Below are 72,089 nucleotides of genomic sequence, written 5' to 3' on the forward strand. Positions count from 1 at the left end.
TTTTATCTTGCTTAATTTTTGTCAGGAGTATGTACTGCCTTACAGTGTTAGTGTCTGATACCACAGTTGTTGCTTGCATCTTGTCGGTGATCTCACATTTGCTTTATGGTCTAGTGGGGACGTAATACCATACTGTCTCAACAAAGCTATGTATTACTACCATAATATTTCACTAGCACTGTACTACCATGGGGCCAGGAGATGCTGAGACCACGGCTGTAGCAATAAATTGTGTCATTTAAAGAAATACAAGCAACTGAGGCAGACTTGGTTCATCAGGTTCATCATCTGACTCTACTGAACTTGAGGAGATGACACAGGAGCTAAAGCACTTCAGTTGTTTCCTGACTGAAATCACGCAAGACTTTTTCTTTCATTTTTATTACATAATTTGTCAAATAATGTAAATTGTTCTTGACAGACTAGTGTTCTATAAACTTTGTGGTTGTTAAAGATCATTTTTAAAATACAATATAATTTTATTTTGTATAAAATATATTTGTATAAAAAGATATAATTATAAAGCATATAATTGTCTGTTTAGTGTGTTGTTTATTGTTGATTGTCATGCTGTACGAAACCCAATTACCATCAACACATTACTGTGGCAATAATGTTGTATCTTTTATATCTGTCCCACTGTGGTATAAACTGAACAGAGTTCTCGGCTTTTCATCCACTGGTATTATAGTCAGTCCTTGAATCGAAACTAAACGATACACCAATCAGCCATAACAATAAAACCACCTGGCTAATATTGTGTAGGTCCCCCTGTGCCCCCAAAACAGTTCTGACCCGTAGAGGCATGGACTCCACAAGACCTCTGAAGGTGTGCTGTGGTATCTGGAACCAATATTTTAGCAGGTCCTGTAAGTCCTGTAAGTTGTGAGGTGGGGCCTCCATGAATCGGACTTGTTTGTCCAGCACATCACATAGATGCTCGATCGGATCGAGATCTGGGGAATTTGGAGGCCAAGTTAACACCTCAAACCATCCCTGAACAATTTTTGCAGTGTGTCAGGGTGCATTATCCTGCTGAAAGAAGCTACTGCCATTAGGGAATGCTGTTACCATGAAGAGGGTGTACTTGGTCTGCAACAATGTTTAGGTAGGTGGTTCATGTCAAAGTAACATCCACATGAATGCCTGAATCCGCCGGCTTACCTTCTTCCCATAGTTCATCCTGGTGCCATCTCTTCCCCAGGTAAGCGACACACATGCACCTGGCCATCCACATGATGTAACAGAAAACGTGATTCATTGGACCAGGCCACATTCTTCCACTGCTCCATGGTCCAGTTCTGATGCTCACATGCCCATTGTAGGTGCTTTCAGTGTGTTCTGACACGTTTCACTTATAACCAGCATGAACTTTATCAGCAATTTGTGCTACAGTAGCTCTTCTGTGGAATCGGACCAGAAGGGCTAACTTTCATTCCCCTCGCGCATCAGTGAACCTTGGCGCCTATGACCCTGTCATCGGTTCACCGCTTATCCCTCTTTGGACCACTTTAAGTAATTATAACAAGCACATATGGGTGTGATATTCATGTGTATATTCAGTGTTCATTACATATATATCAATGTATAGGGTCAAATAACTCGCTTGATATAAAACGTTTGAAATTCAGAACTGGCCAACACCTTTTGTTATCAACTATCATGACTTCTCTCGTAGTGATGTGTTGGCTCTTTCAGGTGAACTTTGAGAATGCTGTAGATGTAGGCAATGCCTTTACTTATTTATTAATTTATCATCAGTTCTCACTTAATAGGAAACCTCTTTTCAACATCTGGACCGTTTGTCTGCGTGAATGGTAAGGTATATGTTTGACCCCCTGGAGCTGTGTGCATGAGCCCAGTGTATTATAGGAGGCAATCTGTCTTCAGTGTAAATGGAAATAAATCTTTTTAATGAAGCACAGCCACAGCAGGACACTTCAGGGATGCACATTGCTAATATGCATTTGTTGTGCCTGAGCTGATTTAAGCAAATCATTATTATATTTAAAAATATCTTATTAAATGCGATACAAAGTAATGTTATTCTGTTAGAGAGAATTCACTTCTGTTAGTAGGATTTCACCTGATCCACACTGTTGTGCGGTGTTTAGCCAGACTTGTCATTTGTAAAATATTATGAATGCTCCAGTGACAAATTAAAGGTGATCTGGTGACTGTGAAGGCCATTGCATATGACTTACACCATTTTAATACTCATCAAATCATTCAGTGAGCCCTCTCTGGAAGACACTAGTCCGATCAGGATAGAAGTGGTCTAAACCATGCCAGGAAAATGCCACCATGGTATAACACAGACATCACTTTAATTTGTCACGCATCTATATTTTATGCAAGCCCTCTGCATCATCTTGGAGCATACCCCAACTTCAAGACACTCCAAAGCTGCATGTAAACACTGTGAAAAAGCATTATTCATTTAAAAGAAATCACTTTGTAGCCTACAGTCATGGGAAAAAGAAAGTACACCCTCCTTCACATCTACATTTTTATACTTCCTGCTTGTCGTCCAAACAAATAACAGATTTTAATATGTCGTCATTTTTTCCCAAAAAAAAGAAAAAAAAAAGTAAACCACCACTCAGAGACCAGGTGGGAAAGAATAAGTACACCCTATAATTCAGTAAATGGTAGAACTACCATCCATCCATCCATCCATCCATCTTCTATACCGCTTATCCTTTTCAGGGTCACGGGGAACCTGGAGCCTATCCCAGGGAGCATCGGGCACAGGGCGGGGTACACCCTGGACATGGTGCCAATCCATCGAAGGGCACAATCAGCCTACCATGCATGTCTTTGGACTGGGGGAGGACACCGGAGAACACGGAGGAAACCCCCACAGCACGGGACGAACACGCAAACTCCGCATACACAGGGGCACGGTGGGAGAACTACCTTTAGCAGCAATAATTTTAAGGAATCATTTTATGTAGCAGCCTCTCACATCATTTTGGTCCACTCTTCTTTACAACACTGCTTCAGAAATGAAGTATGAGGGCATTTGTTTATACACAGCTCTTTGAAGATCCAACCACAGCATCTCAATGGGGTTCACATCTGGAATTTGACTTGGCCATTCCAACACCTTGTTTTTTTTAAATTTATTATTTAGCTAATCAGATGTTGATTTGCAGGTGTGCTTGGTATCATTGTCCTGTTGCATGACCAAATTTCAGCCCAGCTTAAGCTGCTGGAGAGATGGCCTTAAATTTTTCTCCAGGATATTCAGGTATAAAGTGGAGTTCATATTTGTCTCAATGACTGCAAGTTACCCCAGGTCCCGTGGCTGCAAAACAAACCCAACTCATCATCCCTCCACCACCATGCTTCACAGTTGATATGAGGTGTTTGGGGTGATGCACTGTTTTGGTGTTTGCCAAACATGACACTATGCTTGATGAGCAAACTTCTGCACCTTGGTCTCATCAGTCCAAATGATATTGTTCTTTTGTGGTTTGTTCAGATGCAATTTTACAAACCTAAGTCATGCTGCCATCATGCCGCCCTTAGTCACAATGTGAAGGCTGAGGTTCCCTTTTTCACAGATGTTTAATGTACTCATAGACATAGTTACCCCAACACCGTAGAACTGAACAAGAAGGACTAATATAAAACAAACATTAATCACACATTCAGTTACAAAGAAAACGCATATGACTTTAAACTTAAATAAACAGAAAATAAATCTACATACCACATTTTGCCTGCTTGTGAGCTGAGAGAGGGGTTTGTATCTTGAAGTTTCTTAATCGGATGGCTTTTAAGGTGCTTTCCATACAGAAAGGAACCTTAAATTTTGCGATGATAACATCATTCCATCTCTTCATGCAGATGATAAAATAAGAAGTGATATGTACCAAATGCATGATGGGAATAAAATAAAATATAACCAAAAAAAAACTCTTAGAAGGAATAAATCTTGCTCATCTAAATGACAGTTGAGTGTAGAAATCACAATAAGCATTATGAAATAGTCAATATTTAAAAATAAACTAATTAGACTAATCAAATTTACTGAAATAAACAAACATTTAAGTACACAAGCACCATCTAGTGGAAATAAACATTAGACACAGAAGGCTTTGTGACTACAAATATTCTTTTTGGAGAGAAGGGCCTTTTTCCCAGCCTAGTTGTCCGATTGTGTGGTCATGAACATAAACATTCAATGTACTTACAGAGGCCTGTAGGTCACATGATGCAGCTCTTGGGTTTTCTTTATATTTCTGAGCATTAAATTGTCTGTCCTTGGACTGAATTTGCAGTGTCACCCACTACTGAAAGACTGGCCACGGTCTTGAAGACTGTTTATTTGTAAACAACCCTTCTTACTGTAGAATGGTGAATTTCAAATTGTTTGGACATGGCGCTATAACCCTTCCAAGACTGATGAGCAACAACAATTGCTTCTCAGAGGTTATGACTGATGTCCTTTCTTTTTGGCATGATGTAGACACACACCTGAGTGCTCCAAAACACCAAACTGCCAAAATTTCTGCTTTATTAGAATAGACAAACTTCTTGATGATTGACTAATCTTGTGCCTGTCATTAGTAACACCTAGCGGCTAACTACTCTCTTAATGATTGTGGAAGTAGGAAGGGTGTAATTTCCCCCCCTGGCTGGTTTCTGAATGTTGATTCTGAATCTATTGTGTTTTTTTTTTTTTTTGGTCACCTGAGGATATTTGTTTGTTTATAGTTGTTTGTAATGACCACACAATTGTTATTTATGCCCTGATAAATAAAAACAGATTTGAAGGAGATGTACAGTATGTATGATAGTTGAGTTGAAGGTGATGTAATATTACTTGAGTAATATTAAAATTAAATCCACATTCTATACTGTACTCTTCTTAACTACAATTCCAAGAAAAAAAAAAACTTTTTACCTTTTCTCCTTAAACATTTATTTAGAATACCTTCAATGTACTCATTAGAAATAATAAAGGTCTCTTCTTTACTCATCCAGCCAAGGACTTTGAATTGGTCCAGGTTAGCATCCAACAAAGTTCATCAATGTTTATAAAAAAAAAACAAAAAAAAAAAACCTATCAGGAATCTTGCCACACAATGTTGTTAGCTCTATAGCTATTCTGAACGTAGATAAGCCACCAGACTGCAGTGAACTTAAAGATAAGTTTAAGAATAAGTGTAAGTTTAAGTTTAAGATAAGAACCCCTGGCCCTACTTCAACAAAATGAGTCAATTTGCTGTAGTACACAAAGACTCATATTAAATGAGGGGTTTTATATTGCCTCCCTAGAAGGCATGAACTCATTTGAAAAACTCCCTAACTTGCTAATGTTTTCTTCACTATCACCAGAGTAGATTAGCATCAGTTCTAGTCAGTAATTCAGATTCTAGCGAATGGTAATTATTGCAAACTTACAGGCAAAATGATGTAGTACAAAAATTACAAAAACAATCTTTTAACAGTCTTAGATATGTAATAAAAGTTACCTTTTACACACAAGCATGACATTACCTTTATTACATCAGGTAAAAATATTAAACATTTCAATACATGAGTATATTTAAATGTAGCAAATTCTTTACTTGTTCCTTCAGGTTTATTGATGGTGGAGTGTCAGGCTGCTTTATGTCCCAGAACATCCTCATACCCGTGTTCCTTCTGGCACTTTCTATTAGTTATGCTGTCATAGCTAGTCTTGCTGGAGTTCCTGCTGGTATTGTGCACACAATGTACATGTTAAACCATTACAGGACAACAGCATACCTCTGCCTAAATACTTGTTATTTTCCCCTCCCCTCTGTCTCGCTCAAGCTACGTTACACCTGAGATACCAGTGATCCTGACTGCTTCAGCCCATCCAGATCCATCCTGATGGATCCACTTCTGCTTGGAGCCTTGCTCACCTGAAGATCACTCGCTGCTGAAGATGGCCCCACATGAATAGCCTACAGATCACCATGGGTTTACTGTAGATGGTACAACATAGGAACCCTAAAGATGGCTGTGCATTTTTTCACTCAAGTCTCCATCAGTGAACAGATGACAACGTCAGTTTGATTCAAGAAACTTAAAGTGAAAACTCTAGTGACACTCATTACTCAAGTTCCTTTTAGCACACTTGACTTTGTTTGACTTTACAGTATACAGATATAGAAATAGAATGATTTATAATCCTCTCCAAGTTCCTTCCTTTTGTTGCTGCAGGGAGTTCTTACTTGCCACAGTCGCCTCTGGCTTGCTCATTAATACATTTAAATAAAAATGAATTGAATTTACTTTCACTTGAGTACATTTGTTGGCTGGATACTTCCACTTTTAATCGAGTAAGATTTTGGCACATTAGTGCATACTTTCACTTGGGTATGATTTTTCAGTACTTTGTCTACCCCTGCCAAAATGTTAGAGGTATGGAATGTGTATTGTGTCATTTGTAATTTAATGGAATTATTTGAAATAAACCTTATCCTACACTTGAAATGACAAGAAGAATGATATCTTACACGTTAAATCATAAGAAAAGCTGTGACTGCCGACTCCAATTCTCACCTTAAACGTAACCACCCATAATACCAGGAGTTGATTTATGAGTTGATTTATGAGTTAATTTAAGAATTCCTGAAGCTTTGCGATTATGAAATCACATTGCAACTCTCCTGATAGGACAACTGCATTTTGAAGTTAATTAAACAATGTACGATAGCTACTAGAGGTCGACTGATTGATCGGATTTTCCGATTAATCTGCAACACTTGGTGGAACTATCGGTTTACTGGCAAAAATCCACATCCACGAGAGCAAAATAATTTCGTAGCTGATCAACTAAACAGAGGTCACACAAAATCTCTTAGAGCATCTCTCACTCTTATGCTGCTCTTCCCAGCACCTAGCCATCCACTGGCACTCTTAAAATGCTGGACTGTGTCCAAAGCTCTGCATGCATATTCTAGCATCCTCGGCTGTTGTAAAAGCACCGATTCAGCACAGCTGGGGGGCTTCCAACAAGCTCAATATTAATCAGGATCTTTGGCAAGATGAATATAGAACCACAATTGCACTATTCATGAGATTTGCATGTGCTGAGCTGAATGAAGATAGCACAAACGGTTAAGTATAGTCTGAGGTCAGGTTGAACACACAAGCCAATCTTTTGATTGTAACAAGTAACAATGTCTTGATTATATAGGCAAATTCATCCATTTTTTAAAAAAATCTTTATTAGATAGTATTTAAAATAAATTCAAATATATAATTATTAAGTATATTTCTAGATATTTTTTCTCAGTTTAATCTTTAAATGGTCTTATTCTATTAGCAGATAATTTTTGTTTATTTCCAGAAAGAATCAAACAAAAAATCTGCCAATAAAATGAATTGTTTTTAAGCTTGAAATGAGTAAATAGGTCTAGAAATAGTCTTATATTTATGTAATAATGTAATTATGAGAAAGATTAGATAACATTTCCTTTAATTACAAGCCCTTCACTTGCTAGGACATTTTGTACACTGCCATGTGACTTAAGCTGCTTAAACATGAAACACAAAATTGCAATTTGCAAGTATTTTTAGTTATTCCCGAAAATGCAACTGGTAATATTACAAACAGCAAAGGAATGAAATGTATCCTACAATTAATTATAGCATAAATATTCTATATACACTATATGGCCAAACGTATGCAGACACATGACCATTACAACCAAATGTGCTTGTGTTGAACATTCCATTCCAAATCCATGGGCATTAATATTGAGCTGGTCCTCCCTTCGCTGATATAATAAGCTCCACTCTTCTAGGGAGGCTTTTCACTAGTATTTGGAGCATGGCTGTGGGGATTTGGGTTCATTCAGCTACAAGAGCATTAGTGAGGTTGAGGTCAGGTACTGATGTTGGGTGAGGAGGCTCCAGTTCCAGTTCATCCCAAAGGTGTTCAGTGGGGTTGAGGTCAGGACTCTGTGCAGGACACTTGAGTTCTTCCAAACTTAACACACCATGTCTTCATGGAGGAACAGGTTTAGGGCCTCTTAATTCCAGTGAAGGGAAATTGAAATGCTACAGCATACTAAGACATTCTATACAATTGTGTGCTTCCAACTTGACAAAAGTTTGGGGAAGACCATATATGGGTTTGATGGTCAGGTGTCCACATACCTTTGGGCCATATAGTGTAGTATAGTAAAGATATAGTTAAGGCCTTGAGAGTAAAGTCTGCTGCAAGTGTGATTGTGTGTGCAGAGATTGGCAGTTTGCCCCAAAGTACACAGGAGCAAGTGGGCGAGTCAAATCCCTGCTGCTATGCTCTTTGCCCTGTATAAACACTGCACTATAGTCCCATCTGAAAGTATTGGAAATGAAAGCTGAAATTCTGTGTGTATGGGTATATCTACAATGATGTATCCCTTCACCCTCATATAAGCTGCCAAGAAATTTCAAAATAGGTCAAATCTTGACTGCGTAATCAGCAGCTTCAACAGCTTTTGGGGGGGGGGAGGCAGGATAGTCTCATATCTCTCTGAAAGAACATTTGGGAATGTGGAAATACTCAGACCTGGATCTGCAAGCTGTGAACAAACACAGAACCTTACTCCCCTCCTGAGAAAAGAATCATATTCAATACAGTTTTATTTAAAATTATTCTACATTTTTCCAAACCAAGCTTTTATAACTTTTTTTGGTTAGTGAACTTAATACATTTTAGATATAAAACTATCATTCACCAATCATGATTGTTATTTGTTTATGAAGCTATATGAAATAAAGCATCACTGTTTCTCCATTTCCACTTATAAATTAAATCCCTTCCCAATCAAGCCTTAAAAAGAGCCTCAGTTCAATTGCCTATCACAAATAGGCTTAATTAACTCTGATTAAACAGGAAAATAATAAATTAATCATTTCAGTCTACAGTGCTACAGTGAATGCTTTGTCAAGAGGACACATAAGCAATAAACTTACAAGAAAAACGCACAAAGACAAATGCATTTTCAGACCAGCTCATCACCTGACACAACCCTCCAACATGTCATGCAAAACAAAAAATATATAAATATGATCTAAAAATTAGAAAGTTTTAAATTTCATAATTACAAGTTCTCTATCAGCCTGCTGTTTTCCTTTCGTATTTCAAGCAACATTTCAGCTGCAAAGTTCAACTCCATATGGTGGAAAAAGAAATCAATTGCCTCGCAAATACATTATGTTCGCATATGTTCTTGGACGTTTTGAATGACCACAGAAACATACAGCCTACTTTGTGTAGCGCTGGTTAATATTACGACAAATACACAATAACAACCAAATATATGCCTATTGTTTCCTTTTTCTTTTTTTTAAAATGAAAAATATACCTTAGTTTAGCATGGAATCTAAGCTGACATATTATGCTGCCAAACAATGGGACATTTATGGATGAAGACGTGCACGCACAGGTACAGCAGGTACAATTGCATTAACACTGGGCTGCTAAGGAGTCTTTCAGATTTGCTGAAGTAGGATTTGTATGGTGAGGGGGTTCATTCCTATTTTATCTCTTCTAGTAGAGGGAAGCACTATGGAGCAGACACATACACTGACCCACTTATACACCGAAAACACAGCCTCGCACATTCACAGCCAACCTCTGGGAAGGAGGGAAGGAATGAGAGAAATATTTATCAAGAAAGATTTTTTTTTTACTTCTAAATACCGAATTAACCTGCTATATACTACATGGTGTTTCCATGAGATTCAGATTACCTCTAGTTTTCTATGCAAATCAGCAAAGCAGTGGTACTTTAATGAAATAGACCACTTGTATCTATAATAGTCTCCTTCTTTTCTCTCAATCTCTTGCTGCACTCCTGACATAGTTAATGGACTGCATGCATTTCCCTCCTCATGGTGAATTACTGAATCCCCAGGGAACCATTGCTCTGAAGAGTCTAGAAGATCCTTCTTTTAACCACTCAATAAGGATTAAACCTCACTATATCATTTGGACTCACACTCGTTTGCTCCTGTACAGACACGCATATACACACACAGTACAAAGAGCTGAAAATTAGTTAAATACAATGAAAATTGTTCAAACTTTCTCCTTGCATTCTTACACAGTTCATGTTATAGCAGGGACAGATTTTCATTTGTGTATAGCACTGCTGCCCCCTATAGGAAGAGAGCACTGCACCTCAACATCCTATAGCTCCTAACTTTCAGGCAACATCCTAGTATGTTTTTATTGCCAGCTTACCAAAACTTCCAGTTGAGAGTAGAATCAAATATGGAACAGCCATTTACTTTCAGGTCAGACATTCAATCCCATGCATTCAATCCTATGTCTTTAAGCCTCCAACCAGTACTACCTTTACCAAGCATCTGATTAATCGCCATCAGAAAAAAGTTTAATGTAACTTAACCACATGCTTCATAAGGAGAAGTTAACAGCCAACAAATACCTTTCCAAGCACTGTTCAAGATTAATCCTTGGAGTTAGTGCAATTTAGTGATGTAATAAAACGCTTTTTAAACTATTTTTATGTCCAAACCTCAAACCTACTTTACTTACTCAAGTTCCATACTATCCAATCCAAATCTGCTGGCTAAAGATATAGTGGCCTTGGAACTCGAGACTCAATCATGGCAACTATTCTGTAAAAATGATGAATGTTAACAACAGGCTCTTTTTTAATTTATGGTGTCTTGCGCTGCAATAGTGACTGGCCAATCAGAAAACGAGAGTGTTTCCAGTACTACTAGCAGATTCTTTGCATTTATATTTACACAATGTAAATTTATAAGGAGATCTTTTATCTACTGATGTCATGACCACAATACTTTAATGTGCTGTTCATCTGTAGCAAAACAACCCTTATTTAGTCATAAATGTGTGTCACCCTGGAAATCATTCTCAGTTGCCAAGGAGATGGTGGCAGGACTACAGAGTCCTCTGCAGCTCAAAAGAGCCTGGGTTGTTGCTCTGGTAACATGGTTGTTGTAAATTATTATTATTATTATTATTTTGTTCTAGTATGGTGGTCCAGGTCAGTTTATGCTGGTGTCCAGAGAAAGGTCTTCCTAAGAGGTGATGATTTCTTTCCCTAGGTGATGCCATCCCTTCTGTTGTTCCAAAGGAGGGAGGTACTCTGAAGTGGAGGATATGCGAAATATATCGCTTAGATAGGTGATAACATTTCCGACTGCTTCAAAATGACGTGCAGATGTAATAAACATGTTTTGTATATATAATTTAAATTATATAAATAATTTATGTACATACAGTGCCCTCCACTAATATTTGCACCCTTGGTAAATATGAGCAAAGACGGCTGTAAAAAATTTTCTTTATTGTTTAAACTTTTGATCTTTGGTTTAAAAAAATTCACAAAAATGTGCAGCTGTGGCTCAGGTTGTCCACTAATCGTAGGGTTGGCGGTTCGATTCCCGGCCCACCTGACTACACATGCGGAAGTGTCCTTGGGCAAGACACTGAACCCCAAGTTGCTCCCGATGGCAAGTTAGCGCCTTACATGGCAACTCTGCTACCACTGGTGTGTGAGTGTGTGTGTGAATGGGTGAATGAGACACAGTGTAAAGCACTTTTGGAACCACTAAGGTTAAAAATCACTATATAAGTGCAGACCAGACCAAAAATACTCCGTGACTTTGACTTTGTTTCATTTACTACTGTTTATGGTATTTATTTATTTATTTATTTAATGTAGAAACATTTAATTTCATTATTTTGAATACGTATTTTTGTGATTTTTTTTAAACAAAATATCAAAAGGCTAAACAATAAAGACAATTTTTCCCAGCCTTCTTTGCTCATATTTACCAAGGGTGCCAATATTAGTGCAGGGCACTGTATAAGGGTGAAAATAAACAATGTGATTTCAGTCTAAGAGAACATGCATGTGTGCGTGCATGTGTCATACCATTGCAATTCTTGTTGTCTTTGTCGGACGCCTCCTCTTCCACCTTGGCCATTTTAAAGAGGTTCAGAAAACTTAAAAAATGTCTAAAAAGTGTACAGAAACCGTGTAATAATGAAAACTAAATGCAAGACTTACCTCTTTCCTCCAGCTGAGCTCATAGAAAATCCTCTCAAAGCACTCATGCATGTAGTTAAACTAAGGGCAAAGAAACACAATCATTAGTTGCCTATAAATGACTTTTTTAAATGTTCTTTAAAATTTTAGTCAGTCATTATTTGTCATATTGATTTGATTAATTTATTTAATTAGGTAAATAATTGCATTTCCATTGAATTTGTGCACATTTATCCACCTGATTCAGAAAAAATAAAACGTGTTCAAACATTAACATTTATCTGAACATTTATTTATCACTAAAATACTGCTGCAAACAGTAACATACAGTTTATCTTGTTTTTTAAAAAAAAGGGTTTTAATGTCAACTGAACATTCATCCAAAGCATCCTTTCAAGATAATAAATGCAAAATATGTAAAAGTGTTTATTTAAATTTGTCTGTACTGCCAAAGTATTGTTATCTACAAAGTAAACATCCACCAATTGTTGACTCTGGGGCGTATATATTTCATGCGGAAATTTGAGTTCTGTCAATTAAATGCTCTCTTTTGTTTTGTGCCCCCACCTTCCAATTAAAAAGAGTTTGGTGTGTTCATGTGGCATGCTGTGTTGTTTGGACCAGGGAAAGCAAGTTTACAGAACCCGCTACAACAAAATGTTAAAAATTTTGGAAAGGGGTGTATTCATTTTCTATCCACTGTATGCAACAATTGGGCTTAATGCACTACTGTTATGTTAACAACCACATGTTAAAACACACAGCTCACCGAATATAAAGTATTTAAGTCTCTTACAAATTGAAGCCATTGATCCGGTGTGTGTGTGTGCGCGCGTGCGTGTGTGCATGCATTTGAGAGACACTCACATAAGGAGTGAAGATTTTGACCCAGCGAGGCTTTTTCTCCCCTCGTACATATTCAAAGCAGAAAGCCATTCCCTCCTCGTCCGTGTCCCACCTCTGCATCTCAGACCATTCGAAAGCTATAACCTGGTTCTGGGAATTTAATAAATAATTTTTAAAAAATACACCACTACACACACACACACACACACACACACACACACACACACACACACACAAACCTTAACAACAACATGTAAAGCTATGAATATAGTTGTGGGAGAGTAATCCGTATTCACGCACCTCTATCGTTCCATCTTCAGTGCAAGCGTGAAGTTTGAAGTGGTGAATGCTGACAGCAGCAATCACATGACCTCTCCTCCGTGAATCACACGAGCAATGGGGGAACGCAACTTCATTATAGCCCTCACATGTGCGTAGCAAATTCAGATACTAAGCAAGATAGAAATAGAAGAATAGCATTTTTAACACTATTATTTATTTATTTATTTATTTTAAATATCATTACTGTACAAACACTTTACTCTATAGCTATAGGCTGCGTAAATATAACGTTGCTGAATATTTGCTGCATACTGTAAATTCTAAGAGATCTAGAAAGTTGAAGTATGTGAGTTAAATGGATCTCTATGGAGTCAACAAGTGAATAATTCCAACAAATTTAAGCAGATAAAATAAAAAAAATTAAATGAAGGCAGATAGAAGGAAAGGTATCTTTACACATTTCATGTTTAGCACCAGATCAAAGTTAGAATTGTTGAATATACACTCTTAGGTATAGTTGATGATAGTCTAATAATGATAGAGATATTTTCTTAAGAAAGTGAGGAGAATCTGCCAGCAGAGGTGAATGAGGAATCGTGTTACCGTGGCCATCTTTCTCTGCTCGGCTAGCTTCTGAAGCTGATAGGACTTATCCTCTGCTTTGATGAATCCCTTCTTCACATCATCCTGAGCCTGAGAGGATGAGAAGTGAATGGAAAAACAGAAGAATAATATCCCCTTATTAATGTAATATTAAAAGACGCAGCCATATGAGTGAACCTGAATTGCTAGAGACAGAGAATAATGCCTAATTATGAACACTGATCTGGTTTCAGTTAATGTTACTGATTTCCAGTCATCTTTGTTTATGTGAATTTTAAATCGGTGCATAATAAAAAGGAAATTAGATCTCATAGAGCTACTAGATGTAGGACTCTGATTAAAAAAAAAAAATAAAAATAAAAAAAGCCATTCTGAGCCACTCACAGATGAGCATTTTGTAACATGGGTTGTGCTATGTCAGTCTTCATCATGTATTACACATTTAATGAGAATTCAGGGCTGAAACCCAAACTGCATCTGATCATTCACAGCTTTGACTGGGAGTGTTAGGATTCCTAAATAGAAATGACTCCATTAGCAACTCAGGATGTAATTATCCGATTCCGTTATTGTCATCTCCGCAGATGAGAATAAAAACTTTACTGTGCACATAAATGTGACTGATACAGTTAGCGAAGACTAAGAAAAGGAGCAAACTCCCTCTCCTTTAAAAACAGTATTCTTTAAAAAGAGATTAGTAAGTAATACGAAAGTAATAAGTAAGTAGGTAGTACGTCATAAGTCGTAAGTAGTTAGTAAGTAATACGGAAGTAATAAGTAAATAATTAGTAAGTAGTTAATAAGTAATACGAAAGTAGTAAGTAATTAGTAAGTAGTAAGTAAGTCATATGTAGTTAGTAAGCCGTAAGTAGTTAGTAAGTAGTAAGTAAGTAATATGAAAGTAATAAGTAATAAGTAATTAGTAAGTATTAAGCAATTAGTTACTTTATTATTTTGTAATAAACTAACAATAGTTTATTAGCTCATTAACATCACTCATTTTGTGCCTTATCATAATTCCACATAATTTTTCAAATCATCAGCCTGCTACATGCTACAGGCTTGCGGAGTGAGTTTATAGGCTCCATACAAGATGTGTGTTTCTCAGGCCGATGATAGTTAGCCAAATAACAAGCTCTTATTGTACAGAAGAGGGTTGCTTTGCACTAAATGTGCAGCTCACTGCTTGTACAAGCTAATCGTTTGAGCTTATCGAATTCTCCATTTCACTCTAACAGATGTTACAAAGCTAGGTGGCAAACTTTAGCTAGCTAACTAGCTAAAAGAGAGTGGTGGCTAAAAATTCACAGTCCCGGTCACTTGACTTCTCCAGGCTCTAACGTCAGCCAGCTAGTTTGCTACCATCAGCTTGGTGTTAAGCTGTTAGAAATTGAAGTGAGTGTTTCTGCCTGTACATTTTTTGGGTTTGGTGATGTATGAGTTATTTGAGCTGGAGTTTAACGTGCATTCAAAAACTTGCACCAATTCGTAATTTTAAAATATCATGCGCACCATAGCTATACATGGTAATGTCAAAGCACTGCATAGTGCTCTGCCACTGTGGGCCACCAGAACAGCTTCAGTGTGTCTTGGCATAGATTCTATAAGTCTCTGGAACTGTACTTGAGAGACGATCATCATTCTTCCAAAAGATATTCCCTCTCTTGAAGGTTTGATTATGGTGATTGAAAGCACTAATACTGCACTGAGATCTGGTGATTGCAAGTGCCATAGCATATGATTTACATAATATTCATACTCATTAAACTGTTCAGTGATCCCTTGTGCCCTGTGGATGGGCATTGTCATCCTGGAAGAAATCATGTGCATCAGGATAGAAATGTTTCATCATGGATGAAGGTGGTAAATCAGAATAACATGGTATTGGTTTGCGATGACACTTCCCAAACCATGCAGCAAAATGCCACCTATAGCAAAACAGAGCCACTGCTGTTTCCTCTAATTTGTCACCCATTTCCATGTTTTCCAGCTTTTTCACCATAGGTCATAATACTACATTAATTCCTTAGTATGACAACATATAGATTTAGAAGCAGTCTATCAGGTGGTGGGAAGCTGGGCTTCCAGGGTGTGTTCAAAACACAGCAGTGAGTTGTGACCATAGATATTGGTGGAGCAGGATGACATGCTATTTGCTACTCATTAACCAGATTTCTAGCCCAACTACTGTACATCTCAACATGCACACTGATATCATAAAAAATTGGGCAGTGGAAAAGCAAGACATTTTCTCAGCCTTTCTCTAAGTGAGAAATACTTGTTTGGATGGACATTATCGACTCCATAATCCCCCTTTCCTTTTCCCGACCTGTGCACTATATCTTGCAATACACTTACTCTGCTTCTTTTGAAAAACTTTATTAGATTTAATTCAGATTATTTGCTATTAAACAAGATTTTGGCAGCAGTGAAGCAATTTAAACTAGCCCAATCTGGCAACCTTGTAATTAACTGTCTGTACGCTGTTCCTCCTCTTTAACCTGAACTTAAGTGGGGCAGTGTGCAGGCTGCTCTGTGACTGTGCATCATCTAGAAAGGGGAGCAAATCAACAGAAAATCTGCTTTTATCTGTAAAATATCAATATTAAAAAAAATCATTGGAGATAATTAGTATTTAAATGGTGTTTAAAATGTATGGAGTTGGGAATCAGATCTTTATGTAGATTAACATTTGTACCATATGAATGGTATGGATCTGCTCCATCTTCCCACTTGGATGGGCAGACACTGCAAAGCACCTACACAATTGTGAATCACTCCAGATTCATACAGACCCCTCCAAAAGTATTAGTACAGCAAGACCAATTCTTTTGCTTCTGCTATACACTGAAGACATTCGGGTTTGCGATCATCAGACCTTAACTTAAGGTCTAGATTAGATTTCAGAGCTATTAATTGTTTAAACAATCAATCTAACAGGGCAGAACTGGGCAACAAGAAACACCTGTCAGTCACATGTTCCAATAGTTTTGATCACTTGAAAAATTGGTGGGTTCAAATAGTGCCATGTTCCAAGTTGTTTAACACATCTAGATGTAAATATTGACCTCAATCCTAAATGTCTTCAGCATACAGCGAAAACAACAGACTTGGCCTTGCCATTCAAATTTATTTATTTGCATTTACGACATCCGGAATTTTGATGTAAGCATGAGTATTATTAGAAGTAGCATATTAGGCACATTCTAAAATGAGAGGAGTAGAAACTAACCTGGTGGAAGCAGTAATGCAGAGCTAGAGGATTTTCCTGGAGAAGCTCTTGCTCCTCTATGCTGAAGAGCCACTTGCGTAGGGCCAGACAGGTTCCTGGCACTGCCGACGTGTAGTTCTGCACATAGAGCTTGTGGGGGAACTCATTAGAGGCCAATTTACGAACTGAAAAACAACCAAACAGAGAGATAAGAGGATCTCACCAATGTAAATAATCTGGAATTAAACCTTAAACTGGGGGGGGGGGGGGGCTGAAACCAAGTACTGAAACCAAGTAATTGAAACGGAATTGCATTAACATTGTGTTTTGTGTCACTGTAACAGTTCAAGGTAAATTACTGCCCACTGACTTTAAGAAATATATATATATATATATATATATATATATATATATATATATATATATATATATATATATATATATATATATACACACATATATACATATATTAGATTAGACCTACATTTGACGTTCAGTGCAATTTTAGGCATGTGCATAAACACAAACATTAATTTTGCCACTGTACTCCACCACAATGGATTTGAAATGATGCAATCAAGATTATAATATTATATAAACACACACACACACACACACACACACACACACACACACACACACACACACACACACACACATACACATACACTACTTGTTACTTGTTAACTGCATGTTCAGGGACAAAAAGATGCACTTTGAGTCTGTGAAAATGGAGGGTTCCTGAAAAAAATGGCTGTAATTCCTAAACGGTTAATGCAATACTTTTGTCAAACTTATTAAATTAAAGTTGAAAGGCTACAATTCAATCACATCTTGATTGCTTCATTTCAAATCGATTGTGGTGGTGTACAGTGGCAAAATTAATGTTTGTGTTCATGCACATGCCTAAAGGTGCACTGATTGTCATTGTGGGTCTAATCTGGAATGTTCCGTTTTGTTGTCCTCTGAGCAGATTCAGGATACTGAAAATCAGGCAGCACAATCTAATAGTAAGGTGGTTCTTAGCAATTGCTACTGGGGTAAAAATGTGTTGAAATTTCTGTGAGCCTTCTGTTTGAAAAAAACAAACAAACAAAACAAAAACAATGAAAGATTCTCACCAAAGGTATGGTTTATCACTTCAAAAAGGGCAAAGTAACTGGCCATGATGCTGTCCATGCCAACCTTCATCACTAGGGCCTGAAAGACAAAAGAAATAATGAGTATTTAAAGGCATCATTCACCATGTGTCAGAGAGAGACAGGTAATCTGATGTTTTCAAAGAAAACATCGACCAGAGTTAAGCCTCTTTACTCTGGTTTGAATCCCAGCTATGTGAGGACCTGTTCTGTGAACCAGAGAAAAGTCTAGCCTGCAGCAATCTGGGAGAATGTTGGAAAGTAAAAGGACAGTGCTAAAAATAAGACTGAACACTCTAGGTATAAAAGTATTTATTTAAATGAGCTGATTTTTGACATAATTGTAACTGACTGTTCGCAGGAGAGCCAAGTTACCTGGTAGACTTGGTCAGTGGTGCTGTTTTTACGCACTCGAACTGAAATGGTGGTCTTATCTGGCAGTGCAATTCGCAACTCCACATCGGTCACACCATTATAGTTCTGAAACACACATACACACCCTGGGGTTTCAGTAAATAACCACATGAAAAGAATCCACAATGTCAACACATTCACACACTTGCACACTCACCTCATCTGACTCGGAGAGGAACTCTTGCATAATGTCACTTTCTCCAATGACCCTCACTGAACACACTAGGAACAGAAATCAGTGTGCAGATGCAAAAGTCAGAGATCAAATGTCACACACCAACATTAGCTTTATCGCAAACCTCATTCACATAAAAAAAAAAAGCAAACGTTGTCTCTATAAATTTCACCCTTCAGTCTGTCTCTCACCTTTTTCCAAGTATTCCTCCAGGCCTCTCCTACGGGCATCCAACTGTTGGTCAGAGAGAGAGAAAGGCCATTTCCCTGGAAGTTTGGGAAATGTGTAGGAGGCAAACTCTCTCTTCAGGTTTTGGTGCAGAATGGAAAATTCCCGGTAGCGCTTTGAGCATAACTGTCTGCCAGATATATAGATATTATATACCTGAGAGCGAGAGAGAGAGAGAGAGAGAGAGAGAGAGATAGGTTTTTGGCCACATAGGTCATATGCAATCTCAGATAAGTCAGATAATTCATCAGGTACAGCTTCACACAGAGCTGAGAGTAGATAGGGAGCCAACCAGCTGACTTTAGTCAATTAGCTAAAAGACAGGCCGGTGAACACAATAACACAAATCAGGCAATAAAAACACACATACTGTCAGAGTTTCGGTCGCCACACTGATAAATTCTATCTTTTTATTTATCAGGGCATACATAATTGTGTGGTCCTCACCAACATCTATAAACAAACAAATAACCTCAAGTGACACAAAAATGCACAACCTGATTCAATATGCAGTGATTTTTTTTTCCCCAAAAAAGTAAACCAACATTCAGAAACCAAGTGGGAAATTATAAGTGCACCCTTCCTACTTCCATTAAGATTAAGAGAGTAATTAGCAGCCAGGTGTTACTAATTAAACACACAAGATTAGTTACTCATCAAGAAGTGTGACTACTTCTAAAAAGAAAACTTCTATAAAAAAAAAAAAAAAACCAAGAGCCACACCATGTGACCTACAGGCCTCTGTAAGCACATTAAATGTTTGTGTTCATAAAAAGACTGAACAAGTATGGCTTTCATAGAAGGGTGGCTAGGAAAAAGCCCCTGTCCAAAAAAGAATATGGAGCATGATTTAGGTTTGCAAAATTGTATTTGAACAAACCATAAAAGTTCTGGAATATCCTTTGGACCGATGAGACCAAGGTACGGGTCTGGTCATCATGCACAATGCTATATTTGGTAAATACCAAACATCTCACTCCAAATGTCAAACATGGAGGTGGAAAGAGATGTACCAAATGAAAATTTCACATCATGATTATCGTGACCAAAACTATCACGGTTATCAGTATTATCACAGTATTGTTAAAATATGCTGAAAATGTACAAAAAGATACACACACTTAAATCATTTAAACAGGTTTTATATTTGACTATAAACTGATGGATGGTTGTCACTAAGCTTGCTGCGATAGTCTGTGTTCCCGGTGTTACACGGTGTTCAGCCGGATACCGAGTACATCAATTGCCCACCAGGGCACCGCCCCATTGTTATTTTGTTTTTTATAGTAATAAAAACATTAAGTTAAATTAAAGAACATGGCGGAAGGCCATTTTATGGGAGAATTTCCAACCTTCCAAGAGGACCAAATCTGAAGTGTGGTCATATAAAAATGCTGAGGGAAACTCAATAGAAGATGGTAACCCTGTCTGCAGAGCTTTCCAGAAGAAAGTTCCTGCAAAAGCGGGCTTTGGCACCTCATTGGCGCTTTCCCTCTTTCCCCCCTCGCTTTTAAAATCGCTTATGAATGCCCATGCATCCGCGCATTTCACTTTATCTTTCGAATTTGTGGCAATTCGGGGGCGGCAACTGCTTGAATGGTGGGTTCATTATTATTCTTAATAAAAAACACAACAACAAAACAGTACAATGACAAACTCGCTTATATTAAATCAAATCGTCTTGTCAGTCAGCTCGCCTCACTCTTCCAGTCAGTCAGCTTGCCTCACTCTCATCACGTGATAAATTAAATTAGACTCCTGGTGATCTGTGCTGCAACTCTGACTCATTCGGCTCATGCTGAATTGAGCAGACGTGTTTAGTTTTTAATTATAGTGTCCGCTTTTAACTCTCAAAAAACAATGTTGCATGCTGCGCCTGCGTCAGATGCATGGTGGGCGTGTGTGGACAGCATTTACCGTGAGTTTTACAAATCATGATAATCGCGCACGGTTTTAATGATAATTAAATCTGACATGGTAATACTAACCATCGAGGAATTTTATTGTAGCTTATCATGAAACCGGTAACCGTTTCATCCCTAGTGGTGGAGGTATGATGAGTAGGGCTTGTTTTGCCACCATGGGACCTGGTAAATTTGCAGTAATTGAGACAATGATGAACTTTACGTTATATCAGAATGTTCTTGAGACAAATGTGAGGCTGTCTGTATCCGGCTAAAGAAAAAATAAATCAAAGTGCTGGAATGGCCAAGTCAAAGTCCACATTTCAACCCCATTCAGATGCTGTAGAGGAATCTTAAGAGAGCTGTGCATATGTTGTAAAGAAGAGTGGTCCAAAATTTCTCAAAATTGATGTGAGAGACTGATAAACTCCTACAGAAAATGTTTACTTCAAGTTACTGTTGCTAAAGGTAGTCCTACATGTTACTGAATTACCAGGTATATTTATTTTCCCCACCTGGTTTCTGAATGTTGGTTTACTTTTTTTGAAAAACAAAAACAACAACAACAACAACAACAACATCATCATACTGAAATCTGTTGTGCTTTTATGTTGTCACCAGAGGTTTTTAGAAATTGGTGTGGACCACACAGTGGTGTTATTTAAGTCCTGCTAAATAAAAACATAGAATTGAAGGAAGGTGTACTTTCTTTTTCCCATGACTACACATATAGTTCTCTTACAATTTGTCTTTAAATTAAAAAAGTAAAACAAACTTCAAAATTTCACACACAAAAAAAATCATATAAATGTGGATCTTACAACAAATCTTTCTCCATGCTGCTCCACATGCTTGTAGGTGGGGATGGAGACGGGCACAGCCTGCTTGTCACTGAAGTCATAATTAGGAGAAGCTGAGCCATCCTCTCCAGAGTCGAGACCATCTACTTCCTGTGGTGGCACAGACAGGACAGCAAGCACCAGCTCTTTCTCTCCAGTGCGAATCAGATCCACCACTTGCTTATGTGTAGCGCCCTCCACGCTCACGCCATTCCTACAAACAGACCGAGAGGGAGAGAGAGAAAATCAGCCTGTGAAGGGGGTGTGGGGTTTGTGTATTGTCAATGAAGATGCCAATTTGACCCCGAGACTGCGTATGCACGTGCTTGGTTGCTGCACTTTTAAAATACAATAGCTTATTGTGCAGGCTTTCAAAAATTCATGTGATAATAGTTGCTGGATACACTTAACTGTGAGATGTTCTCGATGTACAAATTCCATTTAACACAGCTGACAATGGCTACCTATGGTAATTCTCATACATACAACACAACACAGCATTGAGCTGTAACTAGGGGTGGGCGGTATGACAAAAAAAAAAATCATATCACATTATTTCACAATACGTTTCACATACACACGTGACACATGATATGGATCGTGATAAATATAGGCTTAATAGTGTAAAAAATCATTCAAAATCATTAGTTTTATTTAAATGTGTATTAAAAAAAGAGGAGGGGTTGTAAAATTGAAAACAGTAGAAATCTGCTTGATTGTTTGCAACTCATATTTAAAAAAAACATATGATACCTTATTTTTTGAGATATTGTCTGTATCATGGTGTAATTTATCATGATATTGATTTGTTGTTTCATGTGCACACTCAGTTTTGTGTAAACTTTCCACCATGACTAATTTAGTATCAGTACAGAAAAACTAAGCTACAGAGAAAGTGAGACAAGTGACAGTGTGCCAGAAGAAGAAAAAGAAGAAGAAGAAGAACCATTTGGTGACATGAAGTCAATGTTTGTCTTCCTTCACTTCAACGGCAACGGAGAAAAGAAAAGAAAAAAGTCTTTTAAAGCCCTTTCATATTTTGTCAGTTTTTATTTATTTATTTTTAATCAAACGCTGGTGCATTTAGCTGCTCAGTACAGTTTGTTTGGGCTGGTGCGAATACAACCGACACACTTGTATACAGACCAAGACATCCACTGTTATTAGAGGAGGTCTCAGTTTCACTTCTGAACACTGCAGTGCAGTTTGATGGAAGTGAGAACACAATTCACCTCCAAGTCAACCCAACAGCAGGAAGTTAAACCAGCATGCTGTGAATTCGGGTCGGAAACTGAAATGTGAGGTGACAAAAAAAAAGAAGAAAAAACAAACAAACAAAAAAATACAAGACAGGGGACTGTCTGTCTAACTTTCTATTCATTTTTTCCTTCTGGTTGACTTTATGCAGTGTGAAATCAAATCTGACCAATACATAGAACACAGTGCATATTACAGCAGGGACTACAATCATTACGCAAGACAGTGTTAAGTGATGAGAGCAGCAGACAGCGAAAAATCTCCAGATGAAGACACACAATTTAAGCATTACTTAACTATTCCAATAAAACTATAGAGATTAACAAATGATGAATCTCACATTACATTTTCCACAATAAAACATTGTCCTTTACACAAGCTTTACTATCCACCTGCTCTTCTTTCTGAATTTGTTCAGGCACAGAACCACATGCAGAAAACATGAGAAACCTGAACAAGAAACAAGCTCACTGCTTAAGGCTCTGGGTCACTGATCAGAAGGTCAGAGTTCAAGCCTCAGGACCAACAAGCTGCCATTGATAGGTTCTTGAGCAAAGCCCTTAACCCTCTTTGCTCCAGGGGAGCTGTATCATGACTGACCCTGCACTCTGACCACAACTTCCTGACAAGCTGGAACATGCAGAGAATTTTTTTTACTGTACTGTAAGGTATGTGACAAATTCTTCTTCTTGTTTTGATATAAACAAAGTAACACCAATACTACATGTTCAGTAGGGTTTGTGAACAATAAATGCCAGCCCGTCTAATAATAGTATGCAGTCCATCACAGACGCTTATGTAACCATCAAACTGACTAGTGGATTCCAACTACAGTCACAGGAAAGGTGGAGACGGGATGGTCCCTCCTCGTCATGAAACTGCCGTTTCCTGCAATTGGGTCTGGGGTTCAGGAGGCTTCCAGATACAGTCGGGCAAAAGGAGTACAATGCTGCATTCAACTAAAAGGTCATAACTCATAATACCACTGGTTATAGCATTGAATTAAAAAAATACAGTGGTGCTTGAAAGTTTGCATAGAAGATTCTATACATCTGCAAAATATGACCTAAAACATCATTGGATTTTCACAGTCCTAAAAGTAGACAAAGAGAACCCAGTTAAATAAATACGACAAAAAATATTATACTTGGTCATTTATTTATTGAGGAAAATGATCTAATATTACACATCTGTGAGTGGGAAAAGTATGTGAAGCTCTAGGATTAACAGTTAATTTGAAGGTGAAATTAGAGTCAGGTGTTTTCAATCAATGGGATGACAATCAGGTGTGAGTGAGCATCCTGTTTTATTTAAAGAACAGAGAGCTATCAAGTCTGAGCTTCACAACACATGTTTGCGAAAGTGTATCATGGCATGAACAAAGGAAATTTCTGAGGACCTCAGAAAAAGAACTGTTGATGCTGGAAAAGGTTATAAAACCATCTCTAAAGAGTTTGGACTCCACCAATCCACAGTCAGACAGATTGTGTACAAATGGAGGAAATTCAAGACCATTGTTACCCTCTCCAGCAGTGGAGACCAACAAAGATCACTCCAAGAGCAAGACGTGTAATAGTCTGCGAGGTCACAAAGGAACCCAGGGTAACTTCTAAACGACTAAAGGCTGCTCTCACATTGGCTAATGTTAATGTTCATGAGTCCACCATCAGGAGAACATTGATCAACGGTGGTGTGCATGTCAGGGTTGCAAGGTGAAAGTCACTGCTCTCCAAAAAGCACACTGCTGCCCGTCTGCAGTTTGCTAAAAATCATGTGGACAAGCCACATGATCTGAATCTCAAGAGAAAGTGGGTCATGCAGCAAGACAACGTCCCTAAGCACACAAGTCGTTCTATCAAAGAACGATTAAAGTAGAATAAAGCTAATGTTTTGGAATGGCCAAGTCAAAGTCCTGACCTTAATCCAATAGAAATGTTGTGGAAGGACCTGAAGCAAGCAGTTCATGTGAGGAAACCCACCAACAGCCCAGAGTTGAAGCTGTTCTGTACTGAGGAATGGGCTAAAATACCTCCAAGCCGATGTGCAGGACTGATCAACAGTTACTGAAAACATTTAGTTGCAGTTATTCCTGAACAAGGGGGTCACACCAGATAGTGCATGCAATGGTTCACATACTTTTGCCACTCACAGATATGCAATATTGGATCATTTTCCTCAATAAATAAATGACTGTGTAATATTTTTGTATCGTTTATTTAATTTGGTTCTCTTTATCTACTTTTAGGACTTGTGTGAATGTCTGATTATGTTTTAGGTCATATTCATGGAGAAATATAGAAAATTCACAAGATCACAAACTGTGAGTTTTTCAGTTTCATTATGTTGTAATGTGGCCTAGTGAGACCTTTAAGTGGTCTGATAATCAAACACATTCTGGCACATCTTCACTGAGAGCTTGACTTTGGTGGCAGAGAAAGAAAATACAAACAATTGTATAATGATTCCCTAAAGATTGCGACCTACCAAGAGGCAGTAATCTAACAGATCTAATATAGAATTGTTTCTGAACATGAAGTGCTGCTTCAAGTGTTTCTTGTTATGTCCTGTTTCCTGAATGCTGTTAGTGGTGACTATTGTGCTCACTTCCTGGCCAGGGCCAGCTTGAAAAAGATTTTCTCTCATTGTGACTAATCTGGATAAATAAAGCTGAAATAAATAAAAATTGAATAAAACAAGTACATACTCTGATACCAAAGCACCAAAGACTGTATAAATAAAGGCAACCATGTTATTCATATAAAGAAAAGTGCATTACACAAACATCGGTTGGTATCACATGGATGCACTGAAGTCAGCGAATAGTAAGCAGTAGTTTCATTTGAAATCATAACTGTAAAGGCAATTTCATTAAATAGAGCAATCAAGAGAACTGATTAAGACTGGTTGTGAATGTGATTGCTTATGCAGCCCAAGCCAGTGTGCGTGCACACACACACACACACACAAACACAGTGTGCACAGGTATGCTAGATGAATGAATAATGCCTTGATAAGAGTAACAACCAAAAGCATCCAATCTAATCTTATCAACTTCGTAAGCCTACATGTACTGATAGACAATTCCTGACTTTTGTCATAGACATGTTATCAACGCACTCAAAGCACCACTGATGGCCTACATTGCTCTTGCCAAATTCCCCTTAGACATCACTGAGCATAACGGTTTCTGGACATTGTGAGCCAAGTTAATCATGGGCAAGTCAATAGGAGGTTCCAATCTGCACACAGAGGTAAAATATACAGAGGGTACCCTGGTCACGTGATCGTGTTCTTTCTCAGAGAGCCTGTGAGATCTGCACTTGTGAAGTCCGATAGCTCCGGATTGCAACGACCAACAGGCATTATACAGTTACACTATTATGTTATAACACAGTTCTCATTAGTAGCTTTCAAACGCCACCAAAGGCCGCTGAAAACTGACATTTTATCCAACCTTGGAGCTCAGTTTCAGTTACAGAGCTCATTATGTTTCGATCGATCATTTTCAAAGTCACACACTTCGTTAATGCAATGCATTTTTTGGGAGGAGAATTTATACATTTATTTATCAATTTTTAAGGTGTCGTGAACCTGTAGTACATTTTGTTTACAGTATTAAACCTCTGTTCATAGCCATTTTAGATTTAGGTCTGTTTTGTTATTTTCAGCCTAATAATGGCCTCCTTCACTTGCATTGACACCTCTTTGGACCTCATATGGAAAGTTCTCATGTACAGCTACCAAATGCACATTCAACACTTGGAATAAGTTCCAGACCTTCTATCTCCTTCATTTGTCAAGAAATAATGATGAAACAAGGCTACACCTGGCCCAGGAAACTGCTTATCAGTCCAATTACTTTTGAACCTGTGAAAATTGAGGTAAAATTAATGGCTGTAATTCCTAAACGGTTAATGTAATATTTTTGTTAAACTCCTTGAATTGAAGTTGAAAGTGATTGCAGACACTGTGCCACTGTCCAAATACTTATGGTCCCAGCTTTATATCAAGAAAAAAGTACCAAAAAAAAAAAAGAGTTATATTAATATATAGAGATATTCTAGTTTCTATTTTATAGTTCGTCACTTCTGGGAAAACAATTTTTTTAAATGCTCTACAGTAGTGGTTCGTTAGCTTGTTAGCAATAAACATGGTTGGTTAGTACATTTATGGCTGTATGTCTTCCCACACACACTATATTGGTTGAGAAAATAAATGGTTGGAGTTTATTCGTTTTGTACAGGGTGGAATCTGTATGAGATCATAGTTTTGACAGGCTCTTTTTGAGGCGTTTTACCAACTTGGGGTTCTTCACTGCTGCAAATGCTTCCAGATGCTTGTCAATCAGTAAGAATAGGTAAAAGGCTCTCGTTAATCTCTTCACTGTTCTCCATATTTAGCTAAATCCGTGACAGATTTGTTTCGATTCGCTGTATCTCGAACGCTGTTGGATGTTGTGTAAGTCAGTCAGGCAGTTGAACACGAGGTCACCTTGACTTCCTGCTTCACAAGGAAATGTGTCAGGAATTAAATCACAGCTAAGAAGCTATTTCATGGGGACAAAATTCACACATTCACAGTCATTATAAAACACATTGCTTCTATTGCTTTGAGGCTCTAGAACAAAATGTATCCTGAAAATGTACTGAGGTCATTTGTTTTATTTGATATCCATTCAGAGGCGAGTATTGAACAAGAAGGTAAGGTAGTGGCGTCTCTACATTACAGGATTCTCTGCAGCCTTTATCTAGTAAACTACCTCATATTTGTTACAGGTAAAGAGGAGTTATACTGAATATAATCATTAGAATTTAACCTTTGGGTTTGACTAAAGTAGATATGTGTGCATAGTTATTTTGAAAGTCTAATACATATGTGAAAGAGGATATGAATATCAAAAAGGGGAAATATTAACAAACCTCAAAGCTCAGCTGAAACGTGTAGTTTTAAAACACTGAATAGCAAAACAGCCATCTCACGTCATACCTGTAGTCTAGGGGAATTTGTAAAATATTGGAGTTTTTTTAAAGGTACTGTAAATGTCAGCATTTACATATGCAACTAAACTGTAATAATGTAAGACTTTTTAAAAAGTCAGTCACTTTAAAAAGTTGTGTAAATTGTCCTTATCCACAAATATTTCTGGCTCTCTCATTAGGTATAAATTCACACATTAAAAAGCTGTATCCTGTGTTTCTATATTTATATAAAGCTGCTTTGAGACAAAGTCCATTGTTAAAAGCACTATACAACTAAAAAATAAAATTGAAGTATTTGAACAATACTATAAAGTGGAAAGCTGTTTGTTGTGAAACTCCAAATCAATGTTTAATCATACCTGCTTTATAAACAGGAAGCGTAAACAAATCTGAATGCTTACAGTTCACTGTGTTTATACTGAGTTTATATATTGTTTGTGTGTGTGTGTGTGTGTGTGTGTGTGTGTGTGTGTGTGTGTGTGTGTGTGTAGACGGCTACAGAAGATCAGAACGCAGAGTTGTGTACTTTAAAAGATTACACATATTAATCAAGTGCAGGATTTTACAACACCACCACACATGATTTAATCATGTTCAGCTAAGCAGATGGAGCTCATTAAAAGTGCATCTCATTATTAAATCTGACCTTCTGGCTGAACTCAAGACATTTAAGAAGATACTTTGTGTCAATAAGAGCAGCCGAGTGGACTGTACTACTGTAGCTAACCCGATGATCTAGTCGGGATAACCTATTACTCTATGTCAGGTCGGTTGTTTGGTTCTGGAGAGCAGTAGCTACCAGAGAGCTTCTGCTAGCGCCATAATGAAGTTAAATACTGAATGAAATTGCACGTACACCTCCAGGATTCGGTCTCCTTTGGATATCCCGGCTCGGTCCGCCGCCCCCCCGGGTAACACGGCGCTGACGTGCTGCAGAGGTGCGTACAGCTCGCCGTTAATGCTGCGCAGCTGGCCGCCTTCGCTAACCTGACCGCGGACGTTAAACCCGTAGCCCGACTCCGACTTAATAATCCGAACGATGCGTGGTCCCGCCGTTAGCATCTGACCCCCGGAGCCGTTTCGAGACGCCGCGGGTAACGTTACCGGGCACGGAGGAGCGCCACGAATCTCTTCTCCTTCGACTTCCGCCATGTTCAGCCGGCGCGCCGCCGTGACTGGAGCGCGCGTATAAACCGAGCTGAGCTATAACGCTGAGTTCAGCAAGTGACATCAAATCAACATGGCGGCTCCCTTCTCAATGTGAACAGTAAACACAGCAGCACTTACTTCTTACACTGTATATACAGGTATTAGCTTTAGAGCAGTGTTTCTCAACCCGGGGGGCGCAGAGAGATCGGAAGGGGGGCACAAATTGTTTTTAAGGAAAACAAACAAACAAACAAACAAACAAAAAACAGACAGGGCATCATTTGGGCACTTTATTATGTATTTTATTACTTTTCAAATAAAATGTGCATAAATGAAAAACCCCACGTTCCCTCTCCCTCTGTATTTTCTTTTTCCTGGGGAGAGGTGGAGCTTAGCCTGACTTTTATCTAGCTGTCATTGCTGACCAGTGTTGCCAAATTAGTGACTTTTCAGACCCCTTTGGCGACTTTTTTGGCGAAAAAAAAAAACAACACCTACGGCCTTTTTGGACAAACCTTAGCAACTTTCCAAATGTCGCCAGTACTGTCCTGCAAGCGCAAGGTCTTGCTTGCCCGATGCACTCTCACAGGTCAAGAGGCCTACATTAACATTAAAAGAATTGCAGGAATTTCTGGCAAGTACTGGTTTCCCTACACGTGACAACAATCCCCCAAATTCTTCATATCTCTAGGCTGTGGCATAGGGTGGCAAGACGGAAGCCTCGTTTTTTCCTCCAAAAACCATGACGAATAATGTGTTATGGTCTGATAAGACCAAAGTTGAACATTTTGGCCATAATACCAAAACATGTTTGCCACAAAAAACAAACAACAACAACAAAAAAACACAGCACATCACCAAAAGAACAACATCCCTACGGGGAAGCATGGTGGTCTAAAGCATCATACTTTGGGGCTAAAGCATCATACTTTAGGGCTGTTTTTCTTCAGTTGGAACTAGGGATTTAATCAGGGGGGAGGGTATAATGAATCGCTCCAAATGCCAGTCAATTTTGGTACCAAACCTTAAGGCTTCTGCTAAAACACTTAAGATGAAAAGGCATTTATACATTTCAGCATGACAACAACCCAAAGCAAACCTCCACATCAATGGCTTCACTAAAACAAGATGAAGGATTTGGAATGGCCCAGCCAGAGTAAATACCTAAATCCAATCAAAAATCCGTGGGTGGGGGTGATGCCCAGCCAATTTCACAGAGTTAGAATGCTTTTGCAAGGAAGAATGGCAAAATATTGTTATGTCAAAATGTTCCAAACTGATTGATTCTTACCCAGAAAGATTGAATGCTGTGATAAAATCTAAAGATGCTTCAACTAAGTATTAGTTTAGGGGTGTGCACACTTATGCAACCAGGTTATTGTAGTTTTTTCCCCTAAAATGATTCTTATTGTTTATCCCTTTAATGTCCCTTTCACAATAAAGGTAGAAAAAGTTCTGACATGATTTATCTTGCTTTCTGTCTCTTTTTTTTAACATTACAAAAACCTGCATTTTAACAGGGGTGTGTACACCTTTTATATAGACCAGAGATTTTCTTCCACCTGCAACCTGCAAGCATGTGAATATGTGCCACTAGCATTGTCTAGTCGTTCTCCCTTGCCATACTGAGCTTGCAAAATTAGCTGTGCTCCACTAACATGTACACTCCAATTTCCCTGTAGCCCCAGAGAGTGGGGCCCCCCTCGACACTTTGACTGAGTCAGTTAGCCCGAACAGTTTTCTGATTCTAATGGCTTGTGGTTAAGTGGAGCTAACACAGTTGAGTGGTTTCTCTATAATACCACTGTCTGCTGTGGTGCTTGGTACATTAGCCAGACCACTGCACTCCCCCAATGCCTCCACACTATCTTCTGTCTAGCCAACCAACCTGTTTTCTCTTTGACAGAGGCGTGATAAAAAAGAGTAGGGACATGACTACCCTCCATGCACACAGTACAGTGCTCAGTCTCATCCTGAACTAAGCTTCCTAGTATCAAAGCAAGCCACGTGGTTCGTCGGTGTGAAGCTGGATTTATTGAGATTGCTATCCCAACGTGTGGCTGGCATTATAACACTCACTATTTCAATCTGGTCACTATGCGTGGTACGATCAGATTCTTTTTATTGTGATTGTGAGTAGTGGGGGACCGATATGGGCTTTTTAACTGCTGGTGCTGATGCCGATGTCTATCCGATTAGCCAATATGAGGCAGATATAACACAAATTTAATTAAAGTAAACGAGACATACAGAAAATTGGTGAAATTAAATGAGCATTTGTTGTGCATAATATTTATGTAATATAATATTGTACTTTGCATTCCTTATTGTTGGCTGTGTAAAGTACACCCATAGAGGATTTGTTTTCTGTGCAGCCATCTAACACACATGCAGTATATATCGGCCTTGGCAATATTTCGGTCAACAACTAATGATAAGATATCAATATCCAGGGTGACTCGAGGTTGAATGGTGCTCTCAATTTGCCACAAGTCAAGGGGTTTGACCTAAAACAAATAGCAACTATACATAGGTGCTTCTTGATGGGTTCCAATCTGGTGTCAGCCTTTTATAACACCTCTGTGTCCTTTTGTTTGATTTTGATTGGTTGATATCATATACATTTTTTGTCATTTTTTCTTTTATTTGTCAAATTCTTAATACTGACAGTGTGACTGATTTGTTTTTGTTTGCGCCTCCTTACATAGGAAACAAACAGAAAAAAGTAAATAAATGTATATTCATGCAGGCAGCACCAGAAATGTAAGGTACATACCAACCTAGGTGCTTCATTTTAAATCTGCTGTCCAAGTTTCATTAGAAAATCAGTTAATCAGTTATTAAGCTTATTGAACCTAAGTCACTATCTCTGCCAAGGTTTGTACACTATAGCAGGGGTTTTCAAACCTTTCTTTCAGACAGGGTCCCCTTTAATTGTTAAAAAAAATGCCCATACCATCCATCTTTATACATATCTATTTCATATAAATGTATTTTAATGTGTACAGTATAATAATAGTTTGCCCTTAATTAGTGTATAGCTAGTGTAATTTTAAAAAGTGTGTTAAAATTATTCTTCAGAGTACAATAGAACTGAATTGAGTTCAGCTGAATTAAACTGAATTTTCTGACAGTAAGCTTATTATGGATCCAACCATTTTGGCCATCTTAGTTCAGTAGTAAAATTTATTATTTTTTTCACCAGTCTTTGTTGTTTCAAATATTTTGATTCCAGTAAGAACTCTTCCTCAAAAACAGTCATAACTATAATTCACTAATACTGAAAAAGCTTTCTTCTGCTGTTCTCCCAGCTTCTTGCAGTGATGAGTGTACTATAGTGCATGTTAACGCTTTCACAAGGTGGAGTGTGTGGATTAATTATAGGAAAGGTTATCTTAAAACAGATCCACAGATCATCCTATAGACATTCTTTCTTCATTTACTGTATTTTTCTTCACACTTGATACAGGCAATAGTTTTAAGCAGTGCAGTCTTGTTTTTCATTGAGAGTACCATTTGTTTCTTTCTTTTTGAAAATATTGTAGCTTTCAAACTAAAACCTTCACCTTTTTCCTTGTGGTCTAGTGATTTTGAAAGACTAGGAAATATAGCAGGTTTGGAATCATGATGGGTTGGTCCACCAAGCTTCAGAAACCTGGAAAAGAAGTTCATGTGTTGAACACTCATGCCATCTTGTGGATAAATCTTAGAATATGAATACAGTCATTGAGATAATCAGGGAGGAATTCCCTCTCTCTGCTCTGACTGTAGGCACACAGCACATAAATCTGTGACTCATTTCAGCTACAAGGAAAGATGAATCATTCACTATGCTCAATAAAGTAATGGACTCAATAAAAGGCTTTGTAGAGATAGCAGAGGTCTATGCACGCTGAAACTGGTGCTTTTGTCTTGTAAAATATAAAGATATACTTCATATAGTATATTTCATAAATACCTACAGTGTCTACAGTAGTTTGGTTATCCACTGAAACCATATGCTTGAAGACATGACAACAACTACTGTCTACAACTGCTGATTGTAGTGTGTTAATGATCCACTAAATTGTAAGGCAGCCATGTTTAAATTACATAATAGTAATAACATAAATTACACAATCTTTTATCTTCTATTATCGGTGATTTATGCCTTTCTCTCAAAGGAGTATTCAATATGAGAAATTATGTTTATGAGATTTTGTGTGTGGATCATATATTACTCCATGTTACATGGCCAGCCTTGACACACATACAGTATAGACTACATGCCTCTACTTTTTTTTACTCAGTTATTAATACAATGGGATACAATATGGTTTAAAAGTCTGAGTCAAACTGTTTTTATATAATCAGTTGTTACAAACTAACATGATTTTTATAAGTTTCTAAATCAAGATTGCTTGGGATCTTACTAGTATTTCTGAAGCTATTTATTGAACAGAGTAACACAATGCATAGGGGACTGTATTATTTCCATTTAAGATGGAAGTCATTTCTATAATTTATCATTCAATAGCTTAGGAGCATTTCTATACATAATGTAAAAAAAAAAAAAAGAAAAAGAAAAAGAAAAAAAAAGAAAGGTTTTGGTAGTGGGTTAACTTCCTTAACTACCTGACATGTCTAAACACAGTAGTGCTTATAAAAGTGTGCCTTGTACCCTAACAAAATCATCTGTATTCCATGAAAAATTCAGCTGCTTGCACCCTCAGGAAGGGGTGAAAGGGGAAACTATGTAGTTCTCTCTGGCCTCCGCCCTATAACAATGACTGGTCACTGAGCAACCTCGTGTTTGCATGGAAACCAATAACAGTGCCTGGCCACAATGTGCTGAGCAGTGAGGGAAGCAAAAATATATTTCAAAACAAAGTTATGGAAAAAACAAGACATATTGAAGAAAAAAAAAATCAATCACATGTTCACATTTGTTAACACTTATCCTCAAAATAAACAGTGAGTAATCAGTGGTTTTCCAGTCATTTGTAATAATTTAGTCACCACAATGTCTACAGCACTGATCTAAAGTCTGTAGTGTCATGTGACCTCTAGAGTCTGGAACATTCTAAAGAGTCTGTACAGGGGCATGAGGTCAAAGCTTAATTCCAGTGCAGTGGCAAAGTAAGCACAGGCAGGTCCAATTTACAAAAGACTTAAAGCAGTTTAATGTTTTTCGGGTCAGTTTCTGGGCGTCAGATTTTCTGGACAATGTCGCTTTCCCTAATCTAAGACTGTAATTTGTAATTAATTTTGTGTTGTGAATGGCATTCCACAGACCTTGAAAACGCTGAAATATTGCTGGAAACTATAAAGTGAAGTATGCAGGGCAAAGAGTAGAATGTCATAAATGACATGCCATGCCCAATTTCCCACTGGACTTTTACCTCTAAGCCTGTGCATTGAGAGATAACAGCAAACAGGTTTGTCAATGTATCATCCAACCTCCTCACATTGTCAGTTTTGTTTCAATTTCACTTTTATTAACACTCATACATACATATATTGTTCGTTTCCAGTTTTAAAGGCAACGGCACAATCTGCAATTAAAGGACAACATCATTATTACAGCACAAAAGTGTAAATGCTCGTTAATCCTCGTTGCTCGCCTTTTCATTTTCGGGCTCCTAACTTCTTCAAATGTAACTGATAACACTGTTCGCAGGCAATGGACAGACCAACCACTAAAGACACAAACTCCTCAAAGCTCACTTCTCCGTCTCGATTTGTATCCAGGTCCCTCATAATCTTGTCCACTGTACCAGGGTCTTTTTGAGACTGTAGGAAAGGAGGAAGAGTGCCAGGTGAACATATGAGAAGAACCAACCAACCAAACCCCAACCAGATGACCATCATAACCGAAGAAGAGATGCAGACATGTTTTTTACGGAAAGTCTGTTAACCTGTAGTGAAAAGCTAAAGAAGCATTAATCTAAGGAATATAGCTGTAGGAATCTTACAGGATAAACATGGAGGAATTTCAAAATCTAAACCTTACACAGTCATAATTCTAAATATAGCCTTCATATGGTACGGTCAGAAACCTGAAAACTTCTGCAAGAGCCTTGTGAGGAAAAGAGTGAGGATGACAAATGCTCATTACCCTGAGGAAGTTGGAGAGCTCGTTCTCCATCAGCTCCCTGAGCTCACGCCGGCTCAGAGTGTTGGTGTTCCCCTCTCTGGACGCGTAGCGGTGGAACACCAAAATCAGGGACTCCATAGCCTTTTCAAGGTCCGAAGGCATGGCTGTGGTGGTTCTCTGTGTGTGTGTGTTTGTGTGTGTGTGTGTGTGTGTGTGTGTGTGTGTGTGAGGGAGAGAGAGAGAGAGAGAGAGAGAGAGAGAGAGAGAGAGAGAGAGAGAGAGAGAGAAAGAAAGTCCAAAACTTAGTATATCTTCCATAACACAATCCGTGTACATACACTTTAGTTATCTAGCCACTGCTCAGCTTGAGTTACTGAAGGAAACCTCATTCAGTTGGTAATAGCAATGAGATGAAATATACAGTTCAACCTATGCACACTTAGACACACATGAGTGCATATATATCAACTGCAAATTACAAAACTAATTGAAAGAAAGAAAGAAAGAAAGAGGGAAAGAAAGAAAAGAGCCATTCTCCAGCAGATGAATGACAGTGTGGAAAAAGAGTGTGGAGTACAACCACTGGAAAATAAGCAAGAGGAAAGTTGTGGGAGAGAAGATGTAGAAGCCAGAGTGTTTATATAAAATACATTTTGGGCTCATTTTTTAAAAGAAAAAAGCCTAAGATATGCTATTATTTGGCAACTTTGGGTGATGCTGAAGAATATGCAGAACTGAAGAACGGACAAAGTGAGGAATAAAGAGAAAGAGAAAAACAAAGGACAGAAGCCATGGTGGGAATCTAAATATGACGATAGGTATGTAGAGAAGAAGAGATATAGAGAGAGAAAAAATAAATGAGAGAAAAAAGAGGGAGTGAGACAGAGACAGAGAAGGAAAGTGTGACAGAGAGTATGTTCAGAGCTGAGTACTCACTAAATATTGTTTATACAACTTTTATCCAAAATCTCAGTCTGCTTTGAGATAAATTAATATAATTGCACAAAAACTCCCAAGCACAACTGCATTGAACAAATAAAACAATAAGAACACAAATAGGTATATAGAATGGAAAAACTGCTTAGTGCTTATAACCAAGACAATACACCTCAAATTTCAACAGTATTGAATTCACCTGTCACAAATGACCACAAATGTGAGGAAATTCAACGTGTTCATTCAACACTGCTGTGGCTTAATTAATAGGACCAGAATTCTATCTCAAGGTTAAATATAGGCAATAGCAGAAACAATACTCTGTAATTTAATAGAGAATTTATCCCCTATCTACACTCCCAACCCATTCATAACCCACCCAAATTGTCAGTACAGCCTTACCAAACAGGAGTGTGAAGAAAAGAAGAGGACAGCAGAGTCGAGCTGGAGAACTGTAGTCTGTGGGACTGTGTGGTTGTGAATTTATAGATGGGCGCCGCCCTTCAGTAGGAAACTGAGGGAGTCATCAGAGTGAAGCAATGCCATGATGATAACTACAGTGCTTATCCACTAAATAGCAAGTGTGTAAGTTTTAACTAAAAAAAAAAAATAGTCATGGAATTGTCTAAAAGTGTGACGAAGAGTGACTCAAGGGTTAAAATGAGTCATGGAAGAAGCAGTTATGTGAAAATGTGTCGTTACATGTTGCATGTAAGAGCTGGACTGAGCTACTTGATAGAGCCTATAATTATTTTAAATGAGCAATACTCAGTTGGGTTAAAGTGAACCTGAAAGGGAACTATCATATGCTTTTGGTGTGCAAAAATACAAGTGAATTCAAAAAGGGACTATGTTTAGAAATACACAAATAAAAGAAGATGAATGAATGTGTCGCATTACACAGAGTGAGCAGAAAGTGCTTCATACCGTACACTTACTTGTGGGTTTTATTTGGTTGACATAAATAAGGTATAGTGCCCTCCACTAATTGGCACCCTTGGTAAATATGAGTAAAGAAGGCTGTGAAAAATTGTCTTTATTGTCTAACCATTGATCTTGTGTTCACAAAAATACTCTGCTCTCGTGGATATCAAACAATTGCACACAAAACACAGGTTTATCATAAAACCTTTGTTAAATATAGGTGTGCAACAATTATTGGCACCCGTATGAATTCATATGAGAAAATTATATTTATATTCCCATTTATATTTAAGTTTTTTTTAGTACACCTGGGTGACTAGGAACAGGAAATTGTTCAACCATGACTTCCTGTTTCACAGGGGTATAAATATGAGGTAACACATAGGCCAAATTCCCTTAGTCATTCATAACAATGGGTAAGACCAAGGAATAAAACTGTGATGTGCAGCAAAAGGTTGTTGAGCGTCACAAAATGGGAAGTGGCTATAAGGAAATAGCACAACAATAAGGGCAATCAAGGCAATAATTAAGAAGTTCCAAGTGGATCATATTTTTACGATGCCTTTAGGGAAGTTTTGGAGCTGGAAAGTTTTGGTTACTTGGACTGTAAACAGAGGGACAGAAATCTCCCAGGTTTCATTAAAAATGTCTTCATTTGTGTTCCAAAGATGAATGAAAGTCTTATGGGTTTGGAACGACATGAGGGTTAGATATTAATGACAGAATTTCATTTTTGGGTGAACTACCCCTTTAACTTTTCTATATAAGTTCGGGTTTCTGTGGGTCTTTGTTGAGCTTTTGCCATTTGTTGTTGTGTGTACTTTGTTATCATCTATATTTTTTTATGATAATTGATCCGTGTTCATAGTTCATGTTGGTGGTGCTCGTTATTAAATTGGGTTTTTTTTCTTTTACATTCCACAATAAACTGTCTGCACTTGCATCTGCCTCCACCATCTCTACCTGACGGAAAGCTTGACTGAAGCATAGATGTAGCAGGCATGCTGAAGTTTGTGCAGAACAGAACCACCTAATCATGGAACAGCAGCAGTGGTTCAAGTTGCTCGACACCACGCTGGCTTGACTTGCGGCACTCCGCCTTTCTGGTCAGCTGAAGATGTCGCTCAGCCACTCCACTATGCTGAGGACATCACTCTGCCTCCCAGCTCCGTTGAGGACGTTGCTACGCCTCCCTGCTCAGCTGAGGATGACACTCTTCCAACTTGCTTTGCAGTGTATGTCACTCCCTTCTCTGGCTCGGCCATGGACGATGCTTCAACTTTTTTATTCAGCTAAAACAGCATTAGTGAGGTTTAGGTCAGGCACTGATGTTGGGTGAGGAGGCTCCACTTCCAGTTCATCCCAAAGGTGTTCAGCGTTAAAGGGTTGAGGTCAGGGTTCTGTGCAGGACACTCGAGTTCTTCCACCTTTTTCCAACCTTAACACACCATGTCTACATGGAGCTGGTTTTGTGCGCTTTGTGTCATACTGGAACAGGTTTGGGGCCTCTTAGTTCCAGTGAAGGGAAACTGTAATGACTAATGAGTAGTGCCTGCTCAGCGTGGCTCAAAGTCCCTTTCAAGAACCTTCAAACTAACTGTTCCTCAGTGGTGGAATGAACTTCCAACCTCAATCCGGACCACGGAATCTGTCACCATCTTCAAGAAGCGGCCAAAGACCCACCTCTTCCGAGAACACCTAACCAACCCCTAAAAAAATTATTAAAATAAATAAACAAACAAACAAACAAACAAACAAACAAACCTACTCTGGCACTTACACGTCTACTCTGCACACTTTGCTTCTTCTAGAACTCAATTAATGGAACTTGTATGGTAGTATTAGCCTACTTGTATCGTTCTCTTCTTGATATATCGCTTTGCTTGTATTTTCTCATTTGTAAGTCGCTTTGGATAAAAGCGTCTGCTAAATGAATAAATGTAAATGTAACTGTAATGTTTCAGCATGCAGAGACATTTGTGGTAACAGTTTGAAGAAACACATGTGTGTGCGATGCTCAGGTGTCCTCATACTTTTGGCCATGTAGTGTATTTTCCTTAAATGTTCTTAAAAAGCTCATTAGTACTTAGCTTACAGCATGCTATCTAATTATGCTATAACTGTCCATCCATCCATCTTCTATACCGATTATCCTTTTCAGGGTCACGGGGAAACCTGGAGCCCATCGGGCACAAGGCGAGGTACACCCTGGACAGGGTGCCAATCAATCGCAGGGCACACTCTCATACACCACAGGCACTTTGGACATGCCAATCAAGGTCCCTTTCAAGAACCTTTCAACCTTCCTCAGTGGTGGAATGAACTTCCAAACTGCCAATCAGCCTACCATGCATGTCTTTGGACTGGGAAACCCGGAGGAAACCCCCGCAGCACGGGGAGAACATGCAAACTCCACACACACAGGGCCACGGTGGGACACGAACCCCCGACCCTGGAGGTGTGAGGCTTAGCTTAGCTAACCATTAAGCCACCGTGCTATGCTATAACTTCTGTATATATATATATATAGTGTGTGTGTGTGTGTGTGTGTGTGTGTGTGTGTGTGTGTGTGTGTGTGTGTGTGTGTGTGTGTGTGTGTGTGTGTGTGTGTGTGTGTGTGTGTGTGCGCGTGTGTGTTTTTTTTAATGAGTTAAAGCCAGTGAAAGAACAAGCTTGCAAATAATAATCCCAACCTTCAAACAGCCATGACCTAAGATTTATATCTGATATGGACTTTTATTCCTATAACATACACACACACACACACACACACACACACACACACACACACACACACACACACACACACACACACACTTTTCTAAAAGCTCATAGTAGGAGTCCAAGTTTTGAATATGCTCTAACAGAAGCTCTGACTTTTGGATTTACACGTGGAGATTTTAAAAGCAGACGACAGCCATGTTTTTTATAGCCTGTTTTAGACGCCAGAGTGGATTGCGCATGCACTCTGGAGGGAAGCGAGAAGATGCTCGTCGCTATAGAAACAGGATGCCGGCACGCTGCGGGGATGTCGCACAGAGGCGGGGAAGGACGGGGAAAAGAAAAAGCGGGGAAAAAAACCCAACAGGCTTAACAGTAGCGCACTGACGACGCCGGCATCCCACTAACCCACATTCCCCTGCAGTCCGAAGGAGCGGAGGGTGTAAAAGGACGTGCTGGTTTCTGTTAACCTGTTAAGGACTGCTACACCCCGAAACACACCCCGAAAAAAATGGTAACGACTGGCGTGTATTTGTGCTCGTTTCTAATCCGCCTGCTTTAGACCGACACAGGTGACTTTAATAGCCGCGTAAAGGAACGCGTAAGGCGTGTGGTGGGGGTTGATAACTGTATAAGGCAGCCTTGAGCGAAGAAAAACCGGTGTAGATTTGTTTTGCGCTAATATAACGTGTCGGCCATGCTGTACGTGTCCACCGGGATCTTATAGCTCCGGTAACGGGGGGATGGATACAGTTCCATCATGGCGCCCAAATACCAGGTGAAGGTAAGCGCAGTGCTCACTGATGCAGGGACCGGTAAGCTCTCCAGACGCTTTATAGCCTACTCGAATTAAACCACACAACAGTTTAAGCATTATTGTAATTATTATGATGAAGCACGGAATGGAAAAAGCCTGAATTTGATGTGCTTGTGGAAGGAGTGGTGTAGCGGTGTGAGGGATGGAGGTGACGCAGAGCCCTAGCTTTAATGACATTGGTGAATGACAGTGAGACACAACTGTGGAGTCCCATAAGGATTCCCATCGGAAATGTGGGTGCTGTTATTTAGTGTGTGTGTGTGTGTGTGTGTGTGTGTGTGAGAGAGAGAGAGAGAGAGAGAGAGAGAGAGAGAGAAAGAAAGAAAGAAAGAAAGAAATAGAGCGCACTCCCATCAGGATAGAAATGTTTCGTCGCAGGATAATGATTAATTTGCAGTGACGGTTCCCTTTAAAGTAGTTTGTAAAGGTCCAGTTAGGCTTCATCACATTCCTTGCTTACAATGCTGAGGCTACTAACATGACTGAATGGCAACAACCACCGCAGACTCTGAACAGATGAAAATGTTTCATTTAACACAGGAAGAATAAACACACAGTGCTGCTTGAAAGTTTGTAGAATTGTCTCTATTTCTGCATAAATATGACCTAAAACATCGAGTTCTAAAAGTAGATAAAGAGAACGCAAATAAACTAATGAGAAAAATAAATATTATACTTGGGTCATTTATTTATTGAGGAAAATGATCCAATATTACATATCTGTGAGTGGCAAAAGTATGTGAATGTTTGCTTTCAGTATCTGGTGTGAGCCCCTTGTGCAGCAGTAAACGTTTCCAGAAACTGTTGGTCCTGCACATCAGCTTGGAGGTATTTTAGCCCATTCCTCAGTACAGAACAGCTTCAACTCTGGGCTGTTGGTGTGTTTCCTCACATGAGCTGATTGCTTCAGGTCCTTCCACAACATTTCTATTGAATTATGGTCAGGACTTTGACATGGCCATTCCAAAACATTAACTTTATTCTACTTTATGCATTCTTTGCTAGAATGACTTGTGTGCTTAGGGTCGTTGTCCTGCTGCATGACCCACTTTCTCTTCAGATTCAGTTCATGGACAGATATCCTCACATTTACCTTTACAATTCAGTGGTATAATTCATAATTCATTGTTCCATCAATGTTGGCAAGTCGTCCTAGCCCAGATGCAGAAAAACAGGACCAAAACATTAGACTACCACCACCATGTTTCACAGATTGTATAATGTTCTTATGCTGGAATGCAGTGTTTTTCCTTTCTCCAAGCATAACACTTCTCATTTAAACAAAATAGTTCTATTTTGGTCTCATCCACCCACAAAACATTTTTCCAATAGCCTTCTGGCTTGTCCACGTGATCTTTAGCAAACTGCAGATGGGCAACAATGTTCTTTTCAATGTCCAGTGTCTTTATCCTTACAACCCTTTCTCCTTTTGCTTGTATTTCCTCATTAGTAAGTCGCTTTGGATAAAAGCATCTGCTAAGTGAATAAATGTAAATGTAACCCTGCCATGCACACCATTGTTGTTCAGTGTTCTTCTGATGGTGAACATTAACATTAGCCAATGTGAGAGATGCCTTTAGTTGATTACAAATTATCCTTATGATGCAAGCTTTCTAAAAAAACATTGTGTGCCTATTCGTGTCTGTATGTATATCCCTTTAGAGCACATTATCTTTTCAATCAGAATAACGTATTTGTATTTGGTTGCATCCCGAATAATAATGGAAAGGAATGAGTTTCTGATTATTATCCTCTTCTAACAAAAAGATTCTAATGCACCAGGTTGTATTTGCACCCTCAAAAAAGTCAGCAAGTTGTTGGCCGAGGTTTCAGCTATAAGACGAGATCACGTACAGTAGATATTATTTATGTTTGGCCAGCGTAGTAGAAATTTTTTGTGCACACATCTAACAGTGCAGAGAAGACAGGAGTTATATGATGACTTAAACATAATTACATACAAAATCTTTTGTGAAAATCAATAAGGAGTAAGTTTTTTCTCTTTGTTAAACCTACATACTCAACTATGACTAAGAGAACTAAATACCCCAGATACAAAATCTGCTTGTCCCAGGCCCCTGGGCTCATGATTTTCCAGCCCTGTAGCATCATGTAATATTCAGCAAACATAATTATGGTTATTTTTTTTACTTAGCTTGTTTTTGTGGTAATGGAAATAGCAATGTCACTGAATTAACAGAAAACTTCAGTGTCATAAATTGCTACACATTTAAGCCACATGTATACCTATGAACCTTGCAGGTGGGTTTCTTATGGAAGTGAAGCCGCTATTTTTGTTTGAAACTTGTAATACAAATTGCTAGTAGAATGAACTAGGTAATATGGGTAGAGAAAACCTAATGTTTGCATATTTGTATTTTCAGTAATATATTTTATAGAGATATTCTTGTGTTTGTGACCCCCAAATCTTCTCCAGTTTTTGTGAAAATCTAGCTAAAGATCCATTCATTTAATCTGATAATCTATACAGAATGATAGATCTGGTAGATAAAGGCATATTTAGATGTTTAGTCAAAATGTTCTTTTATGAGTGAGCTTCAAGCAACGTATGCTGGCTCAGACTGTGGGTAGCTAGCTGTGACCGAAGTTTGTGACTCAGCAAAATTCATGAGAAGGTTTTGAGACCATCTATCTGAGAGCTTCTGAGTCGGACACTGTACTTATTCAGCTGGTACAATTTATGAGTTTAAAGGGGAACTTTAAGCTAGTGTGAAGGTTTTAAGTGCCTTGACCTAAACCTTTGAGTAAAACATTAATATCTTTCATGTCTTCTGAAATATTCAGTAATATCTAGTAGAGGTCGACCGATTGATCGGTTTTGCAGGAGCTATCAGTTATCAGCAACATTTTGTTGTGTTATTTGAAGTGTTGTTGTTTTTTCATTTTGGACGTCTCTATTTTTAGTTGTTATTAGGAGTCTTACTTTTTGCTTCAGTTTGGATATATATGTTTTATTTACTTTAATATTTATTCATTGTTAATGTATATTAATATTTATATATTTTTCTCATTTGTAAATCGCTTTGGATAAAAGCGTCTGCTAAGTGAATAAATGTAAATGTAAATATATTTATTTAAATAAAAAACATTTTCATGGTACAGTCAGTATTGCTTATTTTTCTAATAAGTTCAGCAATCTTTTACATTGAGTGTTATGTTTTCATACATTAACAATTTAAATTTTTTTCAGTTGATTAATCGGCAGGTATGATTGGCAGGTATGGCCAACTTAGTTATTGGTATCTGTAATATTTATTTATTTATTTATTTATTAAACGGTCGACCTCTAACATCTAGTAACCTTGTGTAACCTCAGAAACATTTGACGTGGAGGTGCAGTAGTCTATTTTCTCCTAGAATGGATAGCATCTGTCAGTCCAGTCTAGCAAAGTTAGAGTACGTAATCAATTTGCAGTGTAGGAGACCGGTCCTGAGCTCAGCACTCTGTGTTTAGTGAGCTAATGAGTTCCAGTCATCTGGATGCTCACTGTATGCTACTTTTACCACATGTATACACAGAACTGATTGCTGTTGGGTTTTTTTTCCTTTATCATCATACGTGTCACTGTTATTGCAGAATACTCTGTTGTGTTGCACTGAGTTTCAGATAGTAGAAAAAAATAAAAATTACTACTAAAGTACAGGAGAGTATACTGTAGCACCTGCACCAAGAGCACCTGCTTCTACATGACAATCATTATTTTATTTTTTATTGCAGTTTATTAATGTACTGGAAATACACTAGAAATGATATCCTTGATTGCTTTGGTATGTTGATTCTAATTATTTTATTCCTTATACTCTTTATAAATTTATAGTTTCTATTTATATATTAATAATTTTGTTGCCAAAATAATTTTACTGTGCTGGAAACATTGTAGTCTATTTTGTCTAAATCCCCTCTCTCTCTCTCTCTCTCTCTCTCTCTCTCTCTCTCTCTCTCTCTCTCTCTTGTCTCCAGTCTAACATGAAGAGCATGGAGCGGGAACTCCAGTGCCCAGTGTGTAAGGACATCGTGAAACAGCCGGTGGTGCTTCCTTGCCAGCACAGCGTGTGTTTGCTGTGTGCATCTGAGGTGCTGGTGCAGAGCGGCTATCCTCAGCCCGAGCTGCCCCCAGAGCCCCACTCTCCCGCTTCCACACCAAACACACGCTCGCCGCGCCAGGCTCACCGGTCTGTCGATCGCCCATTGCGTCCTGGTAAGGGTGCGTGTGTTTATGTTGAAGAGCTGAAATTAGACTATGAAAGTGTGGGCAAGTGGTGGCTCAGTGGTTAAGGCCTTGGGCTACTAATCGGGAAGGTCAGGAGTTTAAATCCCAGTATGACCGAGCTGCCACTGCTGGGCCTTTGAGCAACATCCTTAACCCTCAACTGATCTGTTGTATTCCTGTCTCAATTCTTGGGAAGTCTCTGGATTACATGTGTGCATTACCAGGTGTGAGCAAAAACAAGAAATGAGGAGAGACTATAATATATATGTATGTATATATATTTTTTTGTTTGCTTTATATTTTATATGTCATGTTAAATGTTTCCATCTCCTTGTTGGCATGTTTATAACCTCTGCACTATAAATACAATTTTGAAGGATTTGTCTTAAGTAAATTAAGACATAAAATTTCATGTTTTTAGAATTGTTCCACTCCTAGGGAATAACCACGAGATTTAAAAATAATGATACAAGAAGTAAATTAACTAAGCAGAAAGGAAGAAAAATAACAGTTGAACAAATGAATAACTGGCTGCTCCTGTGTTCCCATACAGGTTTTGGAACATATCCGGGGCGCAGGCGCAAAGAGGGCTCGACCCAAATCATGCTGTTCCCTTGCGTGCCCTGTGGTCGAGACGTGGAACTGGGTGAGAGAGGACTGTTGGACTGTATGAGGAACCTCACACTGGAGCGCATAGTGGAAAGGTAAAACACTGGGCTTGGCTTGCTGTGAGTTTTTTTAAAAAAAAATTATTTTTCCATTTCCACCGATAATATCCCAGTCTGGGATTTCCTTCCAAGTTTTGTAATAACACATAGGCTAAGAAAACAATGGGGCATGGCATAATGAAAGATTGATTACAATTTTTGTTTTTGTAACAGACCTTTTGTTAAATAACACCATTATACCATTGTGTTATAACAGCTTGATTAGGAAATCTCAGACAGTTGTTGTTAGATACTGTTGATGTTCTGTACTGGGCACTTTTTATTTTATTCTTCCTTTGTTTGTTAGAGGAATGGCACAGCTTGTGTGGTGACTCATTAGGTCAGACAATGACTGACTGACTGATTGGTTCATTGTCTCTCAGGTACAGGCACACAGTAAGTCTGGGCAGCGTGGCAGTGATGTGTCAGTTCTGTAAGTCCCCTCAGACTATGGAGGCCACTAAAGGCTGTGCTGACTGCAGGGCAAGTTTTTGTAATGAGTGCTTTAAGCTATACCACCCGTGGGGGACTCCGCGTGCCCAGCACGAGCATGTACAGCCCACACTCAACTTCAGACCCAAGGTGAGCATTCATCACACTCCAGAAGGGTTAAAAAAGTCAGAATATGTTACCTGTCAGTCGGTGTAGTAGTGTTATTGTTTGGCTTTGTTAAATTGTTCATTTTGTATAGCAACTGTACCCCACTCTATTCCTGAGGTAATCATACCATAGCAACATGTTGACTAATGGCTGAAGTTTGAAACACAAAGTGCTGTTGTTCTCCATCTCTCCATCTCTACAACTCTTAAAAACATACTCCCTTCTAATCAGGCTACTCCAAATTCAACTTTATTCTTTCATTCAACTTGAGTAACCTCTTCATCATGATCAGGGTCATGGTGGATTTGGACCTTGGATGGGATGCAAGGCAACATGCCCACATGCAATCACACAAACATTCACATCTAGGGGTAATTTGGTGTAACCAGTCCACCTACCAGCATGTTTCTGAAAGGTGGGAGGAAACCAGAGAACTCAGAAGAACCCCACAGGGACAACATGAACAGAGACTTCACAGAGACAGTAACCTGATCTCAGGGTCAAATCAGTGATCCTGTCGCCATGACGCCTCAAATCAACTTTATTCATAATAATTATTATCCTTTCTGTAATCTCTCTCTCTCGCTCTCACACTCTCTAGGTTTTGACTTGTACAGAGCATGATCAGGAAAAGTTACAGTTCTACTGTAGAACATGCCAAAGGCTCCTCTGCTCCCTCTGTAAGCTGCGTCGGGCTCATACAGGTCACAAAATTGTGCCTGTCAGCCAGGCATACCAGGCACTCAAGGTATTGTCTTTTGCATAAATGGTGTTGCATAGTAGACTTGACTTGCTGATTTTGAAATCTTGATTTTGGGATAGATACATAGATAGTTACTTATTAATTTATATAGTAGTTATAAACTATGCTATAGGAATTAATGTGTGTATAGCCTAATATACACAAGTCCTTTGAGTGATATGAAAGTGTCAGTGCAGTACTGGAGTATTAATCCCAGGGAAGATCAATGATTAGTGTAATGTATGATGCTACAGGACCACAGATATGCAGCAAAGTAGCTGTGATCAACCGAGTAACCACAGCTGTACATATTAATGCCCATGCTTTGGAATAGGATTTTCAGCAAGAACATATAGGCGTGGTGGTTAGGTGTTCACATACTTTTGGCCATATATTAGTGCAAGGTTTTACAGCAATGCAGCAAATCATTTTGTTATCAGTGACCATGTAAAAGCCTCTTGTGCTCTAATCAACAAGCTGCCAACTCTTACTATGAATTCTGTGGTGTAACTCCAGGGTTTTTGTACAGTATAGTGTGTGAAGACTTGAACAATACTCCGTCTTGAGGGGAAATAATATGAGTTTAAAGTGTAGCTATGGGTTTTAATCCATGATGTTTATTTGGGGAAACAATGTAGGATGTTATAGTCATAGCACTTTTTTTTAATACACTGGCACCCTCATTTCAGGGAACCATAAGTAACTGGACAAATAACTGGTGTAGTTCTTTTCTTAGTGGTAGTCTTTGCCTGCATCATGAATAGTATTTTCAGTGGGGTCATGAGTTTTTCATCATTGATTTGTTTAATTTGTTACAGACTGCGCTTTTTTTTCTGTAGGAAAAAATCAGCAAGGAGCTAAACTATATCATGTCCAATCAGGCTACAGTACTGACTCAAATCACACAGCTGGAGAATGCCATCACCCAGACTGAGGTACTACTCCCTGTAGTATTACCACACCCCGGGGTCACACACTGCTGTCTACAGCTCTACAAATGTTTAGAGATTTCTTCTTCTCCATTAAGACACATCTTCCACTATTTACAAAATCCCAATCCTACCTTTTTATTGATGAAAAAAAAAATACTGTTTGTTACTTTCCAGGAAATAGGAAAATAGTATGTGCTGTTGAGTTTCAAAGTCTCCTGGTAAAGCGGAAGCATTTAAAACATGTACGCCAAATATGTGCCTGTGTGTGTGTGTGTGTGTGTGTGTGTGTGTGTGTTTGTGTGTGTGCCTGCCTGTGTGCCTGTGTGTGTGTGTAGGTGAACAGTGTAGCGGCCCGTGAACAGCTCTCTCAGTGTGTGAGGGAGTTGACTGCTCTGCTCTCGGAGCGGCAGGTCATCTTGGCACAGGCCCTGGAAAACTCACGCCAGAGGCGGAGCGAGGCTTTAGCCAGTCAGGTAGCAGAGAGGCGCAGCTTGTTGGATCACGCTGGCCTGATGGCATTTACCCAGGAGCTGCTGAAAGAGACAGATCCAGCCTGCTTTGTACATGCAGCTAGGCAAACATATAACAGGTAGAATGCACACACACACTCACAAATAGTGTGAAGAAGGAATGGTACTTTTGGCCATGTTGGTTTTGTGACACTAAAAGCCCCACCATCCTATCTAGGGCTTCTTTCAGTAGTATAATGAAAGAGTTTTAAGAATAATGCTCCTAACGTAAGAAGAAAAGTGCACTCACTGAAGTCAGAAATGAAAAGGAGGAGGCTATCCCCAGCTTTGGTGGACACCAGTATCACCCACTGCTTACCAGATATCTCCATACCTTGATCCTATAACACTGGCAATAAGGAGAAAGGCAGTGATTGTGGTATGAGGGTTGTATTAATGATTAATATTCAGTCATATGTCACTACTCGACATTGTTGGAGCATGCACAAGGTGGTATTTAGGTGTTTACACCACACTTGGATGATCAGAGAGGTTATCATTATCTGTATAGTTATCTACTTCAGTAGGCTAATTGAACAGCATGAAATACCTCAAAGTTTACTGAAGCTATGGTTGAAGGTAGCACTGTATTCCGTACACTCTATCAATATTTTTGCCTTTCAGTGAATATTTTTCAGGCAATAATATTGCAGTATGAACTGTATTAATTGCAAGGATTTTGAAGCCAGCGTTTTGTTGAAAATAATACATTACTTCATTAATTAATTACATAATCTATGCCTGTATGTTTGAGCTAAAAAAAAATCTCTTATTGTATGTTATTCCTTTTATATATATTCATTTTTTTTTCTCATTTTCATGGTGTGCCAATAGTTCTGGAGGGCATCTATTTTTAAGGGTAGTCGAATTGGTGGTAAATTTATATTTATTCTCTCCCCGCCACCCTCTCAGGCTGGCCCAGTCAATTGGGTCCCTGCAGAGTTTCTCTCTCTCTGCAGATCCCTCGTTCCGACACTTTCAACTGGACGTCTCCAGAGAGCTTAAACTAATCACTGACCTAAATTTCATTCAAGGTGAGAATCAAACAAGATGCACACAAACTTAAAATACTTTCCGTTGTGACTTGACCCAAGATTCAAATCAGCAAAAACAAGACCAAAACAATTCCCACTACCAGACTTCATGCCCTAATTCCTGGGTAAAAGACACTGTCCCTAGTGCTTGTTGTACGCTCTCTGAGAAATATGGTGTTTCAAGCACAGGCCAAAATGTCTCATTTCACAGAGAAGACTTTGACACATATTTCCATGTTTGACCTATGTTAAATGTTTGCCCTTTTTTTATTTTGGTTATGTCAATGAGAGCTAATCCAAACCACAACTTTCCCATTTCGTCAGCCCCTTTAGCCCCTGTGATTGACACCCAGCGCACTCTGGCCTACGATCAGCTCTACCTGTGCTGGCGTCTGCCATCGGAGTCCTCCCCTGCCTGGCACTTCTCTGTGGAGTACCGTCGCCGGGGTGTGGTTCCAGGGGGCGGGACAAGAGCTGGTCTCCGCGGGGGGTTGGCCGAAGCCCGCTGGGGCTGGCAGCGATTAGATGAGGTCAGCGGGACCAGTGCTGTGATCAACAGGCTGGAGATGGACAGCGTGTACGTTCTCAGAGTGAGGGGATGCAATAAAGCCGGCTTTGGAGAATACAGCGAAGAAGTGTACTTACACACTCCACCAGCTCCAGGTAAATGCACAGCATGTTTTCATCTGGATAAAACACACCTCTGATCATATGATGGATATACAGCTGGAGTCTTTCAACCCATATGGCTCAGCCAGTATAGATATAAATATATCCAATACCTAGTAATTTGACAAATGACCATACATTGACAAATCCATGCTTTCAAATTAAATCTGACATCATTCAACATTTCTGAATTGTCTCATTTCATGCATAATTATTTGTGGACTGAGCTTTTAATCATTATTAAGCCCTTCTGCATGTTTGAAGTACCATTTTTATTATTATTGTTGTTCTAATTTATTTTTTATTATCATTATTTTTTTTAAACATGATTTCAGGTTGGAGAGCCACACACCAACATAATAAAGAGCACACATATATGGCCAGTGCTCTGTTTTACCACTGTTCACCCATGAAGCGATTCTCACTAACTCATCTTTTTTTTCTTCTTTTTACTCATACCCATTCCTCTGTCCACTTTTGTTTTATGCTATCCACCGAACCCCTTTATAACACCTTCATCCTTCATTTTTACTTCTCCTCATCCAGCTTTCAGATTGTTTTTTTTTTCTTCTTCTTCTTTTTCTGTCAGCCATTTATGCTTGCTTTTTTGTTCTCTTTTTGTGTCTGAGCCATATCCACCAAGTTGTCTTTATTCCTTGGAACCTTGTCATTGTGATATATTTTGCTATGATATAATATTTGTCCCATACAATAAACTGGTACACTGAGTGCCACTGAAGTACCACCAAATTTGGTCACTGGTGGAAGTCGACAGATAACAAAAGTAAAGTTGAAATCTGCTATCTGGCAAATATTCATATTAAACTGCTAAAATGAGCACAATTTAATGGATGCAAGCTTATGTATATAGTACATTTCCTGTGCCCCTGAAATGAAATTTCCCAAGAGCTAAATTACTTCTTTATAATCTGCTAAAATAACACAAAAAAACCTTCCCTGTTAATCTTTACTGAATATTTGCAGTCTGTTTGTGTATATCCCATTTGTTCCACCCTAATTTTGTCTGGCTGTTTTCCTGATGGCGGTCCTTCTGCCTTGTCCGTTTGCCTCTTCTATCAATAAATAAATCAATCCTGTCTTTCCTTTCTTAACTCCAATACCTTCCTCAATTCTACTACTTTCTCCTCCTTTTCACCTCTTTGTTGACCTTTTCTCCTGCAATTTATTCCCACTTGCATCCCTTCTGCTCTCCTCTCCTCTGCTCTCCTCCTTTACTCCCCCATCAGTACTAAATTTCTATTTGGATTCACGCTGGGGTCTACACGCTGATAGACTAGTGGTGAGTAAAGAGCAGCGCTGTGCCCGCAGCGTGCCAGGCCTCTCTCTTCTGCAGGCGGCTGACCGAGCTCTAACTTCCTGTCATCTGACCGCTGACCTGCTAGTGGGTGACGTGGCTGTCACACAGGGCCGCCACTATTGGGCATGCTCAGTGGAGCCTGGTTCTTACTTAGTTAAGGTAAGTACAGCTTCAAAAGTTAATGTAGTGACTAACAACATGAGAGACTGCAGAAAAGTAGATCTCTAAACATGTTATTACTGTCCCCTCTGAAATGTTGGACCAGCAAGGCCAATTCTTATGTTTTTGCTACATGTTGAAGACATTTAGGTTTGAGAATAAAAGATGAATGAGACGGTAGATCAGAAGTTCAGCTTTTATTTAATGATATTTACATCTAGATGTGTTAAACTTCTTAAAACATGGCACCTTTGGTGGCAGAACATCCAATTTTTAGGTGAGAAAAAGTATTGGAACAGATAGTCTTTAAGTAAATTAAAGTAAATAATACTTCATATTTGGTTGCATATCCCTTGCTTGCAATAACTGCATCAAGGTTGTGACTCACTGACATCACCAAACTGTTGGTTTCTTCTTTTGGGATGCTTTTCCAGGCTTTTACTGTACCTTCTTTCAATTGTTGTTTGTTTCAAGAGGTTTCTCCCTTCAGTCTCCTCTTCAGTAGGTGAAATGCTGCTTAGTTGGGTTAAGGTCTGGTGATCCACTTTTAATAATAATAAACTTTATTTTATAAAGCACCTTTAAAAGCAGCTTATCAAATTGCGGTACACAAAATAAGCAGTACACAGAAAAATAAATCATATAAAAGTTAATAACAACAACGTTAATAATAATAATAATATTAGTAATAATAAAAGAAGACATCAGCAGTCAACTGCAAGTTTAAAAAAGTGTGTCTTAAGTTGAGCTTTAAAAATGCCAAAGGTCTGAGCTTCCCTAAGTTCATGAGGAAGAGAGTTCCAAAGAGAAGGAGCATAAACAGAAAAAGCCCTGTCACCCATAGATTTTAAGCGTGTTTGTGGAATAGTTAACAGATTACACTGTGAGGAGTGCAGTCTGAGATTTGGGGTATAAGGGATTATTAAACTAGTTAAGTACTGAGGAGCCAAGCCATGTAATGCCTTGTATGTCAATATCATGATCTTAAATTCGACACGGAACCTGACAGGGAGCCAGTGCAAGGACTCCAAAACAGGAGTAATATGTTCACATTTCCTGGTCCCAGTCAGAATCCTAGCGGCAGAGTTTTGGACATATTGCAATTTGTTGATTGTGGATTTAGACTTTTCCCCTGATGAAGTCCTTTGTTTACTTGGAAGTGTGTTTTGGATCATTGTCTTGCTGCATGATGAAGTTCCTCTTGATTAATTTGGATGCATTTCTCTGTAAATTGGAAGACAAAATGTTTCTGTAGACTTCTGAGTTCATTCTGCTGCTGCCATCATGAGTTATCTCATCAGTAAAGATTAGTGAGTCTGTTCCAGAAGCAGCCATGCAAGCCCAAGCCATTACACTACCTCCACCATGCTTGACCAGTAAACTTGTATGTTTTGGATCATACAAAGATCCTTTCTTTTTCCACACGTTGGCTTTTCCATCACTTTGGTAGAGGTTAATCTTCCAGAAATTTTGTCAGTCATTTCTGAATTTCTTTACGAATTCCAATTGGCTTTCTGATTCTTACTGCTGATGAGTGGTTTGCATCTTGTGGTATGGCCTCTATATTTCTTCTCTTGTAGTCTTCTTTGAACGGTGGATTGGGATACCTTCACCTCAGCCTTGTGAAGGTTGTTGGTGATATCACTGACTGTTGTTTTTGGGTTTTTCTTCACAGCTCTCACAATGTTTCTGTCATCAGCTGTTGTTGTTTTCCTTGGCCGACCCATTCGTTGTCTGTTGCTCAGTACACCAGTGGTTTCTGCCTTTTTTTTAGGAAATTCCAAATTTGTGTATTGGCTATGCTTAACGCTTGTGCAATGCCTCTGATCGATTTTCCCACTTGCTTTTCACCCATAGACAGCTCTCTGGTCTATTCTTTTTAACTGCAAATGAAGTCTTCACAGGTGAAACCAGGACTCAAACCAAAATCAGACATTCAGAGCTATTAATTGTTCCAATATTTAAAATGGGTGGGTTCAAACAAAGGGTGCCATGTTCTAATTTGAAAAGCTGAAATTCTGATCTATCATCTCATCTTCATCTTTTGATCTCAATCCCAACTGTCTTCAGTGTGTAGCAAAAACAACAGAATTGGCCTTGTCGTTCCAAAACTTTGGGAGGGGACTGTATATGTTTGTTTTGGGTTTTTTTCTTCTTTTCTTATGCCCCACTCGTTCTCTGTTGCTCTCTTGCCATTTGTATGATAAAGGTCGGTGTTGGTCTGGAATCAAAGCTTCAGGAATGGTTCCATCTGCCACAAGACATGGCCAGCCCACGGTGAGAAATCAAAGATTAAGATATTTAATTACTGCATAAAGGTTGATTTATACTTCTACACTGAAGCACATTTTTGTATATTATGGATTAGTGTACACACAGGCATGGGTGTACACTAAAACCCTTAGTCTGTGTCTGGGGCGTTGTGTGTCATCCAGTCTTATGGCAAAAGCATATTAGAGGTAGGGAGGTTTGTTCACTTCTATACCGGGAAATGTTGGGAGGACACACGTGACCCCTCTTCCATAGGTTGCATCTGACTGCAAACTGGGCATCGCTCTGATTCAAAGCTATAATGAACACAAAAGTATCCAAATATTGTTGATGTGCAGTGAAAGTGAGAGAAGGGTCTGTCCCTGTCTATTTGACATATTAATGCTGTATCAGTAAATTAGAACATGGAAGCACAGTAACAATGATTAGTATTATCTCATCCACTACCTTGCTTCTTCTCCATTCATTCTTTAATGAAACCCAGACTTTCATTTAGTTGATCAGTTTCTGCCCCCTTTTGGACACATTCACACTATGTAAGCAAGAAGTTAATATATCTTTACCTATCACCTTGGCTGTGGTTTCTCCACCTTCAAAATATTTGCATGATAATAATATTTTTTGCTGATTTTTTTGTAAAACTTTACAATTATAATATGTTGAAACATTGGAAACCTGTAGAAGAAAAAGACATGCTGGTATCCAATGCTGGTAGAAAGACTGAACAAAATCAGAAAAATAAACAAACAAATGAATGAATTAATTAATGAAGACACCATGTTTTACAAATGGTCCCAACTTTCCTCAATAAGTCCCACCCACATTTTACCACCTCATTTCAGATGCTCTGAACATTTAACTGTTTCTTTATCTGTGCAGATATGACCCTGACAGTGGCCATGACAGTGGGGCAGAAGATTCTTCAGACTCTCTGCCCCCTTTCACCTTCCTCACAATGGGCATGGGCAAGATCTACCTGCCTGCTTCTGCCAATGCCCACCATGGAACGGTTAACCACAGGGACATCTCTAATGGTAACAGCCCCTCCTCGCCGGCTGGCATCACCTATCCTCTTCCTCCTAGGCTGGGTGTGTGTCTGGACTTTGAGAAGAGCCGTGTCACCTTTTATGATGCTCATTCTCTCCGCCCACTCTGGGAAGGTCCAGTCGACTGCTCTGCTCCTGTCTGTCCAGCGTTCTGCTTCATTGGAGGAGGGGCTCTGCAGCTCCAGGAGCTGGTGTCCAACCGCAATGCAGATCAAACGCCCGTCAGAAGAGTCACCATCCAGTCCCGTGTCACTAAACTGAGCTGAGGCAGTTATCTCACTAACACCAGGCTATCTTAGTAAATGTTGTTTTTATATTTAATACCTAAAAAGAAATCATTTTTAATTGCACTGAATATGCACTTCAGATCAACTTTATTATTATTATTATTATTATTATTATTATTATTATTATTATTTGCTTGTTTTACACTATTTGGGATAGGGTTTTATTGATTTACACTGCTTGTGAATTAATCTAAAAAAAAATCATGAAATGAATCTTGTGGCCTATACCCTATATATCTATATGTAACTATAGCTGTAAATAGAATTTCTTGCCTTTACTCTCTAGTTGTACACCTCAAGGTTTTTGATAATAACGTCTCACTGGTGTAATTCAAAATGGTTTTTACCTTTAATCTCGTTACACAACTCACATAAGTGACCTGAGTGTTAGAAGTACATCCATCATTCCAGTGACTCTTAAGAACCAAAGTCAGTTCTGTTCTCTTTGTTTTTAATTCAAGTCCAAGTTGATGTATGGTACTGGCTGGAGAGTTGTCAGAGTTACTAGTTCATATACATCTAATATCAGAATGTAGAGATTACATCCTGCTAATACACTGAGACATTTAGGTACAGAGAAGAATAATATAGGCTGTAAGTATTAACTGGCTACATAAAACTGTTACTGTCGCAGTTCACTGAGATGCGCTATCTTACATTAATTCGCTGTGTAGAAAGATTTCTTTTCAGTGACAAGAATGCAGTAGTAACATTCTGGTTACAGAGTTCATGCTGAACCTTATATTGTTTTACTAAAGAAATAGGCAATGGATGCATGAGAGTATAATGTGAGTATGCTACCTCGTCCTCAATATGTAGATGAGGAAAGGTGTGTGTGTGTGTGTGTGTGTGTGTTTGTTTTTGTTTTTGTTCGTGTTTTCGTTCTCGTTCATATCCTTGCTCTTTTATGCAGTTTCTAGCTTGTAGAACATATTTTTTAACAGATTGACAGTGGGCTTGATTTTGGCATAGGTGTTAAAACTGCTTCTTTCAAATGACATATACTTTTAAGAATAAAATGTAGACATCACCTGCTGGCGGAATATTAATCTGATTTCAACAATGAAATGTTGAAAATATGAAATAAAGTCTATAACACTGGAGTCCTTGTGTTTATGGCAGCAGTCTGGTGCACACCATACGAAGGTGAAGTGTGCACTACAGTGCTCTGAACAGTAGGGGGCAGAAATATACCAAGCAATAGTGTAATGTACAAAATATTTTAACTGTCTTGGTGTAGATTTGTGTTCCTAATTCTCTAATTAATCCTGCACAGCTTGTTTTAGTGTTGATTTTTACTACTGGTTGGACGTGCTAGAGTTAGAATTGAACGTTTCACTAATCTAGATGGTTTAATACACAATATATATGAAATAAATATATATAATGAAATAAATATATATAATGAAATAAATATATATATATATATATAATGAAATTATAAGTTTGCTTTCAACAGATTTAACAGATTAAAAAGGGTGCTTCAGTTGCATACTCGTGCCCGGCTAGCTCAGTCGGTAGAGCATGAGACTCTTAATCTCACGGTCGTGGGTTCGAGCCCCACGTTGGGCGATGTGTATTTTCTTGAATTTCCCCCAAAGGGGATTCATAATGATAAATCTTATCTTAATTTATCCTTCTTCAATTCTGTGTTTTTATTTATCAGCACCTAAATAACTATTGCGCGATCCTCACCAGCGCCGTTGAAAGAGAGTTGCCACACGCTTTGATCTCACCGTGACCCAGTCACGTGGTTCATGTAGCTCTCAGTAGATCCAAATAAATCCGCGCTGTCAACCTGTTTGAATGGGTTTAAACAGGACAGGCAGCTGCAGCGACTATATTTGCAGCATATATTCGGTAAATTTTAACATATAATGTGCTTTATTTACTTTGTTGACTTCATTTACAGTAGCATTTTATTTCTGGGGAGAGATGGACAGACAGCATGAATCAGTTTTTTCTGCTTTTAATTTAGGAGGAAAATTGGATTGCTCCCATAACATAGAATACATTCACAGTGTGTATACATTAAAATTTTTTCTCTTGCATAATTACTCACATCCTAATGTTATCTTATGTTAAGACATTCACATAAGCATGCACAACAAATGAATATCAATGAGCACAAGTAACTGCTCAATTTAAAAAAAAGAAAAGAAAAGAAATAATAAGAATATCCCATCTGTTCAACAGCTGGAACTTAAGATTTACTGCATCAATGACTATAGGGACATATTTTGCTTTAGACTTCTCTATCACCTCCTAAAAGAGAGATAAAAGGTGTTATCTTAAGATAATGTAAAATCAAATGTTATCCAAATACTTAAGTGATGTTTATCCAATAAGCACACTGTAATGTTCTCTTGAGGTTGCACTCAACAAAATCTTTATATACACATATTAATGTTTCATCCATCTAATCAACGTTGGGCTGAAATTCCAACTGCCCGTTTATTATGTACAGTTTATTATGTAAGGTGGCGATGTTTGGTCATCATGCACCATGTTTGGAAAAAATCAAACATAGTGTATCATCTCAAACACCTCATACAAACTGTCAAGCATGGTGGTGGAGGTGTGATGATTTGGGTTTGTTTTGCACTGGGAGGAGCTGGGAAACTTGTCGTCATTGAGACAACAATGAACTTTACTTTATACCTGAATATTGTTCAGACAAATGTGAGGCCATCTGTCCAGCAGATTAAGCAGGGTCACGCAACAGGATAATGATCCCAAGCACAATTAAAAATTTTGTTTTACATTTAGATATCCATGGGATCAGTTTAATCAGTTCCATTCCAGTTTTGTCCTGGGTTTTGGGAGCAACAAGTCTGCTTTAAAAAAATGCATATGTAAACACCAGCATGTGTCTTTAATCGCTGCCATCTTGAGTGGTATGTTTCAGTTTAAGCAGACCTTAAGAGAAAAGAATGAGCGTGCAAGCCAGTGCATTTCTCCCCTGTGAATAATTACTGAATTTTATAAATGCAAAGTATTTGAAATCATGAGTGAAGTCAAAACAAGACAGCATGTACCATGACTCTTACTGAAATCACATTGGAATCTGGTGAACTGGGACTGTGGTGGATAAATTCCCCTCCTCAAAAAAAATGTTTTTGCAGATGTTCTCTCTCTATCTTTCATTCTTAAATATCCAGCTACCACCCTGCATTTTTTTTCTCCTACATTTGAGATTGCTGCAGTCATGTCCTTCACTCCACATTCATCTGTTTTTTTTTTTTTTTTTTTAAGACTCCTCCTTCACCTGGCTCACATCATTCCATCTCATGCTCACATTGATTCCATCTCCCTTTTCTGGCTCTCCTTCTCTCATTCCATAACCTTTGGCTCTCTCTATTCCCAGTTCCCTCACAAAAATCTGCAACAGATTGCATTTAGGCAGACTGAAGGTATGTAGCCACAACACCACATGTACTGTTAGCCTCTAATCTCAGCAGGAAGCCTTCCCCACATCTAGGGGGGAGAGAAAATGTCTAAATACAGCAGATTTGCCTCTGCTTAACCTTCTACAGTGATTATTAGATAAGTCCAGCCCTTTTCCTGAAACACCACTCGGTACGTTTTGGTGAATATTTTTGCTTGGCATGTGATGTGATCCACTCTGTTACAGGATTAAGGCCAGATATTTGTACATTTTGTTGTCCATAACCGTCTATGTTAAGTTTTTTTTATACTGCACTGTACAGGAAGGGTGGCGTTATATCTTATTACACTGTAAGGTAATGATTTTTCTCCTCTGACCCTTGAATATAGTTTTAATTAGTGATTATGAGTAATTTTTTTGTATTGGTCATTGATGGGGAAATGCGTAGTAACAGATGTTTAGTGAAGTTCACCATGAAGTCTGTTGAAGTTCTATCCTGGATAACTAAAAACTTTTAGACTCTGTTTACACCATTATCTTATATCAGCAGCTTTTAAACTTATAGTAAACCTATAGTTATCTTCTAGCGGTTTTTAAAATCCTTGACACAGGAAGTAATGATTTGCCATTTTTATGTTACTGTATCCACAGCCATTCCCGCTAACACAGGGAGCGCGAGGATTGCAGCTGCATACACATCTATTCAGTCCATTCTAATGAAAGAATCTGTCTGACTGTTGCAGCTATAAAATCTTTATTTAAGACTTTATTTTCCAAATAATATATTCTGTTCAGCTTAGACTGTGCCGTTCACAACAGTTTCTGTTTAGTCTGACTTTATAAAGATGATGGCTAAGTTTAACACACTAAGGGTCTGTTTTGCTTAAACACCTGTTTAATACTACATCATGATAGACCTACAGCTCTCTCCTCAATATCCCTCCTGTTCTGTTCAGTACTTAGCGATAGACCTCAAGAAACTTATGGAAACACTATTTGCATGTATGGAAAGGTCATGTGTCATTTTTTTCATATCTACAAAGATTTGTCAATGTACATGCATGAAACTCACATGTTTAAAAATGTATTGTTAAATAAAATAGTAACAGGCATTAAGGAAAGTACACAATGTGGTCAAAAGTATGTGGACAGCAGACCATCAGACCCATATGTACTTATGAAAATCCCATTATAGATTTATCTCCACTTTGCTGTTATAATAAGCTCCACTCTTCTGGGAAGGCTTTCCAATAAATTTTGGAGCATGGCTGTGGGGATTTGTGTTCATTCAGCTACAACAGCATTAATGAGGTTGAGGTCAGGCGCTGATGTTGGGATGTCGAGGAGGCTCCAGTTCCAGTTCATCCCAAAGGTTTTCAGTGTTCAGTTAACACAGCATGTCTTCATGGAGCTTTGTGCACTTTGTGTCATGCTGGAACAGGTTTGGGGCCTCTAAGTTACGGTGAAGGGAAATTGTAAAGCCACAGCATACAAAGACATTCTATACAATTGTGTGCTTCCAACTTTGTTGTAACAGTTTGGGGAAGAACCACATATGGATGTGATGGTCATACAGTGAATATTATTCAGTCAGGTTTCCAGATATGGACAGTATGCACAACGTATCCAAATATGATAATGGTTAGGCAGTGTAACATCCCATACTCCCTGTTCCTAGGAATGAGCAGTGAAGCAGTTCAGCAATCTGTTATATAAACAATCGTTCTGAATCATCCTCTGAGAAAAAAACAACACTATGTTCCAACTCCACATGCTTCACCAAATCGCATATTTTCATTCTTTCTCCTAAAATGAGTTTAAAAACCAGTGTAAATATTGATTTCTTCTAAGCATATTTCCTTTCATCAAATATAACCTGGTTTGACCACCGAGTTAACCACCTGATTTATGACCCATTCTGAAGCACGGTATGAGTGTTGAGCAAAAGCACCATAAAGATGTATTGTGATAACAGTGAAATATTAATCAGGTAGAGTACTGTGTAAAAAGTCAGAGACCACCCTTTTGTTTTTTAATCAAATGGCCATTCAGTAATGAAGGGTTAATGTATAGTACATTAATTCCATTGTGATGTATGACCAGTAACAATTATGAAAGGTAATGTTAGGAAAATTAATTTCAACAGATGACCAACTATGAAATCTGTAAATATTATTTGTAAATTAATTGTACTGAGTGGCCATTTAAAAACAGCAGGGTGATGTTTGACTTTTGCAGTATACTGTATCTAATATTCAGAGATAAATCACTTTTTTTTTTTTAAATGATTTTATCATTCCAAACAGGTTAAACAAGTCAGAGTTGGCATTTTCCACTGATCTTAGAGCAGTTTAAACAATTTATAGGGTTTTGAACCTGGAACTCAGTACAGTTCTGTATAATAAGCTTGAACGTGTTGCAGTGAGTATTTGCATGTAAAAGAAAGAAGAGACACTGAAATACAGTACAGTAAGAAAAGGCCTGCTGAACAAATACAAGGAATTGGTGCATTGTCTGTATCTTTTATGCAGCGTTGTGTGTATTTTAGGCACATTTTAGTCACTCCTCAAACACGCTGCGCTGGATCATGACGACCGTAAAAAATTCCATGTCCTGGGGAAAGTGAAAAGAAAAATGCATAGCAGGGCAGGACTCAGAGTCAACTGGAGGTACATAACGACGTAAAGAGGCCAGCTGTGCCTACATTACTGTGCTGAGGTAGAGGGAGTGAAAGAGAAACAGAGACAGACAGCAACAAAGGCAAAGGAAGATTTATAACAACATAGCTGAAGCTTAAAAGTTTGGATTAAAATAAAAAATTCAAGCCTCAACATTATTATTATTATTATTATTATTATTATTATTATTATTATTAATGTTGTTTTGTTGTTCTACTTGATACAGTTACACCACAAAAAGCTACACTTAACTGACCGCTTGAGAAGGAGAAGCCAAGAGAAACACTTCAAGAGATAAATGAGAAAATGTGAGGGGTGGACAGAGAAACTGATGCAGAAAAAAATTGGGGGGACAGAGATGGATAGACTGAAAGAGAGAGAAAGATAAAGGTGTAGAAAACATAAGGCATATTGGGACATTGATAGGTTGCAAGTTTCAAAAGAATTGTCCTCTGGGTAGGAGAATGAGAAAGAGAGAAGGAGTTCACAGTCAGCACATGCTTCTGTTTTGGCTGCCACGTCAGTAGGGGTCAAAGGTCAAATGTTGGCAGGTGCCACAGGGATCGAGAGAGAAAGGAGCACTGAGGTCAGGAATAGAGTATCACAAAATGTCCTAACACATTATGCGTATCTGCGCCACTACACTACAGGGCTGTGATACTCTAGAATGCTGTAACATTGGAAGAAAAAAAATGTCTTTGGTATGCCTTGCAAGATATTCAAAAACCTTTAAATATGACTTTAGTACTCTGTATACTTTTTTTCATGAGAATGACATGAATTCTTGCCACAGAAACTGGAACTCGTCATCTGGATTTAGTCTGAATGTTCACAAATAATGTATTCAAGGGTTCATTCACATAAAAACAGCCTCCTGCGATATCAATCTAGCAAAATAGCAAATGCAAATTCTGCCATAATATAAAACAAACAATATAGTCATCTTTAATTGTCTATCACAACAAAGCATATAGTCTTATACCACATCGTGGTTGAATTCATGATTCTGATTGGTCAAAAAGTGTGCATTACTTCTATATAATGCCACCATATACATATATAGACGCTGCACTGGCCGCTTTGGCCCGTTGCTGCGATATGCCAGCATATTCGCCATATTGATCCGGGCAAGACTACCCTATAAACAAATACAAGTAAATGGAGGAGCTGCGGTTTTTCTCGATAAAAACCACAATAACGTTTACATTTCTCAACCAATTTCAGTGGTTTATGATCTATGTGGAGTAGAAAAAAGTTCTGTCTCAAGTTACTTAGAATCTCGATAGTTAAACTTGGAAAAGTATGTCATCAAAAGATATTGTCATCATTAATTGTGAAAACTAGTGCTTGTCAAGCATAGATCCGGCTTACTTTTCTTGGTTAATAAATGCTGAGACGTCCCTAATGTAATATAATTTCATGTACATGAAATGTGCATAGTTTTTTTCATTGTGGAAATGGATTTTTCTGACTTCAACCACTTTTTCTGACTTCAACGACTTTAGCTTTTCTTCTGCTCCAGGACAGAATTATGTTAACAAAGCTCATTCCTTTTTAAATACTGAAAAAAATCTAAATAGTGCATCTTTATGTACTAATAATAGACTATCATTGTACCAAAATGGAACAAAATCAGCAAAAACAAATCAAATAGTGAGACTGGCTGTCTTTCTATATTTGATTAACAACAAAAGGATACAGATGTACTCCAAAACAAACAATTACAACGATAATTATAAGATAAACCTGGTAAAACATTTACAATTACAGTGGTAAACCCCCTGAAACAGTGATGATGATGATGATGATGATCATCATCATCATCATCATCATAACGACAACAATAACAATGAGCCACGATTTGATGACAAGCTATTAAATCATTATATCAATACACCTACTGTTTGGAGATGGGTGGGGAAACCGAAGACAGGATGAGAGATGGTTTATCTCCATCTCTCATCCTGACAGTCTGACCTGAAGGCTTGAAGTGCTCACTGCATAGTACAGGGGACTCACTGGCAGAAACACCTTCTCTTTTTACAGCTACTTCCAACTACCTCCTTCCCACTGTTTCTCTTTAGGGAAACCTTCAGAGTGTGAGAAACCTTAGCCAGCCAACTAACTACAGCAAGCTTTGGGCGGCTGTGGCTCAGGTGGTGGAGCGGGTTGTCCGTCACTCGTGGGGTTACCGGTTCAATTCCCGGCCCACGTGACTCCACATACCAATGTGTCCTTGGGCTAGACACTGAACCCCAAGTTGCTCCCAATAGCAAGTTCCTTCCTTGCATGGTAACTTTGTGTCCATTGGTGTGTGAGTGAATGGCTGAACCAGTGTAAAGTGTTTTGGAACTGCTAAGGTTAAAAAGGTGCTATATAAGTGCAGACCAATTACCATTTACCAAGATTCACATGTCAGTCACTCAGCCAAAATGAGGAGCTTGTCATAAAAGTCGGTTTGGAGAAAAAATGCAGTATAGATGAAAATCTCAATTGGGCAATTTAGTTTATAATATAAGCTGAGACTTATTACTGTTGCCAGTATGGCGACGATACTGACATACAATTCAGTGGCCAATGAGACGTCTAGTTATATGTCTATGAATGCCACATCTTGGACATTAGGTCTGGCTATAAAATGAACGACAGGTTAATATTAATGCACTCGTTCTAGGGGGAGTTGTATGGGGGACTCTCCACATAATCTAAGACCAATAATGAAGGATTTATTAAAAACGTGTTGCATAACAAATAATTTTTTTAACAAAGATTTTTTTAACAAAGTTTCCCAGCTCAGGAAAGTCTTTATGAGTTTATGATTTCTGGTTTCTCAGTAAAATGACAATCTGTGTTTTTTGGGATTTTTTTTTTTTTTTTTTTTTTTTTTGAGAGAGAGAGAGAGAGAGAGAGAGAGAGAGAGAGAGAGAGAGAGAGAGAGAGAGAGAGAGATGTTGGTGAGGGAATATTTATCATGACTATGATGTAAATAGCAGGTAACAGGAACTACATTGTCTCTCAGATGTTCCACAACATTAAATCTTGATTATAACAGTTAAAATGTGCGACGTGGAGTACATTAATGACCATTGTAATCATTTGCAAATTGCTGTGGTACATGTGAATAACAAACTCCAGACTATGTGGTTATACTAGAAATAATCGGCACTAATCACATTACCACCCCAAAGTGCATTCATTTTTTATAACCACATGGTCTGTTGTGTGTTACATATCGTGCCTGCTAAACTGGTCTTGTATAAACTATGTATCTGACATCCACAAGTTGTTTTATTGGGTGGAATTTGCAAGATTTCAGGCTTAAGCATACATATACACTTCAATTCTTTAGCTAAAGGTCAACAAGCCTGGTTCATTTACTTCATTTTTCCATAGACAGTAAAGACCACACAGACACGTTTCTGCTAAACTCATAGCATCTCTCATATTTCTGAAACATAATTGGAGTACATAATCCTTCAGATCTGCGTGGTTTGCACATTACCGAGGTTGTATGTTTTGCATTCTGAACAGTTGGCCTCTTGTTCTGAGGAGGCTGTAGGTTACATATGGTCCTGTTCAGCATGAGCCATTCACAATGCAAGTCAGATGTGCAAGACTAACATACATTATCCATGTTGTCAGCATAGAGTGTATATAAGCACACCAAATTCATGGTTGTTGATTATCAAGTTCACAAGCCACAAACCTTACGCTGACTGATTTACGTATGCTAATTAAGATGTATGTTAGAATCTCTGAAGCTCTACTTAGACTAGCTCAACAAATCAACACAAAAGCAAAATTTTATGAAGAAATATTGATAACAATTAAAGCATGCATGAAAAAAATGAGTAAATATAAGTGTGTAAAGAAATTATTTAAAATACAAAACAGAAGTAATACAAAAAATAAATTTGCATTTTTTATCTATTATGAATTTATTCCACAGATAAAGACAGAACAAGAACAAAGGCTTCATTTCACTTCTGGTTTAGCTGAAATCAAGCAGAATCATTTAAACCATATAAAATGGTACCATATCATACTTAAACCAGATAGAACCTCATAATACTCAGGTCATATCAGGTAACCATTCATCCATCCATTTTCTGTACTGCTTATCCTACACAGGGTCGCGGGGAGCCTGGAGCTTATCCCAGGGGACTCGGGCATAAGGCAGGGGACACCCTGGACTGGGTGCCAACCCATCACAGGGCATAATCGCACACACACTCACACACTATGGGCAAATTTAGAGATACCAGTCAGCCTACATCGCATGCCTTTGGACTAGGGGAAGAACCCGGAGTACCTGGAGGAAACCCCCAAAGCACGGGGAGAACATGCAAACTCCATGCACACAGGGCGGAGGCAGGATTCAAACCCCCAATCCTGGAAGTGCGAAGCAACAGACCACCAAGCCCCCCGTTGTCATTCATATACATCAATAAAGAATATATTCTCTTCAATGGCAATTTGACCATTAAAGGCTAAGAAAGAAGTAACTTTATTCTAATTTATGAGGTGATATGGTCGTACAGTGGGTAATGTCGTCACCGCAAAGATCCAGGGTCTGTGATTTGATCCAGACCTTTGATTACTGTATTTGTAGACTTTCTCATATTCTTCCTGTGTCTGGGTGGATCCCACATTCCAGAACATTCTTTGAGCTGGATAGTGCAAATACTGAAAAAAGATCAATGAATGAAATATCCATGCATAGCCATGAATGCATAACCATCTTCCAGTACAATTCCCTAATTTTGATCAAATGTAAACCTCAAAAACTAATGATAATAATCATTCATTCATCTTCAGTAACCACTTTATCCTACATTCACACACTCATTCACAATCACCTAAGGGCTACTTATCTTAGTCAATCTACCTACTGGCATGTATTTTGGCAGTATGAGGAAACCACAGAACCTGAAAGAATCCCACATGGACACAGGGAAAACGTGAAATTCTGTGCAGACAGTTACCCAATAAGCTCAGGATTGAATCAGGGGTCTTGGAAGAGCATCAACGCTACCTGCTTTGTCACTGCGCCACACTGATAATAATTAGATGCTATAAAGCGATATTCATCGCTCAAACTACTGGACACTTTAAATGATCATCACTACAATGCTGTTATCTGAGTTCAAAAGCCTGTGAGAGATTAAAAGCCTCCATACAGTAGGCTACTAAAAAAGGAAAGCAAGCAATTCATTTTAGTCTATAAAGAGTACAGTAATTAAGTCTATAAAGAGTACAGGAAAATTCAACAAATTATTTTTTTGTGTGTGTAAAGAGCTGTCCAAGTGATCTCTGATAACTGTTTTGTGTGGACGACTGCACAAAGCATAGGCACATGCTGACCCCATTATTTTCACCTTACATAGTGACAGTCAATAAGCTCTGCTGTAAGCGACCTATGTCCCAAATATACTACTGTCTGCGTTTAATCAGTCATGTAGAGGATTTTGCAGTAGGCATATTCACCACTACACCCTGAAATCAGTCAAACAGGTCTTCATCATTTCTTTCACTCTGTTACAGAATAGTTTTTCAATGACGCTGATTCATTCTTACATCATACAGTGCCCTCCACTAATATTGGCACCCTTAGTAAATATGAGCAAAGAAGGCTGTAAAAAAATTTTTTTATTGTTTAAAAATATATTTGAAGTATATTCCCATTGATATTTTACTTTTTTTTTGTACACCTTGGTGACTAGGAACAGGAAATTGTTCAATCATGACTTCCTGTTTCAAAGGGGTATAAATATGAGGTAACACATAGGCCAAATTCCATTAGTCATTCATAACAATATAAGACCAAGCAATATAGCTGTGATGTGTGGCAAAAGGTTATTGAGCTTCACAAAATGGGAAGTGGCTATAAGAAAATACCCCAAGCAACATGGGCAATTTGGACAATAATTAACAACACTGTGATTCTGTTTATGTCTGTTCACCTTGTAATTACGATAGAGAAGGCAGCATTTGAACCAGGGACCCTGGAACGCCACCCATTGCACCACAATATTTTTCTATTAAAAAGTCAAAACACCAAAGCAGATCATACTTAGAAAGAAAACAAAATTTAGAAAGAAAACAAATATGTGAATATATGAAAACAAAATATGTGCCCCAGCTTAGTAATGCTGTATAAACAAAACTAGTCACAACAGACATGAGAAACAAAGGAGTGTTCCAGTCAACTGGAAATGTTATGAATCAACCTGGAATTTGACGTGTGTCTATATTGTCTCAACACACTGTGAAGAGGATGGTTCTTGTGGCCCAAAAATCTCCAAGGATCACAGCTGTAGAGTTGTAGAAATTGTGTCTTGGGGTCAGAAAATCTCCAAAACTACAATCTGAATTCACCTACATCACCACAAGTTGTCTGGAAGAAAAAAGCCTCTACTCTCATTCAAAAACAAACTCAAGCATCTTCAGTTCGCCAGACACTACTGGAACTTCAAATGGGATCGGGTTCTATGGTCAGATGAAACCAAAATATAGCTTTTTGGCAATAAACACCAGAGGTGGTTTTAGTGCACACAGAGAGGTAGCCATATGGAAAAGTACCTCATTCCCATGTTTAAATATGGTGGTGGTTCTTTAATGTTTTGGGGCTGTTTTTCTGCCAGAGGATACATGGCATCATGAACTCTATCAAATATCAACAGATATTAAATTAATCCTCAGGCATTATAGGAGAAGACTGAGCTGTTATCTTGGCAAAGGGAGGTAGGACAAAGTATTGTATTCATTAAAAGAGTGCCAATAATTGTTGCACACCTATATTTAACAAATATTTATTTAAGATAAAAGCTGTGTTTTGTTTGCAATTGTTTGATATCCATAACAGCAAAGTATTTTTGAACAAAAGATCAAAAGGTTAAATAAAGACAATTTTTCACAGCCTTCTTTGCTTAAGGACCTGAATAATTGTAACTTACAGTATATAATTATCATTAACACATAGCCATACAACTTGATTAGATCGATTAACCCCAAACCATGCACTGTCATTATTATTTGCAGATTTTTGAGTGTACAATAATAAAATTTTGCAATACTAAATGGTCTTTCATCAACATTACAGAGATTGCTATATGACTGCCTAATTACAGTTAATATGTTTTTTTAAGCTTAGCTCACATCGAAAACTGCAGCCTATACTAATAAACTACATAGTATGCACACTGCAAACTCTAGGGTTACCTAAATTTATTGCAGTACATGGCTATAAAAATGAGAGTAAGCCATTTCTTTTAGTGTATGAAGATATGTTCCCACAAGCTCATGTGATGGTTCGAGTTGATACAGCACCTGTATGATTTTTTAAAAAAATGATTGAAAACCAGGTCATTGGGTTCCGGTCTAGACTAAAGCCATTTACCCCTGCTGAGTTTTACAGTAGGTCACATTGGACTCATTAAAATCGATTCCTGTCTCCGCCAAAGGGCCAGTGGAAATGGCACGACACAGCTGGGAGCGATACCCCACCATGTGCCAATTAGATAAAACACCAATAATTGTGACAAGAGCACAAAGCACGGAATGACTAGAGACAGACTGTGATTTTGTTTTGTGCTCGCTCTTGAAGAAAAAGTGAAGTAAAAAAAGGAACAAAGGTCTGCAAACACCTCATAATGAACTCAAAGACATTTGGTGTAATGCTGGGTTTAAGAATAGGCCTGTGTAATCTGGGTGTCATTATATTATATTAAATTATATTATATTATATTACATTATCCATCCATCTTCTATCGCTTACTCTTTTTCAGGGTCTGGAGCCTATCCCAGGGAGCAAGGTGGGGTACACACTGGACAGGGTGCCAGTCAATCGCAGGGCACAATCACATACACACTCACACACCCATTCATACACTACAGACACTTTAGACATGCCAATCAGCCTACCATGCATGTCTTTGGACTGGGGGAGGAATACATTATGATTACAATTTTCAGAAATGATTGAGATGAATGATTATAATAATACTTACATTATTATTATTATTATTATTATTATTATTATTGTTGTTGTTGTTGTTGTTGTTGTTATTATTATTATTATTATTATTATTATTATTATACTATTGAACTATCTGTGATGGATTGATTATTGCCATCACTGTTTTCATGTTGCATTCCTGTTCCCAAAAAAGTCTTTCTTGACTCCCTTAAAGCCTTCTTTGTAAGCTACTGTTTTGGGCTGTTTTTAGTTGTGTCCTGTTGTGGCTGTTTAATAGTCACTGTCCTATTCCGAGCTTTAATATTTTTCACACAAAACATTTCTCCTTGGAACCTGCTATGTTCTATGCCCACATGGCAGTATACAATGCTGTGAAAAAGTATTTGGCTCCACCCTGATTTCTTCTGTTTTTGTGTATATCTCATACTGAATAGTTTTAGATCTTCAAACGAAATACAAAATTAAACAAAGGCAACCTGAGTAAACACACAAAACAATTTTTATTGATTTATTTATTTTATGGACACAAAAAAAAAGTTATCTAACAAGTTTCACCAATGTGAAAAACTAATTTACTCCTTAAACTTAAAATCTTTTAACCAACTTCATGTTGTTGAAAAAGTTTTATTTAAGTGTTGATTTGATTGAACAGAGTTTGCAGTAATCAGGCCTGGGTGTGTCTAGCCATTATGAATGCAGTTTCATAGATTTGGGAAATTAGTAACTATTGGGCAAACACATTTTCACACAGGCTCAGTTGGTAATGGATAACTTTGCTTCAATAAATAACATTATCATTTAAAAACTGTATTTTGTGTTTACTCAGGTTGTCTTTGTTTGATCATCGATTTTGTTTTAACTTCTGAAACAATTTAGTATGAGATATACAGGATGAGGGCAAATGCATTTTTCACAGCAATATATATATATATATATATATATATATATATATATATATATATATATATACAGTATCTCACAAAAGTGAGTACACCCCTCACATTTTTGTAAATATTTGATTATATCTTTTCATGTGACAACACTGAAGAAATGACACTTTGCTACAATGTAAAGTAGTGAGTGTACAGCTTGTGTAACAGTGTAAATTTGCTGTCCCCTCAAAATAACTCAACACACAGCCATTAATGTATAAACCTCTGGCAACAAAAGCGAGTACACCCCTAAGTGAAAATGTCCATATTGGGCCCAATTAGCCATTTTCCCTCCCCGGTGTCATGTGACTTGTTAGTGTTACAAGGTCTCAGGTGTGAATGGGGAGCAGGTGTGTTAAATTTGGTGTCATTGCTCTCACACTCCCTCATACTGGTCACTGGAAGTTCAACATGACACCTCACGGCAAAGAACTCTCTGTGGATCTGAAAAAAGAATTGTTGCTCTACATAAAGATGGCCTAGGCTATAAGAAGATTGCCAAGACCCTGACACTGAGCTGCAGTACGGTGGCCAAGACCATACAGCGGTTTAACAGGACAGGTTCCACTCAGAACAGGCCTCGCCATGGTCGAACAAAGAAGTTGAGGGCACATGCTCAGCGTCATATCCAGAGGATGTCTTTGGGAAATAGACATATGAGTGCTGCCAGCATTGCTGCAGAGGTTGAAGGGGTGGGGGATCAGCCTGTCAGTGGTCAGACCATACGCCGCACACCGCATCAAATTGGTCTGCATGGCTGTCGTCCCAGAAGGAAGCCTCTTCTAAAGATGATGCACAAGAAAGCCCACAAACAGTTTGCTGAAGACAAACAGACTAAGGACATGGATTACTAGAACCATGTCCTGTGGTCTGATGAGACCAAGATAAACTTATTTGGCTCAGATGGTGTCAAGCGTGTGTGGCGGCAACCAGGTGAGGAGTACAAAGACAAGTGTGTCTTGCCCACAGTCAAGCAGTCAAGCAAGAAGTGTCATGGTCTGGGGCTGCATGAGTGCTGCTGGCACTGGGGAGCTACAGTTCATTGAGGGAACCATGAATGCCAACATGTACCGTGACATACTGAAGCAGAGCATGATCAGTATGTAGTATTCCAGCATGATAACAACCCAGAACCCACCACCAAGACAACCACTGCTTTGCTAAAGAAGCTGAGGGTGAAGGTGATGGACTGGCCAAGCATGTCTCCAGACCTAAACCCTATTGCGCATCTGTGGGGCATCCTCAAACGGAAGATGGAGGAGCACAAGTTCTCTAATATCCACCAGCTCCGTGATGTCGTCATGGAGGAGTGGAAGAGGACTCCAGTGGCAACCTGTGAAGCTCTGGTGAACTCCATGCCCAAGAGGGTTAAGGCAGTGCTGGAAAATAATGGTGGCCACACAAAATATTGACACCTTGGGCCCAATTTGGACATTTTCACTTAGGTGTGTACTCATTTTTGTTGCCATCGGTTTAGACATTAATGACTGTGTGTTGAGTTATTTTGAGGGGACAGCAAATTTACACTGTTATACAAGCTGTACACTCACTACTTTACACTGTAGCAAAATGTCATTTCTTCAGTGTTGTCATATGAAAAGATATAATCAAATATTTACAAAAATGTGAGGGGTGTACTCACTTTTGTGAGATAATGTATATATTTTTCATTTTTCTCCCCTCCTTTGTTGCTGGTGTTCCTTTGCTGCGCTGTTACCATAGCAGCTGTCACAGCTGGGGTTTAACTTTGGAGGAAAGCATACATGTGACATCCTCATATGGGCAAAGGGCAAAGAAAAGAGAGTGTGTGTGTGCGTGTGTGTGTGTGTGTGTGTGTGCGTGTGTGTGTGAATGTGTGTGTGAATGTGTGTGAAGAAGGTGGACTCAGGTCTCTGGCTCAGGATATAGACAATTCCTGTTTGTGAGCCAAATGCTATTGTTCTCTTTATGTCTCAGCCACACACACACACACACACACACACACACGCACACAAAAACACACACACACACACACACACACACACACACACACACACACACAGATGATGACAAGATATTTTGGTTATCCCATCCTGGACACCCAT

At 38.5% G+C, this 72,089-nt stretch overlaps 3 protein-coding genes and 1 non-coding gene across 6 annotated transcripts; 2 read left to right on the forward strand and 2 right to left on the reverse strand.

Annotated features, from left to right (window-relative positions):
- Positions 1-8,589: 8,589 nt before the first annotated feature.
- snx27a (sorting nexin 27a) lies at positions 8,590-29,167 on the reverse strand. Its single transcript, XM_017482296.3, has 13 exons — positions 28,757-29,167; positions 21,647-21,878; positions 18,885-19,077; positions 18,676-18,740; positions 18,480-18,584; positions 18,087-18,165; positions 16,987-17,150; positions 13,755-13,844; positions 13,170-13,319; positions 12,891-13,019; positions 12,045-12,104; positions 11,910-11,952; positions 8,590-11,117 (listed from the first exon to the last, which is right to left on the reverse strand). Exons 1-13 carry the CDS (start codon positions 29,050-29,052, stop codon positions 11,050-11,052), a joined length of 1,674 nt encoding a protein of 557 aa, XP_017337785.1. The 5' UTR covers positions 29,053-29,167; the 3' UTR covers positions 8,590-11,049.
- A 5,337-nt stretch (positions 29,168-34,504) lies between these two features.
- On the reverse strand, positions 34,505-36,497 carry s100a10a (S100 calcium binding protein A10a; the record flags this gene model as incomplete). Its single annotated transcript, NM_001201042.1, is given in 3 exon segments — positions 34,505-34,821; positions 35,147-35,302; positions 36,464-36,497. Coding segments are annotated over 2 exon segments (306 nt in total). The 3' UTR covers positions 34,505-34,656.
- A 3,746-nt stretch (positions 36,498-40,243) lies between these two features.
- trim46b (tripartite motif containing 46b) lies at positions 40,244-56,126 on the forward strand. Of its 3 annotated transcripts, XM_017480713.3 has the most exons (12): positions 40,247-40,490; positions 44,506-44,743; positions 45,309-45,459; positions 45,846-46,044; positions 46,664-46,810; positions 47,644-47,739; positions 48,072-48,325; positions 49,158-49,279; positions 49,604-49,942; positions 51,196-51,425; positions 53,635-53,702; positions 54,576-56,126. In XM_017480713.3, exons 1-12 carry the CDS (start codon positions 40,467-40,469, stop codon positions 55,006-55,008), a joined length of 2,301 nt encoding a protein of 766 aa, XP_017336202.1. In that variant the 5' UTR covers positions 40,247-40,466; the 3' UTR covers positions 55,009-56,126. The 3 variants fall into 3 exon arrangements, with proteins under 3 accessions (XP_053540515.1, XP_017336203.1, XP_017336202.1); XM_053684540.1 differs by lacking the exons at positions 51,196-51,425; positions 53,635-53,702; positions 54,576-56,126 and adding an exon at positions 50,495-51,190 and having other exon boundaries at positions 40,244-40,490; XM_017480714.3 differs by lacking the exons at positions 51,196-51,425; positions 53,635-53,702; positions 54,576-56,126 and adding an exon at positions 50,284-51,190 and having other exon boundaries at positions 40,245-40,490.
- Positions 56,127-56,528: 402 nt separating this feature from the next.
- trnak-cuu (transfer RNA lysine (anticodon CUU)) lies at positions 56,529-56,601 on the forward strand. The gene has a single exon. It is a non-coding gene; the product is annotated as a tRNA-Lys (tRNA).
- The last annotated feature ends 15,488 nt before the right edge of the window (positions 56,602-72,089 follow it).

Source organism: Ictalurus punctatus, chromosome 12 (assembly GCF_001660625.3).
Source record: "Ictalurus punctatus breed USDA103 chromosome 12, Coco_2.0, whole genome shotgun sequence".
Taxonomy (NCBI): Eukaryota; Metazoa; Chordata; class Actinopteri; order Siluriformes; family Ictaluridae; genus Ictalurus; species Ictalurus punctatus.

Bases quoted from the DNA above. Each gene is read 5' to 3' on its own strand.
- snx27a (XM_017482296.3), bottom strand. From the start codon at position 29,052: ATGGCGGAAGTCGAAGGAGAAGAGATTCGTGGCGCTCCTCCGTGCCCG. The intron at 19,078-21,646 runs GTAAGATCCACA...TCTCGCTCTCAG, and splicing joins AGCATGGAGAAAGATTTGTT to GTATATAATATCTATATATC. The intron at 11,953-12,044 runs GTAAGTCTTGCA...AAAATGGCCAAG, and splicing joins AGCTCAGCTGGAGGAAAGAG to GTGGAAGAGGAGGCGTCCGA.
- trim46b (XM_017480713.3), top strand. From the start codon at position 40,467: ATGGCGCCCAAATACCAGGTGAAG. The intron at 51,426-53,634 runs GTAAGTACAGCT...TGTATGATAAAG, and splicing joins CTGGTTCTTACTTAGTTAAG to GTCGGTGTTGGTCTGGAATC. The intron at 53,703-54,575 runs GTGAGAAATCAA...TTATCTGTGCAG, and splicing joins CAAGACATGGCCAGCCCACG to ATATGACCCTGACAGTGGCC.